This window comes from Sorghum bicolor, chromosome 1 (genome assembly GCF_000003195.3).
Source record: "Sorghum bicolor cultivar BTx623 chromosome 1, Sorghum_bicolor_NCBIv3, whole genome shotgun sequence".
Taxonomy (NCBI): domain Eukaryota; kingdom Viridiplantae; phylum Streptophyta; class Magnoliopsida; order Poales; family Poaceae; genus Sorghum; species Sorghum bicolor.
In genome coordinates this window covers 12,583,402-12,652,858 of record NC_012870.2, presented here as the reverse complement: position 1 = coordinate 12,652,858, position 69,457 = coordinate 12,583,402, and the positions used below count along the sequence as shown (strand labels likewise).

At 43.5% G+C, this 69,457-nt stretch overlaps 8 protein-coding genes and 1 pseudogene across 12 annotated transcripts; 5 read left to right on the top strand and 4 right to left on the bottom strand.

The window, feature by feature from the left end:
- On the top strand, window positions 10,650-14,303 carry LOC8062213. 2 transcript variants are annotated; one of them, XM_021451962.1, is made up of 2 exons: window positions 10,650-11,244; window positions 11,559-12,230. In XM_021451962.1, the coding sequence occupies exons 1-2, from the start codon at window positions 10,755-10,757 to the stop codon at window positions 11,813-11,815; spliced, it is 747 nt and encodes a 248-aa protein (XP_021307637.1). In that variant the 5' UTR covers window positions 10,650-10,754; the 3' UTR covers window positions 11,816-12,230. The 2 variants fall into 2 exon arrangements, with proteins under 2 accessions (XP_021307637.1, XP_002466758.2); XM_002466713.2 differs by lacking the exon at window positions 11,559-12,230 and adding an exon at window positions 13,656-14,303 and having other exon boundaries at window positions 10,697-11,244.
- LOC8062212 lies at window positions 17,284-18,585 on the bottom strand. The gene has a single exon (XM_002464130.2). It carries the CDS (start codon window positions 18,155-18,157, stop codon window positions 17,660-17,662), a length of 498 nt encoding a protein of 165 aa, XP_002464175.1. The 5' UTR covers window positions 18,158-18,585; the 3' UTR covers window positions 17,284-17,659.
- Window positions 20,077-25,287, bottom strand: LOC8062211 (ornithine aminotransferase, mitochondrial). Its single transcript, XM_002464129.2, has 10 exons — window positions 24,791-25,287; window positions 23,856-23,964; window positions 23,438-23,668; window positions 22,788-22,947; window positions 22,649-22,704; window positions 21,450-21,602; window positions 21,222-21,319; window positions 20,952-21,032; window positions 20,620-20,853; window positions 20,077-20,509 (listed from the first exon to the last, which is right to left on the bottom strand). Exons 1-10 carry the CDS (start codon window positions 24,931-24,933, stop codon window positions 20,365-20,367), a joined length of 1,410 nt encoding a protein of 469 aa, XP_002464174.1. The 5' UTR covers window positions 24,934-25,287; the 3' UTR covers window positions 20,077-20,364.
- On the bottom strand, window positions 27,753-28,558 carry LOC8062210 (probable glutathione S-transferase parA). The gene is made up of 2 exons (XM_002464128.1): window positions 28,208-28,558; window positions 27,753-28,109 (listed from the first exon to the last, which is right to left on the bottom strand). Exons 1-2 carry the CDS (start codon window positions 28,556-28,558, stop codon window positions 27,753-27,755), a joined length of 708 nt encoding a protein of 235 aa, XP_002464173.1.
- Window positions 42,880-44,476, top strand: LOC8057243 (annotated as a pseudogene).
- Window positions 47,318-51,548, top strand: LOC8057242 (expansin-B12). Of its 2 annotated transcripts, none has more exons than XM_002466711.2 (6): window positions 47,318-47,725; window positions 47,808-47,872; window positions 50,005-50,174; window positions 50,295-50,407; window positions 50,492-50,715; window positions 50,850-51,548. In XM_002466711.2, the coding sequence occupies exons 3-6, from the start codon at window positions 50,018-50,020 to the stop codon at window positions 51,274-51,276; spliced, it is 921 nt and encodes a 306-aa protein (XP_002466756.1). In that variant the 5' UTR covers window positions 47,318-47,725; window positions 47,808-47,872; window positions 50,005-50,017; the 3' UTR covers window positions 51,277-51,548. The 2 variants fall into 2 exon arrangements, with proteins under 2 accessions (XP_002466756.1, XP_021310169.1); XM_021454494.1 differs by having other exon boundaries at window positions 47,318-47,730; window positions 50,850-51,502.
- LOC8057241 (expansin-B15) lies at window positions 53,179-56,916 on the top strand. Of its 2 annotated transcripts, XM_021454485.1 has the most exons (6): window positions 53,179-53,490; window positions 53,726-53,826; window positions 55,497-55,666; window positions 55,797-55,909; window positions 55,997-56,190; window positions 56,314-56,916. In XM_021454485.1, the coding sequence occupies exons 2-6, from the start codon at window positions 53,756-53,758 to the stop codon at window positions 56,741-56,743; spliced, it is 978 nt and encodes a 325-aa protein (XP_021310160.1). In that variant the 5' UTR covers window positions 53,179-53,490; window positions 53,726-53,755; the 3' UTR covers window positions 56,744-56,916. The 2 variants fall into 2 exon arrangements, with proteins under 2 accessions (XP_021310160.1, XP_002466755.2); XM_002466710.2 differs by lacking the exon at window positions 53,179-53,490 and having other exon boundaries at window positions 53,560-53,826.
- LOC8062209 (pyruvate dehydrogenase E1 component subunit beta-4, chloroplastic) lies at window positions 57,229-60,522 on the top strand. Its single transcript, XM_002466709.2, has 4 exons — window positions 57,229-57,519; window positions 57,615-57,685; window positions 57,803-57,849; window positions 59,271-60,522. Exons 1-4 carry the CDS (start codon window positions 57,447-57,449, stop codon window positions 60,241-60,243), a joined length of 1,164 nt encoding a protein of 387 aa, XP_002466754.1. The 5' UTR covers window positions 57,229-57,446; the 3' UTR covers window positions 60,244-60,522.
- LOC8057240 (translation initiation factor eIF-2B subunit delta) lies at window positions 60,747-66,231 on the bottom strand. 2 transcript variants are annotated; one of them, XM_021445787.1, is made up of 7 exons: window positions 65,747-66,231; window positions 64,436-64,573; window positions 63,876-64,225; window positions 62,143-62,887; window positions 61,965-62,058; window positions 61,831-61,885; window positions 60,747-61,141 (listed from the first exon to the last, which is right to left on the bottom strand). In XM_021445787.1, the coding sequence occupies exons 1-7, from the start codon at window positions 66,129-66,131 to the stop codon at window positions 61,079-61,081; spliced, it is 1,830 nt and encodes a 609-aa protein (XP_021301462.1). In that variant the 5' UTR covers window positions 66,132-66,231; the 3' UTR covers window positions 60,747-61,078. The 2 variants fall into 2 exon arrangements, with proteins under 2 accessions (XP_021301462.1, XP_002464171.1); XM_002464126.2 differs by having other exon boundaries at window positions 64,436-64,576; window positions 65,747-66,230.

The window sequence follows — 69,457 nt, the reverse complement described above, 5'->3', positions numbered from 1 at the left end:
TTCTAAAATAATTAAGCTTTCAAAGTTTTTGCGTAAAGAAAGATACTACTCCTAAACAAGGTACTGTAGTTTCTGTTTGGTACTGTACGCAAACACAGGCGCAATATTCAAGATCTGGATGATTCAAGCTCAACAGCTTTTTTTTTTCCCCCATGCATGAGCATGGACACAAAAAGGCTGCGTCGTTCATCATTAGCTGGAGTGGCAGCTGAACTAGCTCGCCATGAGTGGCTAACCCCGAGGATGTTATCATCATGGCCTTTACAGAGCAATGGATTGTGATGTTACAATAGTCTTATTTACCACGGTCACAAAGTGCTACTGTACGTGTATGTGTTTGGTTGTTTGGCTTCATCTAGCCTAGGTAGCAAAATAAGCTTGGTCAGTTCAAGCTAGCATAGTGCAATGCGAGGGGCATGTGTGTTTAGTTTATCTGCACTATCTATGCCTGTATTGTATACATCATATTGGGTTGGCTATGAATAGTTTTTTATAGTTACATTAGTTTTTATACTCATTACCTTATCTCCCACCTCTCATGGGCAGTCCATGTTGACATTTCATTGAACATAGAAGTATACAACGCTCGCCAACTACCACCGCATCGCCGCCCTTCCCTCTTCTCCCATTCCGGTTCCTCGACTACCTTGTAGCTAGGCCTTGGCGTCCGCATCTAAACGGGCCGTTCGGGGTGGCTCGAGGTAGTTCTTAGCGCTAGAGCTCAACGGTGAGGTAGTCCTAGAGTTGCAGCAGTAACCACACGTACTCCTCCAGCGGTGTGGAGCACATCGGCGGCCAACATAAGTCTAGTGGCTCGAGCATGTGATCAAGGCAGCAATGTGCGGTCGAGGTCGACGAAAGGGAGGCTGATGTTAAGTCAACGAGGAAATTATCCCCGTGGCACAAGGAGACCGACATTGATGAGGGTCATGTTGTTGCTTGCTTGGATAGGTGAACGGGTGCGCTACCTAGGCTGGGACACAGAGATAGGGATGAGTCGGTCGTGCGTGGTAGAGGAGCACCAGAAGGTTAGCTGAATACAAACATGTGGGCCATTGTCACCTATACAATCCTGGCTCCATGAAAATGCATCCCTCGAGCCATATGAGCAGTAGTAGTAGTCCTCACCTAGGCATACATGCACCCTAAATCCCTAAACCCTAAAACCCTAAGACCCCAATTCCAACCATACATGCACCCACATATTGCAAACTCTGACACCCACAAAGATAATGATACTCTTCTTATATTTGCTCTAGCTCTGCCACTACCTCGAGCAATGCATGACCCTCTTCTTGGATTGCGTAAGTCTAGCTTTGGAGCTAGTCAGCCATTCAAACAGCCGGAACTTACATTATCTAAGCCTAGATAAGGTGTAAGCTACCCTACCAATCACTCCTGATGCCTCAAACAACCGTGTCAAACAAAACTCGTGAATTAATGAGCCTTCCTACGTAATCGTTGACTCATCAATGTCATCAGAACTCACAGCACAACCTCACATGGAGCTCTCCAGATTTTACACTCCTCCCTCTTGTTCCCAAATAAATTAATTTCTAATAAAGTTGTAACTTTTTTTGAATTTAACCGAATTTACATAAAAATAGTGGTGTTTATTTTTTATAGTGTGTTTATTTGATGTCTTAATATTGGTGCTTTTTACTATAATAAATTGACAAAAAAATTAAACAATATCAGATGACATCACTAAAAAATTGTTTTATTGAGGGACAAATGTGCACGTGCTCTCCAATGGTAGGAAAATAATAATCATCAAACACTAATATCCGAATAAAATAACTCAAAACTCAGGGGTTAAACTTGATTTATGACCCGCATAAATTATTCCTATGATGGCTTAAGTATCTCCGTGAATTGATTTATATAATAACGTTACTAAAAATTGCCTGCATTATACTGCGGGAGATTTACTTATATGGCCCTAAAAAATATCTCTTCCTTGTATGATCTTTTTTTTTTGAACTTTCTTCTATGGCCCTCAAACGAACTTTCATTCCTTCTATGACGTTCCGTCCGTTTTTAGCACTTAACGATGTTAAGTGGAGGATAAAAAGACCATAATGCCCCTGGCATAAAAAAATTCACAAATTTTGGTTTGTTTCTTGTATATTTTGAGTAATAATAAACAAATAAATTGACAATTTAGACATTATAACAATACATATTTGGATCACAATAAATATTTGGACAACATCACAGTACAATAGTATGTGCTCAAAAATTTCATTTATACAAGAAATAAACTAAACTTTGTGAAAAAAAATTTCATGCCAGGGGTATTATGGTCTTTTTATTCTCCACTTAACACTATTAAGTACTGAAAACTGACAGAAGACTATAGAAGTAATAAAAATTCGTTTGAGGATCATAGAAGAAAGTTCAAAAAAAAAAGAAACCATAAAAAAAAAGACAGTTTTTTAGATAAATCTCTCGCTGCTGCACTACCGGTCGGTCTGGTTGGCTCGTGCCGTGACGCGGGTGACAAATGAAAGTGAAAGTAACGTAACTTTTGATGGATTGCGATTTACGAGTGAATTCACTTAAACTTCGGTTGTACTTTTTCAGAAAAAAAACATTATTTTTCCTCACAATAAATCAATATCAGTATCAACTAAATTTTAACACAGCTAAATTTGATTGAATGGAGGACTTACCGTTACTAGAATCGAACCTTAGCTTCAAGGGCCAACCTTGAACTTCGCATACTCACTACATCCCAAAATAACTATCGTTCTTGATTCTCAAGAAATAACTTTGACTAAATATATATTAAAAAGTATTAATACTTATAATATATAATTAGTATCATAGGAAAGATCTTTGAATCTAATTTTTTTAATAAATTTATTTGGATATATAAATATGGTATATATTTTATATAAATCAGTCAAATTTGTGACACGAAAACCAAAATAATAATTATTTTGGGACAGAGGGAGTAGTAAAAGAACAGTAAAACCATTTGAACAAATGGCATATGTGTTAGGAAAAAGTCCGCACTATCTCTCTTAACTTTTTGCAAAAGTCTAATTTTTCTCCCTATACTCTAAAACCGGGTAAATCACCTTCGTGAACTTTTAAAACCGTTTATTTTACCTCCTTGACCCGTTATAATCGGTTTTTAAATACGGTTTTGTCTTTTTTATTTTTATTTTTATTTATTTTGACTGAATTTTTTAAAAATCATAATAAAACATAAAAAATATTAAATAGAAAATCTAATTTTGTTGGACTCCAAGTAGATCTACACAGTGAACATACATGGTATGTTTTAGTACAAATTATTAAAATCTATAACTAAGTTATGCATAATCCAATAAGTATAAAATTTTTACTACACTTTAAGCATACAATAATTAGCCCACCATAATATTTTCATCACAATTGGACCAAAGAAACTGCAGCTTGAATTAATTATAGAAAATCATAAATCTAAAGCTACAATAAATAATTTGTACTAAAGTATACCATATTATATATTCATTGCACAAATCTACTTATGTGGAGCCTAAAAAATTATATTTTTATTTTACATTTTTTCTATAATTTATTATGATTTTTTAAAGTTTTAGCCAAAATACATAGAAAAGAAAAGGACAAAACTGACTTTGAAAACCGCTTATAACCAATCGTGGAGGTAAAATGAACGATGTTTAGAGAGGTGGTTTACCTGATTTTAAAATTCAGAGTGAAAAAACATATTTTCGCAGAAGTTAAAGGAGGTAATGTGTTTTTCCCCCTAGATGTTACTAAAATCGTTGTGCTCCCTGTTTTCAGTCTTGATGGGCCCATGTCCTAGGCGGCTTAGGCCCGAGGGCCCAATGCAACAACAACAGGAGTGAACGTAGTGGCAGGCTTCCCGTGGTGCACGGCGTAGGTGGACCCATGCGCGCAGGGCCGGTCCTGATCTTTCATGGCCTATATATGGCAGCAAAAGAGTTGAGGCCCTATGGTACAAGTTTTTTTTTTTGGTCATACATATTTGGAAGAAGTCCACTTCAGGTCCCTCAACTTTTGCAAAAGTCTGTTTTTCATCCCTGAACTTCAAAACCGGATAAAATACATCCCTCAATTTTTGAAACCATGCATATTATGTCCCTGACATGGTTATGAGCGGTTTTGAAGGCAGTTTTGTCTTTTTCATTTTTATTTATTCTGGCTAAATATTTGTAAAATTATAGTAAATCACATAAAATTCATAAAATAGTAATTCTAACTTTGTTGAACTTCAGATAAGTAGATCTACATAGTGAACATATAATATAGTATGCTTTAGTACAAATTTTTTATTGTAGCTTTAGATCTGTGTTTTTCTATAATTAATTAGAATAATGCATAGCTATAGTTTGTATGGTGCAATTGTGGTGAATTTTTTATGTTAGACTAATTATTATATATTTAAACTATGGTAAAAATTTCATACTCATTAGATCATGTATAACTTAGTTATAGATTTATTATAATTTAACAAGCATAAACCTAAATAAATCTATAACTAACTAATACGTGATTCAATGAGTATAAAATTTTTACTATAACTCAAACATAGAATAATTAGCTCACCATATAAATTTCATCACGATTAGACCATAGAAAATGTAGCTATAATTAATCTAATTAATTAGAGAAAAACATAGATCTAAAGATACATCAAAAAAATTTGTACTAGAACATACTATATTATATATTCAATGTGTAGATCTACTGATCTAAAGTCCAACAAAAATTGAGTTTTCTATTTTATGATTTTTATGTGATTTACTGTGATTTTTCAAAAAATTCAGCCAAAATAAATAAAAAGAAAAAGGTAAAACCGCTTTCAAAACCAGGTCAAGGATGTAATGTGCATGGTTTTAAAAGTTGAGGGATGTATTTTGTCCGGTTTTAGAGTTCAGGGATGAAAATTAGACTTTCGCGAAAGTTGAGGGACCTAAAGTAGACTTTTTCCTAAATATTTTTGACAGAAACGATTCAGGAAAAATATTGGACAATGTTTGCTTTCGATGTAACACTGAAGTCCTTTTATAGATTTATATATAATTTGTTTTATTCCAAAGGCGACCTACACTTTAAACATACAATAATTTGAACGAGTTAATTTCAATAACAACCCGTTCTCCTTGCAGGAGTGCAGGACTTTATTTATGAAAGAAGCTCAACTGGTTTCCTAAGGGTCAGGCACTGTCTCTCCGATATCTTTGATCAATGGATACAAAATCTGTAACTAAGTTTTTTAAGCTTAACTTTTTTGTTTCTTTTTTTTTCTTGAATCCTCTCTAACGCTTTGTAAATATTTCACTTGTTTAAATTCAACAAAACTCCTGCAATTCTTCAAAAAAAGTTGGCTAATAAACTAATATTCATAGCTCTTACATCCATAAAACCACCGAGTCTGTTCGCTGTTTAAAAAATCATAGCTGGAAGTATCGTTTATTGATTTATTATGAGAGAAAAAACACTGCTAGCTGACACAAAAAATACGACTTATAAAACAAGCAAATTGAGCCGAAGTAACTGGTGATTATGTGATACTTCTAGCATCTTTTGATGCCTTGTTTAGATGCATCTAAAAACTCAAAACTTTACAAAATTTCTCATCACATCGAATCTTACGGTACTTGTATGAAACATTAAATATAGATAAAAAAGATAATTAATTGCACAGTTTACTTGTAAATCACGATACAAATCTTTTAAGCCTAGTTACTTTATAATTGGACAATGTTTGTCAAATAAAAACAAAAGTGCTACAGTGTCAAAATCCAAAAAGTTTTTGGATCGTACATCCCATTTGATCATGTGATAGAATCTGGAAGATGCAAAAGCCGCTGCCGGCTGCCCTGCTCCACTTGTTCGCTCCCCTTCGGTTTTCCATCCTGAGAAAAATTCGACCTGGACTCAATCCATATGCAGTATCTACAAGATTTAGAGAACGGACACTGCCTCGGACTACGAGTCGCAGTAATTGGTAATCGATTCGGACCCCGACGGGAGCCCTATCTTTATACCGCGCGCGACCTTAATCAAGCAAGAGCATAGGAGTATCGATCAGGGTTGAGGACGTACGAGAAGGAGAAGAGCTAGACAATGCAAGGAAGAAGCGTCTGCTCACGGAAGGGGCCAGAAAATAGAGGGATGGAGCGGCAGATGGACTTGGCGCGCCTTCTCCCTGACGACGTGTCCGCGGACATCCTCCGCGGCCGCCTGCCGCCTCGAAGTCTCGCCGTTTGCCGCCGCGTCTGCACTAGTTGGCGCGCGCTCATCGACGACTGCGGCATCCTGCGCGCGGATCTCCTCCCGCAGTCGCTGGCTGGCCTCATTATAAGCTACAACGAGCTAAACTTCGCGGAGCTCTTCGCCCGCCCTTCCGTCGACTCGGGCGACTACGGCATGCCTTCCGGTGTCGTCCAGGACCACTGCAACGGCCTCCTCCTGCTAGACGGCTGGGTGCACAATCCAGCCACCAGTCGCTATGCCATGTTGCCCGAACGCCGGCCGGCTCCACGCCATGATCAGTATGCCACCGAATATGAGTACCTAGTGTTTGATCCTACTATTTCATCGCACTTCTTCGAGGTGCTCTTGATCCCCAGGACCGTATTTAGTCCCGGAGCTACCTGCTTGTTGCCTTCAGAATGGCCACCGTCACCGTGGATCCTCAGTTTCTTCTCGTCCACGACGGGGGTATGGGAGGAGAAGTCGTTTATTCGACAAGGTGAGGATGCAGGAACAGTCGCTGACATGCAACTGGATCGACGATTAGTTGAAGTGGACGGAGGAAGGAAAGCTGAATACTGGCGTGGCGCACTCTACGTTCACTGTGAACCTGACTTCATCATGAGGTATGATGTGTATGTGCTGCCTTATTTGCTTTCACTTGTCCAGCGCTAAAATATGTGCAGCTAGCACTGACCAATATAATGCAATTAAACCCTTTTCGTTCTTACGTATTAATTTCTTCAATCACTTTGCAGGATATCCTTGTCAAATAGCTCGTACCGAGTAATAAAAAACCCAAGCGGTTTCCAAGATGGAAAGTTTGTTCTGGGGAGGTCGAAGAAGGGGATTTACTATGCATTACTTGATGCTAAGTACCGCCTGCGCGTCTGGATCCTTCACGAATCGAGTGATGATCAGGTTGACTGGATATTGAGACACGACAGTGGTCGGGGGCTTGCGTTTCCTCCATATCTAAGCTGTGATAGTGGACCCTGGATCTTATCATATACGAACTCTGACGATGAGAGCGAAGGTGACGATGAGAGCGAAGACGAAGAAGAAGCCCAAGTGGAAGAAGAATACGAATGGAACTCTGATGATGATAGTGTTATTCTACCCACTGATGATAGAGTTGTTGAAGAGTGCCACACAGCTCGCTCGTGAATTTCATATCGTTGCATTTCATCCTTACAAAGAGATTGTCTTCTTCAAAAGATTATCATCAAGAGTATTGGCGTATCATTTGAATAGCTCTAAACTCGAAGACTTGGGCAAATTGTTGCCGTTAGATAATTTTGATCCTTCAGTGTATATGAGAAGCTGTTTTCCGTACACGCCTTGCCGGATGGATGGGTTGCCAAAACAATTCGAGCAAACCTAAGAATAGCATGTCTCGGATTGAGGTTATTAGTTTGTGAACAAATTCCATAGTTTCTCAAGTGTAAATAAAGGCTTTGTTTCTATTGTATGAGAAACAGAAATTCTTGTTTTTTGGGTCCTTCTTTGGAATATTTTCACAAATATGCCCCTATAGATATGCTTTCAAAACCTATACCCTCTGCTCGGCACTGTTATAATTGGCCCTGAGGTCACACGTCTTGGTGCCAGCCCGATTAGTGCCAAGGTCCTTGCATGACATCGGCATCGACGTAGACATAGCGTTGACGTGGCAGAGACCTCGACGTCATTACCATTGATGCCAAGATCATTGGCACCAAGCTTGGCGCCAAGATCCTGTTTTAAACCAGCATCCACTCTTCCTGCCCGAGTCTTTTTCCTTTTCTTCCTCCTCATTCTCGGGTTTTTTCTCTCCCCACTTCGCCCTACCTCACGAATAGTCATATTGGACCGTGGAAACTTAGATTTGATCCGTAGATCTTCGAGTCGAGAGCAAGGTATCCTCTCACCCCCCCCCCCCTTGTTTTTTTCGCATCGATTTGGTATATATTAGTCGTATCTTTGAACATAACAATCATTGTTACTTAGGGTTTCATGCACTGATATATGTATGTATTATACAAACCATAGGATGCCAAGACATGGAAAAGCTAGCAAATGAAGTTATGCGTTCATTGTTGTGCATCAAATGGGAACCCTAGGTTTAGGGTTTAATGTTATTTGCTTTTTGATTCTTAGAACGAAATTGGTTCAATTGTAGTTATGGTCGAATGACCGGAAATGCTTTCGACACAAAGCCTCTCGCTAGCGGTGTTCTAGTACCCATGTGCTTTTGTGGTAATTCTTGTAAGGTAGACATTTTTGAAGAAGAAGAAACCTATAGGCAGAGGTATTAGATGTGTTCTAACTTTGCATGGGAGCCTACATAGCGTCAGCGCCGCAATGGATGGATTGTGAGAAATTGATATAGTGTTTTAATTATTTTGTGTCATATGAAGTCGTGCATGACTTATTTGTTTTGGAACAATTACCTTTGTTGCAGACCCCTCCACCGCTCTATGATTTATTTGCTATGAAGCTCCTCAGTTACTGTTTCATCAAGCCACTTGTGGACAACATAATTATTCACATGGCTTGAACTTTCATGAGTGATATGATCTACCCCATTTATGGTTTTGTTATCATTGATCGCAAGCTCGCTTGCTTTTTTACTGATGCCTTGTCCATCGGCGCCAAGAAGCTCTCTACTCGTGCTTCACCGCTCGATGGATCCATCACATCCAAGCATTTGCATTGCTCTTCACACTTCTAACCCAACCCTTTATAGCCAATCCATGCCTCTTGATCTTCTCCAAGTAGATATTTTACACCATGTCATGTCTCATATGCAACATGAGCTCCTTCAACCTTCACTAGTTGAGAACTAGCATCATACACAAGCCACTTCTCCACCGTGGCTATATGTTTTGCTCACACTAGTATACGACTAAGTACATGTTCATCTCTCATGAAACCATTAGGAAGTACTCGAACGATCAAAGCTAAAATTGCATTCTTTTTCTTGTCTAGATTCAAAGCTAGAATCATATTCTTTTTGGGATGAAGGGAGTAGAAATTTGTTGACCATCCAATTACTATGGTGTCAAAAGAGAGAATTTTTTAAATTGAATTTGTAAAAACATCATACATGCGTTGTGCATTGACATACACAAAAAAGAAATCATTGCATCAGCTACAAATGACACTTAAAAGATATTGTAGAAAAGTTTGCATATAAAGATCGAATTGGAGATTATTGGTAAGTAATGCTAGAATGATGACCGTTTTATGTAAAAGATACTTCCTTAATTCAAAATGATCTGAACATGCAAGAGCTTTATTAAAAAAAATCTTACTCTCTAAATCATTATTTGAAGAGTCATTTGCATAAATGTTGTTTTTGGCAGTTTTTTTAATATTTTGTGTGCACTTTAGAGCGAGAAATCCGGACTAGAAGATGACTACATCTAGATAATCATTCAAAGAAGTTGAAAAGTATTTTTTTCTATCAAAATATGTATTCCTAACAATTAGGAAGAATATAGAGAGAGAGTATCAACGTGTACTTTTAGCTAGCTACTGGTAAATAGAAATCCCTTTGCTGAAAAATGATGTACCATTTTAGTGAAAATGGCCGAGAAAGTGAAGAAATAAGACCACGTGAAAAAGGGAAACCTAAAATAAAATATGCATATGAAGAAAGCCATGAAGAGATAGTAAAGATATATCTTGTACAACTAAAAAGAACAAAACATGGATATTTTTTGGTGCAATATTTGTTTTTGGGTCATCTCTCGATGAAACTTGCGATTCCGTACTCGTGCCTTGCTCTGTACACTGCCGATGGGACCTGCAATCAGGTCTTGTTTAGTTGAGGAGGTGAAAAGTTTTTTTGGGTACTTTCGTTTTTATTTGATAATTATTATATAAATTGGACTAACTAGACTTAAAAGATTCTGTCTCGCAAATTACAAGTAAACGTGTAATTACTTATTTTTTATTTATATTTAATATTTCATACATATGCCGTAAAATTCGTTGTGACGAAAAATCTTTAAAAACTCTTTAGATTTCGAAGCGAATTAAACATGGCCTCACTAGCAAGGAAACTCAATCACCGGCGAAGAAAATCCAATCACCTGCAATCACTCGCAAGGAAACCCAATCAGTGGCGGTCCCGGTCGTACGCCGCCGTCCGCTGCGGCGCGCCTCCGCCGTCCTGCCGCGGCCTCAACACCGGGGCGGCGGCGGCTGCGCCCAGCGGCGCGGGACGTGCCTGTACCAGGTGGCCTACGGCCTACGGGGACGGGTCCGTCACTGCGGGGGACTTGGCCACGGAGATGATGTGGTTCGTGCGGACACATATGTGATCGAGGAGCCCATATATAATATGCAGAGAAAACAAATCCAACACCGGACGTGCTGCCCGCCCGCCCGCCCGCCAGCTCCTTACACGGTCGCTACACCCAAACCACCACGACCGCACGACACCTGAACCACCCGGCCGGACGCGTGACGGACTTTTTGGCCGCCCCTATTGCCAATTTTTGCCATGGACCCGACGCACAACACACAGGATGATGATATCATCATATTCTACATGGAGATGGAGCGCACGCCCACCCACGCCACGCCACGCCACGCTTCCTCTCCGAGTCAACGTGACGGACCAGCTGCACCATCCCAATTCGCAAACACACACACGGAGCCCGGAGGCTATAACTAACGCACTCATGGTCTGGTCCGGGGCCAAACGGAGAGATAGACAGAAGGAGCGAGAGCGCGCCACGGCAAAGAAGATGCTGCCGAGGAGGGCGAGAGACCCCGCCGCCGGCGTCTTGACGATCCTTCCTGCCATCCTGCTCCTGGCAGTGGCGGCGGCGATGGCCATGGCGGCGGCGGAGGAAGCGTTGCCGATGCCGATGGAGGTCTACTTCACGCCCGCGGAGCTGGCGCGCATTGCGGGGTACGGCGAGGAGCCGGTGTCGTCGGTGTCCGTGTCCGGGCAGCTCACCTGCGAGCTCTGCCTCCGCCCCGGCTCCCAACTCCTCGCCTTGGACATGCCAGGTACTCCCAAGTTCCTTGCTCTATTCCTCTTAGCTGCTGCTGCTTGTTCATTCCACGTCGTAGTACACGTAACCACCTGATGAATTGGAAAATTGCAATTAATAACACACAAATAATTGGCGCCCAGTTCAGTTTGGCATTGAAATTAAAACCACCACCGCTTCCGGGCGATATAATCCTGGCTGGCTGATGAAGAAGGAGAGCTGTCTTCTTCTTCGTTGACGGCGGGGCCGGCCGCCGATCACTGTCCCGTCCCATATATAACTGTATATAAACAAATATATGATCCCTGTGCGATCGTCTACTCGTCTCAGCAACGCGTGCCTGCCAAACAAAACCGCCCTTGATCGATCGGACCATTCGGAGACGACGACGACCGAGCAGGCGGGCGGCTGGTCCTTTTCGCGGTGGCTCTGGTTGTTGGCCGGTTACCGGTGGCCCGGTGGGCATATGCCAGAACGGAAAGCCAGGAAGCAAAGCAAGGTCGTCGTCGTCGTCTCTCCAGCGGATCGACGACGATCTTGTACACGACGACCTTGCTTGTCCTCTTCGTCGAGCAGGGCCGTATTAGTCGTCGAGCACGACGTACACGTACAGTACTTATTGGCGGGCTTGTGTTGTGGTTGGTCACGTGCCTCACGCAGCTGGGACGGCGTCGCCAAAGCAACGGCTTCACGAGGCGTACCGCGGCCGCTCCGCTACCGCTTGAAAAGGTCGTTAGCGACCGGCCAGCGTTTGGTGCAGGGTCGGCCGGCTGGTATATATTGCCGAGGCTTCGGCTGCAGCGGCTTTTGTGTACACCACGTACAGGCCGATGGAATTCAACGAGGCAACGGAAATGTACTGTGCTGTGCATTCGTATGGTGATGATCCATTTATTGCTCTTGCTGGCTTCGTTAGTACAGCCGTGCAGGAACAAAATTTTATATGTACTACTGTGGTTGTTAATCTCCTGTGGTTAGAAAAAAAAGAAAACTTTCGATGCTGCCGATGTTGCCGAGACAACAGATAAGAGCATTTCTTTTTAACCCACCTGTTCTGTACTTAGCCAACGAAAGTTTGAGGTTTTTTGGTGCTAATAAAATAATGGAGCCGAAGCTGATCCAAGTGGGGTTGGGAGAGAACTCGGGCAGCTACGACTTTACAAGGCTTGGAAATAATATAAGCGTCGCCACTAGACAAATTTGTAGCCGTGGAATCTAATAAGTATAATTTAAAATAGAGGTAGTACAAACGAAGATTTCTTTTTCTTTTTGAATAGTTCCACACGAGAAACCTCATTCCTATTATGATATAACGGAAATATAGAATTCACCATTACAGATTTAGACAGACCACAGAAGAAAACCGCCGACCATTGAAACTGCCAGAAGGGCCTAAGAGCATCAGTTTCGTAGAAAGTTTAGATGCCATACCTGAGCACCATCATACCCGAGAAGTTTAAACAGACTAAAAGTTTATCACAAAAGCCAGGCAGACAGAGCACAACGCTGCTTAGTTGAGGCATACTTGTTTAGGTACATGCATGCCTGTCCCATATCAGCAGTGAAAAGGAATTAGGTAAGCCTTGCAGATTAGTTGCAACAATACATCCTTGCTATTCAATGTTATCCGAGAGTTCATTCATTCATTCTTGCATGTGTCGTAGTCTCATAGTCGACACGGTTAGCTCGCCTAATTCTCCTGTTCTTTGTCTACTCAAGCATAGCCACTAGTACCATACTGTCTGTGGGCCAAATGGCCTCATCCTTTGTGCGTGGCACCAGCCACCATTCAGAGATCAGACAGTGACTCCACGGAAAGCGAGCTATCTAACGCATCTAGCTAGCCAGTAGCCACTACTGTCTGAATCCGATTTGATGCGTACGATGGCAGTGTTATTGGTTTTGGTCGAGACGCACACATCTCCCTCTCCTCGGTGCTATCGCCACGGACTGAAAGTGATCCTTTTAGAATCTGCTTTAGATCGAGATGTTCATTCAGAAACGAAAACAAAAAAGCACTGGAGAGCTGCTCATTTCCCATTTTCCTCCGATGGAGAATTGCTCGCCTGTTACATCTCTGAACTGGTGCGCTTCGAATGGACTCCAATTCATAGCCGCCGCCTTCGTTTTCCGTCCGCGTCAACGGCCGTACCGTAATTATATCAGCGCCGTATGTTTTTCTTGCTAGTGGTTTGGCATCTTGCAGGAATTGGTGTTCCACTTCTCCAGATTTTGTATTCATTCATTGGTAAAATCAAAGTTTAGACAAATTGCAGCGATGTTTAGAGACTATTTTCAAAGTTGCCAAAAAAATCCAATTAACACATTTACTTTCAAAAATCCAATTAGCACATCGGCACCACTTGTTCTTCATTTTTCCATTGGGTGATGATGACTGATGAGTTGTGTTTTTTTTTTTCTGATCAGGTGCTAAGGTAGCAGTAACCTGCAAAAGTGATCGGACTCCCAGCAACCAATTGGATAGCTTCGCATTTGCTACGACGGATGAGTATGGCAACTTCACCATCGATCTCCCTCCCCAGCTCCACGCCACGCCAGACCTGGAGAAGGCCTGCACCGTCAAGGTGCTCCAGCTCCCGGCAGACTCCTGCCGGCTCCGCCACCGCACCGGCGACACCTATGGCCTCAGGCTGTCATCTGTAGAAGACGGCGTCCGAGCCTACACTGCTGGGGTGATACGGCTTCAAGACAGCGATACGCCGTCCGATCATTGTGTGGGTGTGGAGCACATGTCTGAGAGAAGATGAACAGTTGATCGAAACCGAAGCCATAGGATACGGAAGGTGCATGGTATATATGCCAAACGAAGAGTTCACGTTTGTATGGATTTTTGAAGGGAAGGTTAAACACGAAGATACATGACATGTTGACTGGGCCTCTGGTATAGCAGGAATCAAGCATGTAAAAAAAATGTAGGCCAATATTTGTATAGTTCTTACTTTAGTAACGATAAATGTGCATGAATCAGACAAGAGTTCTTATCATCTTGTGTATGTAGAAAAGTCACTACTTGACGGAGATGTACATTTTATAAGATCAGGCCTAATTCTATCATCACATAGCTTAAGTAAAAGGCCTGCAGTCAGTGAAAAATTCACAGAGATTCAGGCCTTGTTTACTTCCCCAAATATTTGCAAAATGTTTCAAATTCTCCGTCATATCAAATCTTACGGCACATGCATAAAACATTAAATATAGGTAAAAAAGATAACTAATTACACAGTTTATATGTAATTTGCGAGACGAATCTTTTAAGCCTAGTTAGCCTATGATTGAACAATATTTATCAAATACAAACGAAAGTGTTATTGTTCATATTTTGCAAATTTTTTTGCAAGTAAATAAGAAGCTTGTCCGATGCAAATGATGGCCTGACGCAGTCTCACTAGCAGCATATCCTACTCCCCACGGGGCCTCTAAAAATAACATTTCTAGGGGCGTCTAGACTTTTTATGCGTTTTAGAAATGGAGGTATTTCATGAGGCGACCCAAAATTCTACCGTCTCATTTCTAGAGGTGGTCGACAATTTAGCCCACCTCTAGAAACTGATGCAACATATCCCCAACTCAAGTCGGATAAAGACAAATTTTGTAATAAAGTTATAGTACTCCAAGATATTTGTAATTTTTATTTCAAATCATTTAAGGACCAAAAGTTTTGTTAAATTTTTTTCATAATTTAACTTCTTTTTTATTTGAAATTATGTAGTACCCTGGAATTTTGTTTTAAGTTTTTTATATTTTGTTTTTTTTTAAAAAAAATTAAATTATCTTGGAAGGAGAAACAACAAGGCAGACCAAACAGCCGCCTTTAACGATAAATGTGCATGAATCAGACAAGATACTCTAAAAATATTTTTTTAGTAGTGCGTCTGTCACCGGCCGGGAACATCCTAAATTTATTTGTACGGACGTTCATCCATTCCAGATGTAGCGAATGATCCGATAGTTAAAGCAACCTCACCGTCCACCTTCCTCCTCCACTTCATTTTTCCTTTGTTCCTTACGTCATCATGTAAAAAACAAAATATTTCTTTCAAATTACTATAATTTATAAACGGTGTGTCTATTTTTAATTCCATCTGCACCGGTGTGTTCAACATGACAAGACGAACAAGACTAGATCCTAATTCCATATATTTCGAAGATTTTTATTTTTAGTAGCAATTTATGTATATTAACTTATAACATGTAATTATGCTCTTAACTTATTCTGCTAAGTTATGTTGCTAACCTATTCTGCTAAGCTGTACTGTGTAACTTATGTTTGTGTAGAATTACTTTTATAAAAGCACAACTTTCTATATACACTAATATATTATTTCGGTAACTTATGTACATAAGTTGTATTGTGTAACTTATATGTTCTCTCTGTTCTCAATTACTACCTCCATCTACAAAAGAGTGCTAACTAACGTATTATTTTAACTTATTGTACATAGTTATATATCTAACTTGTGTTTCATGTTTGCCATCTTAACTTATTTGATGAACTTACTTCATTTAGTTTCATGTGTTATCACATTATATTAGATAACCATGTTAGTATTTGCTATTAACTAAAGTATTTCTTCTAGTCAACTTTGTTATTTGAATTTATTATTTTACACATTATATATTTTGCATATCTTCCAATCAAAAACACATAGATGCTGAAAATCATAGTTGTATAAGTTATGCAAATCTATTATGTAACTTGTTATATAGCTTCACATTATCTATATGAAAGTTATTGTGTAATATAAGGTGTAAAAGTTATTTTTATTTTACTCTCCCACCCTTTTTAAAATCCGTTTTCTACGTTCCTCAATATTAATTTCTGAAAAAAAAGTTGTTAAAACGTAAAGAGAATACTATTCTCGCAACTGTTTTAATAATATAAATTTTGCACAAAAAGAGAAAAGTAATGTTATATAACTTAGAACTACTAAGTTAATCTTAAAAGTTATGTTGTGTAACTCAGTTTTCTAAGTTATGTGTGTGGTTTTAAAAAAATACAGAAGTGAAACTACCGTCGCCCGTGTGGCTGCATACAAAAACAAAAAAAGCGCACGCAACGTCCGCCCGAAGGAGTCTGGGAGTCGCATGTCTCTAGGTCCGTCTAAAAATAGTATCATGTGGGATTAAGTGTTTTCCTAAAAAGGATAGTTTGATTGGTCGGAGATCGTTCGTTCGATTCATTTCAAATGAACATTCGTGAATTAGTGTGGTCGGGTGAACATGCATGATAGCTTGGTGTTTTATGTATGACAAGGGAGTATAGGTTGGGCTCCAAAGAAATTTTTGATTTCTACAGGGGCTACTTTGATAGTTCATGTATGAAAGAGTCTAAAATAAAGTGTGAGTTGAAATGGCCAACTTGATAGTTTAGGAATGAAGTTGAATCCAAAAGTAAACTTTATGGACTGAAATGGACACTTTCTATTTCAGGGGCGAAACATAGTTGAAGGATGAAAAATGGCTATTCCACACTGCATTAGAAGGCATAATGAAAATGAATGCTTGAAGAAATGTCTAAGAAAATCATATTGACTTACCATAAGGTCTATACAAATTAACTAAACACATTTTTATTTAGCACAGTGGTATTTGGCAATGCATTATGACCCAAAAGAAGCGAAAATAATTAACACATGGATGAAGAAGTGCATTATGACCCAATAGAAGTTAAATGACATGGGGCATATGAAGCACCTTAAATTCAATCAAGTTTTCATTTTGAATGCCCTTGTGCTCATTTTGATACAACCTTTTGAGAGGTACTGATAAGATAGAGTGTGCCTCATAGGTGATATGTTGTGCAGGTGTTTGTGTCTATACATTGTTTCAAGAAAAATGTCTCCAGCCAAAAAACATGCAATTATAGAATAGTGCTAAGTTAAATGGTCTGAAGTTTAGCTAATTCTATATTAAAAAAGTACATTAAAATTATCATACTAAATAAGTATCACAAAATACGTTATAAAATGTATTTTAGAGTGATGCATGTTGGTAATACTTTCTACAAATTTTGTCAAAATAAAAATAAAGATAGTTTGATCAGGCATGAATTGCATATTATCCTTTTAAGACAGAAGTAGTACATTCTACACGAGTACATGCCTTCTTGCACGTGAGAACAATCGGTAGGTACAATCTAATAAGAGTACAAAGAGCAAAAACAAAAAAAAAATCCCTATATTTTCTTCGCGATGTTAATCAGTCATTTTCAATGATCAACGACGTCACGTCTTGTGGACCGTAATAATCTTCCGTTTCACCTGGTGGGATGTAGAACATCTCACCCTTCTCCTTCCCTTTGGCCTCCGCCGTCAATCCATCTGTTTAATCGTATTGTATGTTTCCAGTATTACAAATCTAGCATTCACCTCACCTCTAATCGATCGATGGCGAGTCGGTGACGCGTGTTTCTACGTCCACATGCGAGCGACGCAGCCGGACAGGAAGGCGACGAGCCGGCGCGCCGAGCCAGCAACGAACGCGGCGCACAGGCACGCTGGGTCCCCGGCGTCGTCGCAGCATTCCGGCCACGGCCGCAGGAGGAAGCGGCACCGCCCGCGGTGCAGCAGCCTCCTCCACAGCCTGCTGAGGCACCCGCGGTCCCGCGGCGGGACGACGATCGCCGACTGGAGGTACGCCGACGCGGCGTGCTTCAGCAGCTGGTTGCGGATGTTGATGTTGGACGCGTCGAAGTCGATCGCGGCGAGGCCGGCCACGTCCCCGAAGCTGCCGCCGCCGCCGCAGCTCCCGGGACCGGTCTCGGCGAGCACGTCCCTGAGGCTCGTGTACTCGACGCCGCCGCTGCTCCCGCTGCTGCTCCAGCTCGACGGCCGGGACCGGACGGCGGCGCGCGGCGGCGGCGGCAGAGACGACGGCTCTAGCGGCTGGTGGGTCTCATCGGCGTCCATGGTCCACAATTCAACATTATCTCGCGTGTATTCGCTTTTGTTTAATAGTTGAACAATCAAAGCCTAGGCTTGACGTGGAAAAGGATAAGGATGAAACAGATTGCAGTTCTTTGAATGTGCTTATTTTTTGAAGGTTCTGCCTAAATGTAGGGAGCCTGGTTGACCTTGCGTCGTCCTTCCCCATAGGTGAGGAACAAATGCCACCTGGAAATGGGATGAGTTCTCTGGATTTAGCATTTTCAGAGGTGAATAGATCATCTCATGTACTAAAACATGCTTCCTGGGTATGTTTGAGACAAGGACTGATTGTTAGTCTGGTAAGATATATAAGAAGTATTTTGCAAAAGATTTCATTAATTTTTATGAATATGCAGAAGAGTTGTGACCTTATCCATTAAATAGTATTTTGCACAAGATTCTATTAATTTTTCAAAGTTTGATTATCAATATTTGTAATTTTTTTAATCTGCAAAGTTATTTAGTTTGGGAAAGTGAAAGGTGCATGTAAATTATTTGTCTTCATATCGCAAAAAAAAATGCCTTGAAACAATTTCATAATATCATATTTTTGGATTTTATATTATATATTTTAGCGTTCATATTGGTCAAAGACACATTGGTATCTAAATTAGGTATCCTTTTGGAGGAAGTATCTTTTCAATTACACCACAGACTCAGCAGGCCCTGTTTGGATGTCAACTGATTTTAAAAGTCAAGTAAAGAACCCAGAATGTAGAATCCCATCCAAACTAAATTCTACTAGTGGGATTTTAACGCAGATTTTTAGAATCCCGTAATCCAATGAAACGTGGATAATCAAAATATCTAAGAATTCTTACCCCATCGAAATGGGCCATAAATAACTTGTCTAGATCCATGAGAACATTCATGCCACAAGGTAATGACCACTAGTTGCAATTTCAACACATTGTGGCAACGAGCTAGTTTGTTGTGTTTTTGGTAATGGAACCTGCCTGTTTAAGTTTAAATGTTCAACTTGATGTGTGCGCAATTTTTTTTTGTATTTAAGGACGTTGACAACAATGTGTCCATGGTAACTTTGTCAATCTAGAGATCCATCTATACTTAGAGATACGATGCGTACATTGCCTTCATAGGAGGTACTCCCTCCATACCTGATTTAATAGACGTCCTGGCCAGCATCCGTAATTTTGCAAAGATTGACGTCCGCAGGGCATGGATGCCGTTGTGGACGCGAATGCCCCTGCGTGTGAACGTTCGGCACCATGCAAAAAAAAACCACGCCCAACCAGGAGTCGAACCTGCGACCAATAGCATGGCACCCCAGGAAGCTAACCAATTGAGCTACGGAAACTATCTGCCAAGATCTCACGCGCAAACGTATTTAATAGGGGTAAAGCAGGAAAACTACCCCTAATTAATTACTCCTTGGTTACCACAATCCTGTCCTAAACGTCTATTAAAATGGGTATGGAGGGAGTACTCAATAGGATGTGTACATGTCTTCATAGGATGAATGTGTGTGCATATATGTGAGTGTTTATATATTGTTGTGCTCTGGGGGTAGAAATCGACAACCCTATTATGTGATCCCGCACAGATGAGTGAAGCACTTCATTGGATTTGGATTTCGACTCAACGAAATTATCAATCAGCTAGAGCTTGGCGTCACTTCGGACTTCAAAGATCACTGAGGGTGGCCTCTCTTAGGACTTCAAAGATCATCAGCGAGTGCTTAGCAACTACATGAGATGGGTTATGTGAATTAGTGGGAGTTTGTTAAGCTCTCCAGTATCTTTTACCGAAGGGAATAATTCCAGAGCTAACTCATTTCTGTTCCTGTTTTTTAATGGAATATATGTCATCAGTAGTACCATGACCGAACAATCATACATTCTTCTTTCCTCAGAATGATTATCCATTGTTAAGATTGCACATCTTCTGACCAACTCTCTGTCGGAACTTTCAGATATTACTTAATAAAACATTGCAAAGAAGGGGAACGCGAAATCATATGGCTTGACGGTACATTCACAGTGCAAGGGAATGCTACCCATTTATTTGATATTCATCAAGGTAGCATAGCTCATACCCTTAATATACGATGCAACAAGTCGCATAACACTACAGTGACCTAAGTAGCTAGAATCCCCTGCTCTGTTTATTTCTTTTGGGGCGAGATGGGTACCTACGAAAATGCAGCTATCTCTGTTCGGAGGCTTCACTCATCCGTACAAGTCCCGGCCGCATCTGTCACAGACTGGCTTCTCTGCCTCAGATTCTGGCTTTTTTATCTGCTTCTGCAACTGTGGCAAGTCATGCTCCAGCACGTCACTAAGCGCCTTGGATGCTTCTGCAAGCTCCTCAGGACTGAAAACCATGTACGGAGTATGATTTAGGTATCAGCTGGCGGACCAAACATATCATACTACCATATGAACAAGGGTGTGACCCTAAAGTACTTAGGTAAAGGATCATACCTGATTGAGAGGGGAGGAGCAAGTCGGATTATAGTGTCATGTGTGGGTTTCGCTAAAATGCCTCTCTCCTTCAACTTGATGCAGATGTCATATGCAGAAGCAGGAGATAGCGCGTCATTGTTTAAATCCACTGCGTTCAGCAAACCCCTCCCGCGCACTTCTCTTATGATTTGAGGGAATTTTTGCTGGACCTTCTGTAACTGGTCCCTAAACTCCTGTCCTAACTTTGCAGCCCTGCAGTGGGTCAGAAGAAAATATCACCAAAGTGGATAGATAGTACTCCGTACAAGATAATCTGACAAACTAACGAAGTTTCTTTTAAGGGAATGTACCTTTCAACAAGACCTTCGTCTCTGACCACTTTCAGTGATGCAACTGCCACAGCGCTAGCTAATGGATTCCCACCGAATGTACTATAAGTAGTCAAATATAACACATTCAGGAGCAGTACACATACAGAAATGTTATACAGGAGTAATACAGACTATGTTCCGACAGAAGATAGAACCAAATATTCCTTAGATACAGCAAACACAAGTTTGATATCCTTTAGACATTGAACTAAATTGGTTTGCTAGAAAAGATTAGAGATTTGGTCATACCTTCCATGTTCCCCTGGTCTAATACACAGCATGACATCCTTGTCTGCAAGAACTGCACTGACTGGAACAACTCCAGCACCGAGTGCTTTGCCTAGAATCTGTATAACAAAGACAATTTGAAACCGTAAGTGTAGTTGCATACTCCGGAGCAAAATGGGGAACTGGCCAGCAGATACTTATGTAATGAGTATAGTTAATAAACAAGAGTGTAGCAGAAAAGAAACTTACCACCATGTCAGGCCGTATGTTTTCCCAATCACATGCCAGCATTTTACCAGTTCTAGCTATGCCAGTTTGGATCTCATCAGCAATCATCAAAATGTTATGTTTAGAACACAAGTCTCTGACACCTTTCAAATAGCCATCTGGTGGGATTACTACCTACATGTATAACATGAAGATCAAAATTTAAAATATGAAACTAAAAAAACATTAACCATTAATGATAACCGAAACAAAACACCAAGGAAAAATGCTATAAAATCAAACCAAAACTATATATTTGAAATCAAGTTGTTCCTAGTTTACATTACCACCAGTCCACCATAGCTAGCAAAGTATGACAAAATCATCCAAACCAGATGAACAAAAATACAATAGTTAGTGAAAATACGTTAACCCAAATGGTATGGGACACGTTCCAGGAGGAATGTACAGAAAACTTTATGAGTTTATAGTTATAAAATACATGGATTTATTATCTATGTGTTTGCACTAACACATTACACATCAAATGAATCTTGAGAGTGAAAAAGAGATAAATATATTGAGAGCTAAATCAATAATGTGCACAAGCCTCTGTTGTACCAATGTTAAACAATTCATTTTTACACAGGTGGGAAAAAATATTATCACAAAGAGCTAAGGAACGCTCTATGCCATGGCTGCTGAGAAGCATAGTTACTTTCTCTGTTTCTCAGTCTACAGGAAATATTTGAGCTATACCTTCTGCTCATTCCTTGGTCACATATAGGATCAATGGATATCTAATGCAGGCTTGCAATGCAAGGATTGCTGAGAAGCAGTTTGTTTCTAGGTGTAAAGTAAATATGAGGGCTAATATATGTTCTACTCTTTCCTTGGTTGAGTGTAGGTGTAACAGAATATCTATTGTATTCAAAGCGATAGTACCGCTGTATCTGAGGTAATGAATTTTTTTTGCTTATTCCTGCGTTACCTATAAGTGGATACCTATAAGTGGATATCTAACAGATTAACATAGAATACATTACCAGACCCTACGAATTAGCTTGTATTTCGAGTCAACCGGATGGACTCTTCCTGAAGGTCCTTTGCTGCAGAGCTCTTAGTGGTGAATCTCGGCCTCGGGGGGGGGGGGTAATTGCTAGGAATTGGCTAGTTTCTAACTGTAAATGAAATATGTGCTCAGAACAGTAAATGCCAGATACAGCATGATAAACACATACCCCCGCTTCACCTTGGATAGGTTCAAATAAAAAACCACAAATCCGATCTCCATGCTCTGAAATAAATAGTAATTGTCAACATGCAGAAACACGTAAACTAAAACAACGTATGTTTGGCAATGTTAAACAGATAAATTACCTTCAAAGATTTTCTTTAACCCATCAATATCTCCAAAATCAACTTTAAGATGGCCAGGAACCAAAGGACCAAAACCACGAGTTGCATCGTTGTCACAGCTCATGGAAATGACACCAAGAGTTCGACCATGGAAACACCCACAGCAAGAGACAAGCAAAGCCTGCAAAGCAGCAAACATTTTGGCAAATTAGTGAATTTTCTACTTCTAAAGATCTGAAATTTATGGTCTATCAAGATATGGTGTGCACCAAACTTGCACTAAACAGAGTTAAGAATAAAAAGTGTATGTATCTTTCCAGATTGTTTGCTCATATTAAACTTTCTGAATTTATTTTGATATAATTATATGAGAAGTAAAACTGGGGTTTCATGATATATAAGACAATCAAAAGGAAAAAAGCAGGTACATGATTTGCATCTAAGTATATCTTAGAGCACATCATCCAGAAGTCCACAGGCTATGCAGTAACATGATTTTAAGAATCGAAGGATGCAACCTTGTCATCTAGTAAGAATCTACTCAAAGCTTACAATAGCTTTGTAATCACAAGACAGAACTTCAGGGAAGCACGAGCAAATCCAAGTACGGAAAAGTGCAGACCATTACCAAGACCAGAATTGAACAAACAACCTTTTTTGTCGGGTCATACCTCATTCTTTGGTATCCGTTTCTTCTCATAACCCCATTTCCTAGCCAATTTGATAGCAGTTTCAACTCCTTCAGCTCCAGTATTCATTGGCAACATCATGTCATATCCAAACATGCTTGTCAGATATTCCGCAAAGATTGGGAACTTATCATTGTAGAAAGCTCTAGAACTGAGCGTAAGCCTTTCTGCCTGTTCTATCAAAGCTCTCAGGACTTTTGGATGGCAATGACCCTGCACAGAATAGCAAATATTACACAGTTTGAGTACATAAAAAAGAAGCATGACAAACAATGTAGTATCCCAACTTAACTTTTCTAACTTCTGGTCTGTTTTGACAACAAATAGTTTCCAGACACGATTTACTGTATTTACATAGATGAGGTTTAAACAAATAGTAGCCCCACGGAAAGAACTCTACCTGATTGACTGCGGAATAAGCAGAGAGAAAATCGATGTATTTGTTGCCTTCAGGGTCCACTATGTGTGAACCTTCTCCTTTGGAAAACACCATGGGGATTGGGTGGTAGCTGAAGGCATTGAAATGTTACTAGAAGACTGAGTAACTGCATTGCTGAAATGAAATTCTTGCAGAAGCATTTTAGAAGTTTAGGGCCTCAGTACAACCTTAGTTTTTCAATTTAAAAGAATATTGCCATTTACATTAGTTTTTCAGAGACAAGAACACCCTAATAAATACTGACCAAATAATACATAACCAAGATGACATGTCATTTACATAGGACTACGTTTACTTGCATATTTACCAAGACGATTTGCGTGTAACATCATCACCACAACAGTAGAACAATCATCTGATAGCTTTTGCCATTTCATTAGATTATGTGTCACTAACTTGTGGAACACAACTATCTTCACAATATTAATGCTATGGAACACAACTATCTTCACAATATTAATGCTATCTTCACCAAATAGCATTGAAGCTTAGTCTCCTTTTTATTCGATGTTCTAGTATCAGTTGTGATAATTCTCTGATGTTGGAGGTGTGAGTCTTAAGTACTCGTTTGGTTGTAATGAATTGATTTGTACATCTTCTGGGAGATGTAGATCCGTAGAGGTGGGAGACTTTGTTCCATTTTATCTAAAAAAAAAGAGATACCAAACACAGAGCTAATGTTTCAGCACAAGAGAAAGAAGAAAGAACCCAAGGCAGGACAAGCGCTGAATTCTGTAGCGCTGTGCGATCCGAGCATGATCGCGTCAGGGGCGGAGGCCGGAGCCACAGAGGCGTTTCGGCGAGCAGGCGGCGGGCGCACAGGTAGTAATTAGTAAAGGGAATGGGAGGCGAACAGAGAGAGTTGAGATGAGCTTGGAGATCGAACACGGACGTACTTGTGCGCGCTGCAGTCCCGTTCCATCCGCATGAGCTCCTCCGAGGACAGCGCCGCGGCGCGCCCTGCCGCCGCCGAGCTCGAGCACATCCCGCGCCACCGCGCCAGGGCCGCGGCGCCCCGCCGCGCCAGCGCCGTCGCCATGCCCTGCCGCGCCCGCTTTAGTGCTCAATCAGTGTCTCGGTCGGCCGGTCAGTCCCTCACGCGCGCTCAGACTGTGGTGGGTGGGTGCGGCCGATCCGGCGCCGCTGCAGCCTCCGGGTCCGGGCCGGGACCTAACTAAAAAGGTGCCGCGGTTGCTTGCTTGGACGCGAACGCAGCCGGTGCCGACTGCTTTCGGCGCGGGGCGGCCTCGTGCAGCTGGTGTTGCACGGCAGGGAAGGCGGGCAGGGGGAAGACGCAGTGATCTTATCCGTCCACGTCCGCCAGCTGGGCGCGCCGGCCGGCCGTCAGCCCATCCGCCTGCGCGAGGGAGCAGCGGCAGAGCCGTGCGGGACTCTCCGGCTCGTCGGTGCCCGGCGCGATTGGGATCCTCCGCTTGGCATGACATGGTACATTGCTACGGTACATCGGTACCGTTTACATCTGTACTCCGCCGAAAACCAAAATATTTTTTTAGAAAAGCGGCAAAAAAATTACCGGATTTTTATTAGACAACTAAAAGAAAAAAGAAACAGGATAAAATAATTACAGGAAGCACAGAGTGAAGGGGCCGTCACCACTGCAGCGTCCGCCCCAGAATAACTCTGAACTCCCTAAGGCATTGTTTGATGTTGTCGTATTCACTTCAATCTATGTGTGTTGGTGTGGATTGGAGTGAAATTTAGTTCAAGTTCTACTCCAATCTACCTCAACACATGTGAATTGATGTGAATTCGACAACATCCAAACAAGGCCTAAGGCTGCGTTCCGTTATCCTGGATGAGCCAGAAACTATTTCCGCATATCAATTTAGTGAAGTAAATCCAAATAGAATAATTTCAAGGACTTAATCCACATCAACGAATAAGCCCTAAAAGAAAATGGCAACTCCAGGAAGAAGTCCCTGAAAAAAATATAAATTAAGGAACACGAAAAGAAACAACTCATTTACTTGGCTGTGGCAGATTCGGTGTAAACATCTACACTTGCATTGTATTAGATATCATTGCCAATTGGTATTGTTGTATATCCTCCTTGTATAAAAGAGCAATTTGTTTTGGCTGCAATAATTTGTTTTAAAAAGTCCTTCTATTATGATCCTTCTAATCTAAGTGTCCCACCAAATATAAATCATAACGTATGTCGAACTTTGCTTGGCACTTTCACCGATATTTATGAAGTGACCCCCACCATTCCTATTGTATCAATCACAGAAAGACCTAGCCACTGCTTTAAAATGGACCGTACTTCATTAGCAAAAGTGCAATCTTTGCACAAATGTGTCTGCAATCTTTGCACAAATCTTTGCACAAGCTTGTAGATCGGATCATTGGGTTTAATCTGTTTAATTAAATTGTTAGCGGTAAGGATCTTTCTATGCAGTAAAGTCCAAGTAAAAAAACAGCATTTGGGTTCTGCCTTTGCTTTCTAAGATTGTGTTTGGGACTGCTCCGCTCCATGTTTTTTAGTCAAACGGTTTCAGCTCCACGCACTCAGTTCGATGAAAAAGAGTGGAGTTGTGAGAGCACCTAAAGAGGTACTCCACGAACTCCAGTTTTTCGTGGAGCTGCTCTATGGTGAAGTTTGTGGAGCAGTCCCAAACACCTCCTAAATTGACATGAGCTTCATTTTGCTGAAAGTTCCTTCAAATTGGATATGGTACGCACTCTTGGTTGTGTATTCACCATCCACCATCCATCACCAACGAATACTATCCTCGATACTTTCATTTGGCTGAGTTTGTCCTACCGCCTCCCAAATAATGATGTACTCTCTCGTCTCCTGTGGTGTCTGTAGGGGCGTGATATGAGACATCCAACGACTATTCTTCAAAGCTTTGTATACAGTAATGTTCTTTCTCCTTGATTTCTTGAATAGCATTGGGGCAAGATTTTTTAGAGTTTCCCCCTCAATCGAGGAAGATGTCTAGAATTTAGCAAATGTTCATCCCAAATTGTTCAACACGGTCGAAGAAGCAAACAACTTCATGTCTAGACTATCACAAGGTAAGTCTAGCTTGTTCCATGCCCTTCCTTCGGCTTCACTGGAACCACAACCACCGAAGTCCCAGCACTCTTGCAAAATGTTCAAGATCTCCCTAGCTCGCCTTTTAACTTTGGGGAGACATGTTGTCGGCCAATTGATGATTGAGTGGTCACCATACACTTTATCTAGTGTCTCGCCCCACCACAGAAAAACTCCATCACAAACAATTGATCCTTTTGATTAACTATTTCTACTCCAATAAAACTGACAAATGATAAAAAGCACTGTTTTAACCAATGTCTCCCTCCTTGCTGTTGATAGCAGCCTTCCTTTCCACTTAGGTAAAAACTTAGCCCTTATTTTGTCAATCAGTGATTACATCGATCTCTCCCGGAAAAAAAAAAGAGAAACTATAGGTTATTTTATTTATGCATGATCTCCTCGAAAAATAGAAATTACAACTACAAATGTTTACCAAACCGTATTTTATAGCATCATCAATCTCTCCAGAAAAAAGAAAAAGAAAAACTGCAAATGTTTACCAAACCGTACGTCGCGGAAACAAAATAATTAAGGAACACAGAAATATCTAAAAACACGAGTGCGCACATATATATAAACGACGCGCGTAACAATAGCCAAGCAATGACAAGCTCTGTGACGACGACATGATGCACGGAGAATCATGGATCATGCCTGCGTCAACGTGCGTGTGCACGATGGTGCATCAAATAATAATCGCGCGGCGGGCGCGCGTGCAAACCAAAGCCAGCCTCAGCCAGCAGCTCCCCAGCCGCGTACGTACGTGCCGGCCGGCCGGCCGGCCGCGCGCGCGCCTAGTCGAGGCCGAACGCCTTCCTCATGCCGCACACGAACTGGAACACGTGCTCCGCCTCCGGCAGCGACTCGGCCACGCACACGTTCTCCTTGACGCAGCGGTCCGCCCACGCCGCCAGCGCCGGGCACTCGCCGGCGACGGTGAAGCCGCCGAACCGCTCGTAGGTCAGGAACCACGGCGCGAAGGGCACCAGCGCAACGTCCACGTAGCCCAGCGCGTCCCCGCCGAAGTAGGGCTTCCCGCCCAGCTCGGCCTCCAGCGTCTTCAGCGCCGCCACCGCGTCCTTCTTCGCCTCCTCCACCGCCGCCGCCGCCCCCTTGGGCGCCCGCCACACGCGCATCCCGGCCGCATTCAGCTGCATGCACACGGATCGTATATATTAGAAGCCTAGCTAGCTAGTGATCTCGCGATCGATGATAGATCATCCATCGATGGATGGACGGACGACGAGACCTTGGTGTCGACGTAAGAGGCCCAGAACCGGGCGTGGGCGCGTGCGTAGGGGTCGGCGGGGAGGAGCGGCGGCTTGCCCGCGGCGGAGAAGGCGTCGTCGATGAACTCGAGGATGACGAGGGACTCGCACACGGGCTTGCCGCCGACGATGAGGACGGGGACCTGGCCGTGGACGGGGTTGGAGGACAGCAGCAGCGGGCTCTTGGCCGCCAGGTTCTCGGCCTTCTCCTCGTACGCCACGCCCTTGAGCTTCAGCGCGATGCGGACGCGGTTGCCGAAGGGGCTCACGAAGCAGTTGAGCAGCACCACGCCGCCGCCGCTGCTGGCGCCGTTAGCCTTGTCTCCCTCCATTGCCGCCGCCTCCCTTGGAAGTTTCTAAGAATCTGATCGATCAGATGTGCCGGCCGCGGCCGGTTAACGACACTATATATACTAGCTCGATCGATTGCTGGCTGATGACCGGATCGTCGGAGCTTGCATTGCCGATGCCTTCGTCGATCGACTCCATGCCTATATATATATAGCAGAGGGTGCTCTTTGGACGTGCCGATCGACTGCCGGGGGGTGATGTCATGTTTCTTGGTGGTGTAAAAATCAACAGCATATGCTGATAGGTCATCGACCGCATCAATGATAATGCGGCATCGATCGATGCATGTCGTCGATGATTTCGTTGCTGATAAATTGTCCGTTTCTGCCTCTGAAACCGCCGGTGCTTCGTCGTGTCTGCTGTCTTGCTCTGCTTGCTGGATGCTCGATATGCGCGCATGCATGTCCCTAGCTCGGTACTTGCTTGTTTGCAAGCCGGTAGAAATAAGTCACGCTATGATGCACAGCCTCATGCCATGCGGCTCCCGGGCTCGTCCCAGCAGTGGCGCTGCGACTAAGTTACCCGTCCGTCCATGCATCTTCGTCGTTGTGGACGTACGCCGGATGTTCCGAGGCCACCCGGTGTCATCAGTTTGGTGGAGGTAAATAAAGCACTAAACCTTCATAATATACAATCAAATTAAAACCGGGTGTCAGTTTGGTGGAGGTAAATAAAACACTAAACCTTAACAATATATACAATCAAATTAAAATAGAACACCTGCAAAGCCGGGATAGTCTTGCTATGATGATTCTTGTCAATGTCATATAATATTGTATCGTGTTGTGAATTCCAAGGTTAACTGGATATAGTAATTTGATTACCTCATCGATGAGGTCTCCAGGATATATAAGGAGCAAATACATAGGAGCACTTTTCTAGTATTTCGTTATGTATATTCCGAGTAAAGTAGTGATTGCAAAAAAAATATCCTGAATATTCAGTTAGTACACTGACTTTTGAAGTTTAAACGCTGGGACGGAATTCTTCTTCTCTTGGATAAAAGACTGGGTTTTTTCAGTTTCGGTTGTTGGGAGCATCTGACCAAGTGGACTTTTAAGGTCTATCGACAATCTCACGAATATGGGCCGAATGGCCCAACAGCGGCCAGCCGGGAAGCCTGCTGATGTGAATCGAACCGGATGTAGGAGTACGTGGCTACGAGTTTTATGTCCCAATTTTTTAATACTTTTGTGTTGAAAATAGTAACGAAGACTTTAAGCCTAATATAACTACACATGAGCTACAACAAGGACTTTAAGCTAAAGTTTTAAATAAACATATATTAAAGGCACAAACATGTGCCATAAAAAGTTTGCTTAACATGGTTTGGGTGGTGGTCGATGTTTTTTTTTTTATAAAAAGTTGACTTAACCCCTTTAACTATCTATAGAAACGAACATTTTACTTCTTAAAATTATATAAATAACTCCTTCGGTGGTTTTGAAGGCGGATTTGCTGACATGTCGTATTATGTGGGTGCTGACATGATGGTGAGTCAACAAATGCTAGAAAAAAATTGCATAATCCTTAACATATCAAGGTTGACTACAACCTCTCAACTATAAAATCCTATATTATCACCTCATTCGTTTGACTGATAAGTCATGACAAATAATATTGTTTGCTGCTTTATTATGAGACAAAAACACTGTTGAATGGCTAGTAGATTCGGCTGAACGGCTGACAAAAACATCTAATAGTGTTTAAATGGCTCTTGGATGGGTTTGTAGTGCTGCTTTGACACAACAATGTCACATCATATTGGCCTCAGTGGTCAAGCTTACACTTCCATCTCTCTACTATTTCAAGGCTCTCACCGTTCCATGAGCAGCAAACGATAATCTTCTATCTCCTGCAGTCCTGCTTCACCTCCCGGGACTTCTTGACGTGATTAAGCTCACGCACCTTGTCTGCACCCACGTTATTTGGCCCCTCCCAGATCCTCAGTCCTCTCGTATTCTCCTCCCATGGCTACCTCAAAACAGAGGAAATTCCTGCAGCAGTTGCCTCAATGTCTCCACCTCGATGACTAATTGTTTATCTAAAAATTATAGCTAAAAGTAATATTCGCTGATTTATTATAAGTAATACTAGCTGTGAGACAGGCGAACAGAGTCTAACTTTAAGGCGTACATGTATATATATCAACATGTGTACATGAATAACCATGCATATGTATACTGTATGTGTACATGATATAACTCCGACTATAACAAAGCCTACGCACTCTAGATTTGTATAGACTACACGGTAACTAACTGTCTAAATCCTATAGGTAGGAAGGAAGGCACAGTATAACAGCTAGAACTGATGATCAGACATCAGACTCCTGCCTCCTGCTCGATCTGTAGCCTCATCTGCTTGTTGAACCGCGCAATGAAATCCTCCACCCTCCTGTTGAGCTCCTCGTCGCTCAGTTGCCAGTACTCGCTCTCCTCTGCCACCGACTTGCTCCCATCCGTCGCCGACCGCCGGAGTTTCTCGCCCATGCCGTGTGCCACTATGTCCGGTGGACGAGAATACAGTGCCACTGGCCACTCCTCGTCAGCTGCTTCCTCCTCCTCCTGCACCTCCTGATCAGGGAGGCTCTTGCTTGTCAGAAGCTTCGGCACCACCCATGGTTCTGTCTCTGGCTCTGGCGGCTCAGCCAATGCTCCGCCGGAAGCCGGCGTGGGGCTAGCTATTTCTCCATCTTCTTCTCCGTGGCCTTCCATCACCGCCATCGTCACGGCGGGGTTGTTCTTGTCGGCGGTCGGCTCGATCGTCGCCGGCTCGTGTTGCTCATCTCGCTGCAGGAGTACCGAAACATGCATGTGGTTTGGCTGCAGGTCGGTGCCTACCCTGTTCGCTGCATCTCCTCCAGTTTCAGTTTCAGCTGGGATCAGAAAAGGCGACGCAACAAGGCCCATGGGGTTACTGCCGGTGCCGGCCACCTCTTCTTGGACGCCCCCAACTTTCATAGTCACGACAGCTGGATCGTTAACAGCCGCCACATCGTTACAAGGATCGTCGTCGTTGGAGGAGCCGAAGAAGAGCGCGCCGGCGTCGTCGGCGGTGGCGACGATGGCAGCGATGACGCAGTTGGACATGAGGAACCAGAAGGCGGTGTCCCCTGCCAGCGCGGCCGGCGGTGGCCGCAGCAGCGACAGGTAGAGCAGCGGCAGCGAGGCCACCAGCGCCGAGACGGTGACCCTGGCGATGGCCTGCCGGTGCCGCCGCGGCAGCGTGCGCGTGCCCACCACACCAAACATCGCTAGGACTAGGAAGCTTGTACTGCGCTGCCACGACGAGACGACCAGTGTGACAATGGCCAATTGGCTCGCAATCGAGACCTTTGGTGGTGTTCGGGACTCCTCTGACTCCTGTGGCCGAGTGGCTCGAGAGTGTGCGTCTGGTACTGGTAGCATGTACATGTACCTGTCCTTTTTATAGGGGTTTGGTGGAGTAGGAGTGGCACACTGCTATCTATAGCTGCTATGTGGTGATAGGAGTAGCTAGCTGATGTGATGTGATTTGGTTTTGCTTGAGATGGAAATAGTGGCGTGGTGGCTTTGGCCTTGTTTAGTTCCACCTGAAAAGTCAAAAATTTTCAAGATTTCCTGTTACATCGAATATTTAAACGTATGTAAGAAATATTAAATATAGATGAAAATAAAAATTAATTGCATAGTTTGGTCGAAATTTACGAGACGAATCTTTTTAGCCTAGTTAGTTCATAGTTGGACAATAATTACCCAAAACAAACGAAAGTGCTACATTGTCGCGAAATATTTCGTTGAGGAACTAAACACGGCCTTTGTCGTCGTCGTGTCGTGTCATGGGTTTAATGATGATTGATGACTAATAATAGCACCGGCGCATGTGTGTTGTGCATGGACTCTGGAGAGTGCCAGGGCCCAGGGCCTTGCAGCAGCACTAGTGTTGTGTTTTATGCTGCGGCATAGTATATGCCGGCATGACTGCATGAGATGAGCCAGCCGTGTGCCATGGAGCAGAAGGCAGGGTGGGCGCGCGCGCACGCGACCTGCGGAGGAGGGCACGGGCACCCGCCACCCGACGTCCCGTCCCGACCCACAAGTGTTTAGGTGAACAGGGTAGCGGCGCTCGGCCACCGGCAGCGGCAAGCGACCCACCGTAGTACCGTACCATGCGCATGCGCCGGCGGCGGGGCCTGCCGCAAAATGCTGCTGGATCTAGGTGCAGCCGTATGCTGGTCCGGTGGTCGCCGCGCGTGCCGCGCAAACAGGTGACATGTGCGGCAATCTCAGTCGAACAATGAGCTGCGTCTGCGTCTGCGTTGCGCTTACACTTTCAAACTTGGATTGGATGCAGAGTAATCTCGCGGCTGTGGCCTTGTTTAGGTACGAAAAGATTTTGGATTTCGCTACTGTAACACTTTCGTTTGTTTGTGGTAAATATTGTCCAATTATGGACTAACTATGGTTAAAAGATCCGTCTCGCGATTTACAGTTAAACTGTGCAATTAGTTTTTATTTTCATCTATATATAGTGCTTCATGCATATGTCGAAAGATTCGATGTGATAAGAAATTTTGAAAATTTTTGGGTTTTTTGGGTGAACTAAACAAGGCCTGTGTTTGCTGCAAATCATGTCAGAAGAACATTCGCCAATTTCAATAGCATTTTCGCAATACAGGCAAAACGTCCTATTGTTAACCAATGTAGGCCAAACGCCCAAACTGTACTGCGTGTTATGCTGTACTGCGTGTCAGAAGAACATTCGCCAATTTCAATAGCATTTTCGCAATACAGGCAAAACTGTTGGCACGAGACAAGAACATTTTAGGAGCTCCAAGACAAGAACATTTTAGGAGTACGTACGTAGCTGTTGGTTTAGGAGCTCCAAGACAAGAACATTTTAAGTGTTTGCACGACACATTGAGTCGTTGACTTTGCATGAGCTGGACAGGCTACTCACACTGATTGCGTGCTTGTATTGATTAAGTCCATGATACAGGAAACCTGCTACTCCAAGCCAAACACCTCAGCCCATCTGGCCCTCTGCTGGAATTGAACATTAAAGCCTTGTTCTCAAGAAAAATACCACAGTAGAGGGTGAGATCGAGCTTGACGTCATTCTCACAATTAAAACAGCTGCGAGTAGTCCTTAAAACAGCTCAATCAGAGCCTTCTATGGTGCAATCAATCGGCCACACTGATGGTGCTCAGGTGCACCACTTGGCACGCAGCAGAGAGAAAACATTCTGTGTTGCCCCGTCTGAATCATGCATGCTATGAGGGTGACTGAAATGAAAACACCGGGCTTTACTCTCCAGCGAAGCTCCAGGAAATGATTATGTCAAGATGATTGCTAGACAGCTAAGGGCATGACTAATCAGTCATGTAAATTAGTACTAAATTTTGAAACGGAAGGTAGTTCAGTTGATTAGGCTTTTTACCGTGGAACCTGTATATACAAATAGCTTTATAATGAAAACATATGGCATGATTAATCTAATAATGTTTATTTGGTATCTATGTAACACATATCTTAAGACACATGTTACTATGTTTGCCGTAGTGCTTTATTGTCATCTAAATCACCAAACAACACATGAGCAGGCATGTAATCCTTACAGACGGTTTGCCGGGAGCAACCTCTCTGCTGGGAGCAAGGGAGCTGTGGCGCGCGCGGGTGCCACTGAAGGTTAAGTTCTTCGGGTGGCTGGCTCTGCACAACAGGTTGTGGACTTCGGCGAGGCGTAAACGTCACGGGCTGCAGGACACGGATGACTGCGCCCTCTGTGCGCAGGCGCCGGAATCCCTCGGCCATCTGTTCTTGGGATGCACGCTTGCGAGACAGCTGTGGCATGCGCTGCTCTCGCCGATAGACTTAGGGGCACTGGTTCCTGAACAAGAGGACCTAGCTACTTGGTGGCTGCGCCAGCGAAAGAGGGTGGACAAGGAATCAAGGCCGTCGGCAGACTCGGTCTTCCTGTTAATTGCATGGAACCTTTGGAATCACAAGAATGACCAGGTTTTTGGTCGGCGGGCAGCACCCAATCTGGTCAGTTTGCGCGATGACACCACGCGTGAGGCCGAAGATTGGGCACAGGCGGGATACTCTTCGCTCTTCGAGGTTTCGCAGGCTTGGTCGCGTCTTGTCTTCGTTCTGTAATTAGTTCGCTTGGGTCAAGTAACTAGGTGTCCTAGCCTATTGGCTGCTCGCCAATACCTTCAAACTCTGTAACATGTGGTTACGCTCCTCTTAATGAAATACGGGTTAAACACCCGATCGAGAAAAAAAACAGACGGTTTGCCGCAGTTTTTATTCAGAGGAAAAAAACAAGTGATGTTGACTTTTTTTTTGTGAAAACTAACCTAAAACCCCCCACATTGTTGCATGTTTTGTTAGTATTCCAATTTGATGGAAATACATACATCACACCATAATCATGTGCTCGTGCTTCCATCAATGACCGGAAATATTTGTTAATATGGTGTGTGAAACATCAAACATGGGACGAGGAACAGCTTTGCCTCAGGTCACTGTTAATTGTATCATGGTGGAGACTTTTGTGCGCATCTAAGTTATGATAGCTTCAGATTCATCATCATATTTCTTTGTCCTTTCTTGTGACCTGAAATCATTGAGTCATCCTTCAATGAGGAAGAATAATGAATAGTACAATATGTCCTTAACTTCACAATGATACTCGTCATTAAGCAATAGTCGTCCTTAAGACCATAACTATACCAAACATGAGATGAAACCACAACTTCTTGTCCATTTAAGCCACATGTAATGGCCCATATTCGTGGATTGAGATTGAGCCATGACATAGTTTTCCGAGTAAAGTGCATTTTTCAACCTTCAACTTGTATGAGAGTTCAGTTTTCAACCTTAAACTATGAAATCATTGGGTCATCCTTCAAAGATCAATCAGGAAGAGCAATGAATAGTATATGTCCTTAGCTTCACTGATATATAGTTGATTCATCATTAAACAATAGTCATCCATAACTCTACAAAAGATGAGATGAAAGACAACTTATTGTCCATTTAACCCGACATCTTATACATCCTACTAACTGGAGTAGAGTTTAATTGCTAACTGGACGAATCAAAAAAATTAGAAAACATCAGACTGACGCTGTAGCATAAGCTTAAAAAAAGCATCAGGGCTTAAACGAAAGCAAAACGCTGCGTTAATCCTTCTGCTCTTCTAGAAACAACAGAGAGATGGACGACCACTTGTGCGACAAAGCTAACTCCCACTGTCAGACACTACTATGATTCTTGATAAGCAAGTACTACGTTTTTTTTTCCCTCCTTCACAAAAGGCTGTTTCTGGTCTCAAAGTTGCGATTTGTCCCGTCCTCGTGGATGCTATGCTATCCCTTTCTTGCCTTGCAGTCATCAGGCATGGCGCCGCCGTTTATATCACCGCGTGGACAGTGGACCCCGTTGCCGAAATGGAAATGGGCCAAATGCTTTCTTTAGTTAGCAAAATTTTTTGTTTTTGGCTACTGTAGCATTTCGTTTTTATTTGACAAACATTATCCAATCACGGAGTAACTAGACACAGAAGATTCATCTCACAAATTACAGGTAAACTGTACAGTTAATTTTTATTTTCGTCTATATTTAATGCTCCATGCATATGACCAAAGATTCGATGTAACGAGAAATCTTGAAAATTTTTGCGAGGCCCAAATGGCAATCCACGAACTGGCTCATAGGAGTAGATGCAGGGGGGACGTGGAGACCTAGCGCTGGCGTTTCCGTGAAGCCGGTTTCTTGATGGCTGCCACTCTTGCACCTGGATCTACTTTAGCATGTGTTGGAATGGGAAATATGGGATGGCTACATTGTACATGATTGGTGGCCGCTCATCATTATATGTTCAGGCCTATACCTCCGGCCATACAACGAGTTTTAACTTCAGTTTTATTAAGACACTCACAGTACAGACTCTATCATAGAGTCTAAAGTTATTTATTATCTCGAACAATATAGACTTAGAGTCTAAATAAGACTTAGAGTCTTATTTTTTCTACCTCTTTCTTCAATAAATATATTGTCGCATCAGCAAAATACCATAAATAATATGTAACTAATTGTCTTGGACTCTGTGATAGAGTCTTGCATTGTGAGTGATGTCGAGTATGAAGACGTACCATCTTAATATTTATTCAAAAAATATTCTAATATTTATGGTCCTATATGAACTCCATTAGATTCATTGTTGGACATATTTTTAATGGGCCTATTGGATGTCACATTTTGATATTTTTATGGATGAAAATTTATCAAATAAAAAATGGTTTGATTTAAGTTGAATCTACATCATTTTCAAACTACAAAATGTTATGGCTTTTCTAAATACATAGAATTTGTGACGCACTTAAATATATATTATATCTAGATATATATAGTAAAAAAAATTAAGACATCTTATAATTTGAAATAGAGAGAGTAGCAATGTGGATTAGATCACGTTGACATGTGCGATCTTGGCATTGATTGCTTTACTTTTGTTCCATTGGCATTGATCAGGGCCTTGTTTAGTTTTAACTTTTTTTTTGGCAAAACGAGCACTGTAGTACTTTCATTTGCATTCGACAAAAAATGTCCAATCATAAACTAACTAGGCTTAAAAAATTAGTCTCACAAATTACAGACAAACTATGTAATTAGTTATTGTTTTTATCTATATTTAATGCTTCGTGTATATGCCACAAGATTCAATACGATAGAAAATCTGAAAAATTTTATATATATATTTTTTTGAACTAAACAGGGCCCAGGTTCGTTGGGGAAATTTCGAGATTTGTTGTGAAAACTGAGAGTTGGTGTTGGAGTTAGCTTGGGCGATGCAATTTGGCTTCGCTCGTGATCGTCAAAAACTGAGGCCCAGCCAGGAACACTTGCCCAGGCTGCCAGCTACCGGGGCCAGGCCTATCTATCTAGTCAATACTCAATAACCATTTTTCTGGGCCTAATTACACTCGAACGTTGCTTTGCTTCGATCTCTGACGAAAAAACCCGTAGCGCGGTTAGTGCGACAGCCCGCGAAAACACGCACACTGCTTTCGCCGTCCAACGATCGTGTTCGCGTGTAGCGGCAGTGCAACTGTGCAAGACTGCAAGTGCTACACGCGCCGGGGGGCTCTCCAGACTCCACTGTTCGGGAGTCTCCATACTTCCATAGCCATAGGCCACAGCACACGCAGAGATGGCATCCTGCGCTGCGTTGCGTATGCCGTCTGGCGTACTCCTACTCCTGACCTCGCTCGTCGTCAGACGTGGAGCGGGTCTCTCTTTTGGCCTCTGAGCTGCGGGGGGCGCCGCGGCGTCACACCGGGCGTTTTGCGTCGTCGTCGCGCGCCTTGCCTCCTGCCATCGGAGCCTCGGGAGAGCGGCGAATACTACACACCACCCACCACCAGGCACCAGCTGCGGCGGCCGCCCGGGCAATCGCTAGTAGTGGTAGTGGTAGGCCTTGTTTAGTTCACCTGAAAACCAAAAAATTTTCAAGATTCTCCGTCATATCGAATCTTGTGGCACATGCATCAAACATTAAATATAAACGAAAATAAAAACTAATTACACAGTTTAGCAGTAAATCACGAGACGAATCTTTTTATCTTAGTTAGTCCATGATTAGATAATATTTGTCACAAACAAACGAAAGAGCCACAGTATAAACAAGGCCGTAGGCCTGGCGTGTGGCATGCGCGCGGGCGGGCCTTTCGAAACCCTGGCTGCTGCCTTGCCCTGCCCTGCACTGCACTGTTCGGCCTGCCTGGTGTCTGCCCGTACCAGCATGCATGCGTTGCCGCCCAGGCAGCTCCACTAGCAGCAGCAGTGCAGCACCGCACCACGCTGCAGCGACGGGGACGCGATCGGCCAACCACTGTTCGGCCTGCACCCTGGCTGAACCTGCTGACCCTGTCCTGCGCGGCCTGCTCCCCTCCCCTCGCCCCCCTCCGCTTCCCACGGCTTTTCACGCACACATGTTTGACCAGAAGAGAGGGAACGCACGCAGGCAGTAGCGCGAACAGCGCCCAGCATCCGTCCGTCCGTCCGTCCATGGCTCCCATGCGGTACTGGAGCGCCTGCGGTCGGCTTGGTCGGATCTCTCGTCCGTCTCTCCCACTCCCTGCACGCGACGCGTTGCCAGGGCCCCAGGTTATGCTGCGGCAACAGCCATCTATGCAGCATGCACGGGTCACTGCCTGCATCCGTCAGGACACGACCAGTAGCGCATGTGCGTCGCACGGCTACGACACAGTCTGAAACCAAAGCCAGGCCTGGTGGTCGAGCCCGTATCGCACGGGACAGCATCGTCGGTACCACAGGACGCGATCACACGCCAGTACAGTATACACCACCCATCCGCACGTTTTTGTACGGTGGCAACTACGGCCCTGTTTTACTTCCACCTAAAATCTTTAAACGTATGTATAAAATATTAAATATAAATGAAAATAAAAACGAATTTCATATTTTGATCGAAATTTATAAGACGAATTTTTTGAGTCTAATTAATCTATAGTTAAATAATAATTATCACACAGAAACGAAATTACTAAAGTGCACAAACACCGCCTACATTCGCAACACCCCGTATATGCTGCTCCTTCGTTGTGTAAAAAATGCATTGGCGCCTCTTGATAAACTCCTGATAAGGGCCCCTCTCGGCTTCCCCGGGGAATTTTTTTTTTTTTGTATACGCTCTGGCAAACCATCGTTGTGTAAAAAATGCATTGGCCCCTCTTGATAAACTCCTGATAAGGGCCCCTCTCGGCTTCCCCGGGGATTTTTTTTTTTTATACGCTGTGGCAAACCGACTCAGCGATTCGTGCGCACGCAGCCCGCCAGAGTATGTGTTTAGTGTGCGGAGGAAAAAAATTTCACGATAATGTAGTATTTTCGTTTGTTTGTGGTAATTATTATTTAATTATGGTCTAACTAGACTCAAAAGATTTATCTCGTAAATTTCAACCAAACTGTGTAATTAATTTTTATTTTCGTTTAAATTTAATATTCTATGCATGCGTCTAAAGATTCAATATAAAGATTCAATGTGATAAAGAATCTTGAAAAAATTTGGGATTTTGGATGGAAGTAAACAAGACATCCGTGTGGTAGGGTCAGAGTACACGCATCATGCACACGGGCGGTGTCGCACGTCTGATGCTGTGTGGCGCAAATCCAATTCCACAATCGTTCACCAGTAACGAATCTAGCGAACAATTAGCTACTCCCGCAACTTTTCTTATTTGGAAATGATAATTTCCGCAACTTTCCAGTTTTAGAAGATAACTAAGTTATACATATATGTTATAGAACATAACTTATTTCTATAGATTATACTATCAACTTGGTATACCACTTTGCAAAACTTATCACCATATGACTTATACCATATAACTTACCACTTATGCCAAAACTTTGAAACACAAAAGTTATAAAACATTTTTAAATTTTTTCTTTTATTTTTTTTCTTTTTATTTTTTATATAAGTCTATCAATTTTTTCTTTTTATATATGTTGTCAACTCTTATTTTATTTGGGCGATCGTTTACTTGGATTTGATGTAACAAAGGTTCAAACTACCTTTCCTTCTAGCGTGCTTTCCCATAACTGCTGATGTCATAGAAAAGTAAAACATTTAGGCCTTGTTTAGTTCGTAAAAAATTTTATTTTTGGCTACTGTAGCATTTCGTTTTTATTTGACAAACATTGTCCAATCACGGAGTAACTAGGCTCAAAAGATTCATCTCACAAATTACAGGTAAACTGTACATTTAGTTTTTATTTTCGTCTATATTTAATGCTCCATGTATGCGACCAAAGATTCGACGTGACAAGGAATCTTGAAAATTTTTACGAACTAAATAAGGCCTTATTTTATATTGCTAGATGTAAATTTTTACCATATAATTTGTAATTATTAACTTTCTACACGTAACTTTTATGTTTAACTTTCTACATGTAACTAGCAGATATTAACTTATAATTATTATCTTTTATGTCTAACTTTTTGCACATAAGCTATTTGGTTTATTATATTTTTTGCTTAACTTGTAGTTATTAAGTTATATGTTAAAATTGGTTTAATTAAATTATATGCTTAAGTTTTAACTGTAACTTTTTTGAACGTTCGCTAAATAGTCTCGTCAGAAATTATGTTGATAAACTTGTTCGATAAAATATTATAGATAAAAGTTATGCGTATAACTTTATCATGTAGTAAGATATATGTATAAGTTATGTGTGTAACTTTGTCACAATGAAGGTATATATTAAAGTCATATATATGAGTTATACGTAAAAGTTTTTCCATAAGTTATACGTAAAAGTTGTGAGTACAACTTTTTAAAAAAGAAAAGTAGCGATTTTTTGTCTAAAATAGAAAACTTTCCAAAAATAGAAAATTACAGGATTTATTTTTTGTCAAAAAAGGAAAGTCGTGGGGGTTGTCTCATCGTTCGCTTGAACGTTCGCTATTTAGAATTTTTTTCCATCATCACGGGCCACGCTATGTCTTCGCTTCCCTTATCTCCGATGTAGCCTTCTCCGCGGGCCACCCTATAAAAACGAATTTTCCATAAAAATTTAAAATTCAAATAATTTTCAAAAAGTTAACACTACTGATCATCCTAACATTCAAAACAAATTAACTTTCTGACTCCGTCCCCGATACCTTCTGAACCATCGCCGTCTTGTCCCATCCATGAGCCGCAACACTAAGATCTTGTTTAGTTCATCCAAAAACTAATTTTTTTTTAAATTCCTCCTCACTTGAATCTTGCGTCAAAATAAAAAAAAAAAGAATCTAAGGCCCTGTTTGGTTCCACCAACTAAATTTTAGCTAGCTAAACTTTAGTCACTTTAGTAGCTAAAGTTCCAAACACATTGACTAAAAAGAGCTAAAATAGTTTAGTTTCATTAGTCACCCAAGAGTAACTAAAATAATTTTAGCTAGCTAAAATTTAGTTGGTGAAACCAAACAGGGCCTAAACAAGGCCTAAAGGCACGGCCAACCGGTCTTACGGTGTGCTCTCTGATCTCAAGCAATACAGTACTGTACAACGTAGTACTGTCGTGGGGAACGCAGGAGAGGTGTCCCCTCCCCTGGAATCCTGGAAAAGATCATAAGAGTACAGAGAACAAAATGCATGCCTAAACGAGTCTGAAAGAAAATCAAGCGCCAGTAAGCGTTTCCCCAGCACCCAAGTACGAACAAGACACAGGTGCCACAGTGTGCGCTGGGCTGCTGGGCCGCCAGTGGCCACTGCAGCCCCCACCCCACAGGCCACAGGCTCGTGGCGTTTGCGCCGTGTCCGCTTCTCCGGCGCGTTTAGGCCTTTGCAAAATTTTTAGGTTTTGGCTACTGTAGTACTTTCGTTTTTATTTGACAAACATTATCTAATCATATAGTAACTAGGCTTAAAAAATTCATCTCACAAATTACAGATAAACTGTGCAATTAGTTTTTATTTTCGTTTATATTTAGTGCTTTATGCATGCGACCAAAAATTTGATGTGATAGAAAATCTTGAAAATTTTTCGAACTAAACAAGGCCTTAATCCAACGACTGAACACGACCGTCCGGTCGCCGAGTCCCACCACGAACCTGCGACGCAACGTCACTTTTTTCTGTGGTCTGTGCATCGGCCCTACGATTCGTGGCCTCGTGGGCCCCCCTGGAGCCAGAGGCCTCCAGTGTCCATGCATCGCATCGTGTCCAGCGCTTGTGCATTTGCTGACACGCACGGGCCTTGTTTAGTTCACCCTGAAAATCAAAAGTTTTCAAGATTCTCCGTTATATCGAATCTTGTGGCACATACATTAAACATTAGATATAGATAAAAATAAAAACTAATTACACAGTTTAGCTGTAAATCACGAGACGAATCTTTTAATACTAGTTAGTTTATGATTGGATAATATTTGTCACAAACAAACGAAAGTGCTACAGTATCGAAAAGTTTTCACTTTTCGTAACTAAACAAGGCATCGTGATCGTGTGCCAGTCCCATTGATAGTCCATGGGCCCTCTTCTTGGAGCTCGTATCACCTCATAAAGCTATGCCAGATGACCTACTTTCGCTACCCCACTCCAGAATAGCAAGTACAGCCACGCCCACGCCCACTTCCGCGCACGCACGCGCGCGCCTTCCTCCAATGGCCGCCGCCTCCACTCTCTTCTACTCGCTCTCCCTCCTCCTCTTGCTCCACCTCCACGCCACGCCCGCGGCGGGGTCGGTATCCACCGTGGCAGGGGACGCGCCGGCGCCGCAGCTGCCGCGGGCGGAGCTGGCGGCCATCTTCCGAGTGATGGCGGACCTCCTCGGGGACCCGGCGTGGCCGCGGCTCCACCCGCGGCCCTGCACCGACACGCCGTGGCCGGGCCTGCAGTGCGAGGTGGCGCCCGACGACGCGCGCGTGCTCCGCGCCACGCGCCTCCACTTGGGCCCCGACGTCGCCACCCCGCCCTGCAGGCCCGGGGCCAGGCTCGACGCCGCCTCGCTGCGCGGCCTGCCGCACCTCCGGACGCTCTCCATCTTCGGCTGCTTCGGCGCCGCCGCCGACGACGACGTCGAGCTGCCGCCCGGGCTGTTCGCCGGCGCGGCCTCGTCCTCGCTCGAGCAGATCGTGCTCAAGTCCAACCCGGGCCTCAGGGGCTCCATTCCGGCGACGTTGAGCGGCCTGCGGAGCCTGCGCGTGCTCAGCCTCTCGCAGAACGGCTTCCGTGGCCGGATCCCCAGGGAGCTCGGCGGCCTCGCCGCGCTGCAGCAGCTCGACCTCAGCTACAACAACCTCACCGGCGAGGTACACTACATTATGCCCTATAGCTACGCGCCACGTGGACATGCATTTCATTTTTGCACACATTATTTGCAGATACCCGAGGAGATTGGTGCGATGGCGAGCCTGACCATCCTTGACCTGAGCTGGAACAGCATCGACGGCGGCGTGCCGGCGACGCTGGGGAAGCTGCAGAGGCTGCAGAAGGCGGACCTGAGCTACAACCGCCTCGCCGGCCGCGTGCCGCCGGAGGTGGGGTCGCTGCGGGAGCTGGTGTTCCTGGACCTGAGCCACAACAGCCTCGCGGGCCCGCTGCCGAGCTCGCTGGCCGGCCTGTCCAGGCTACAGTACCTGCTGCTGCAGGACAACCCGCTCGGCACGGCGGTGCCGGCGGTGGTCGGGTCGCTGCGGCGGCTGCAGGTGCTGGGCCTGTCCGGGTGCGACCTGACGGGGCCGATCCCGCGTGGCGCGTTCGCGGCGCTGGCCAGCCTCACGGCGCTGTCGCTGGACCGGAACCGGCTGGACGGGCCGATCCCGGCGAGCCTGGCCGCGCTGCCGCACCTGGGCCAGCTCAACCTCAGCCAGAACCGGCTGGCCGGGGAGATCGCGCTGCCGGGGGACTTCGTGGCGCGGCTCGGCAGGCGGCTCGACGTCCGGGGCAACGACGAGCTGTGCGTCGGCAGGGGCCTGCAGGGGAGCGGCTATCTGGGGGCGCCGCCGTGCGTGGACGGCCACAACGGCGACGGCTCGCCGGAGCGATCCGGTGCTGCGGCGGCGGTTGGCGGTGGGCGACGACGGGGTTACGGTTACGCGGCCGTCGCCATGTTCGACGGGTCGGCGTGTCATCTTTTTGTGTCGTGTCTGGTGCTCGTGTTCCAGTTGTGATGTGATGTGCAACTCTGGGGTCGCTTTCTCTGCGTGATTCTGTGTGCATAACAGATTAACGGCTAACCATCCCACTGGGACGCGTGCCTTTTCCTGGCACGTCGACCGTTTTTCGGCTTCCAGGCACCCATGACCCATGGCCCACGCTGTGTTCGGCTCACTAGGGCCTTGTTTAGGCCTGTTTAGATGCACCTAAAAACTCAAAAGTTTACAATATTCTCTATCATATTGAATCTTACGATACATGCATAGAGCATTAAATATAAATAAAAAAATAATTAATTACATAGTGTACCTGTAAATTACGAAACGAATCTTTTAAGTCTAGTTAGTTCATAATTGGACAATGTTTGTCGAATACAAACGAAAGTGCTTTAGTATCAAAATCCAAAAAGATTTTGCATCTAAACAAGGCCTTAGTAGCAAAAAAATTTGCAAAATATGCAATGTAGCATTTTCGTTTGTATTTGACAAATATTGTCCAATTATAGACTAACTAGGCTTAAAAGATTCATCTCGCAAGTTACAGATAAACTGTATAAATAGTTATTTTTTAGTCTATATTTAATGCTCCATGCATGTGCCGCAAAATTCGATGTGACGGAGAATCTGAAAAATTTTGCAAAGTTTTTTGGGAACTCACCCCAAAATTCAAAAACTTTTCAAGATTCTCCATTAAATCAAATCGTGTGCACATGCATGGAGCCTTAAATATAGACGAAAACAAAAACTAATTGCACGATTTGTCTATAATTTACGAGACAAATCTTTTGAACCTAGTTAGTCTATAATTAGACAATAATTATCAAATACAAACGAAAGTGTTATGGTGTCAAAATCCAATAACCCTAAAGGTGTCCAATGATTCAAACACTACTTCTATCTTGAGAGAGGGGATAGGATTTTTCCTTGTGCTATGTGTGGAATGAGAAGTGAGGGGTATTTATAGTCCTAGTCCTAGGAATAGTAGGGGTGAATCCACCATCATATCAGAGATCAGTGTGCTCCATCCTCCACCCTTAGATCAAAACATCATAGAATGGAGGGTTGAGAGCATTTGAGCATGTGTTCTTTGCATGGAGGCATGCAAATGGCAACAATGAGAGGGGGATTGGTTGACCACCTAGCGGGATTGGTCACCCCCTATGGCATGTGGGGCCACTCTTCTCCTTCTAGAATCGTGGCCCTAGATGGGTTTTGGATGCTTGGAAGATAGTTGTCATGTCGGTTTGTTTTCTTGTGGGTCCATTGGATCCATGTGACTTGATCTTGAGCCATTGAGAGAAAGCACAAAGCTGATCCAAGGGTGGAGATGTACTTGAGAGTACTTCTCTTAGATCATGGCCAGCTCGGGGGCTGGTGGGCCTATGAGGGATCAATCGGCCCCTTATGTGGGTTCTACTAGCTCTATTTGTTCTATTTAGCTTACACCTACATAGAAATACTCCAAGACATGTGGAACTAGTTAATATGCTCATGCAATGCTTATCTTCCTTCTATTTTGAGGCCTTGATGGTGTTTTGGGTATGTGAAATTATGACATTTTCACTGTCAACAACAACATTATGTGTTTCCTGTAGGGCTGATCGTTCAGGAGTGGACCGACATGCTTATGCCAAATGATGATCGGCAGCACCACCGCAAGATAAAGAAGCCTGATTAGGAGAGGGTTATGCCTCTCCCAACTCATCAGCACCACCACAACAAAGATGAGGCCTTATGTCTCTGTTGTGGTCTCCGATGCTATTGAGGACGAGGATAAGGAGACTTTTGAGCTTGATGAGGATGTAGATTTAGCCTTGTGCACAACCCATCAACAGATGCACTCATGTTCGACTCAAAGGGACAAGTTGGAGATCATAGTGGTGATTGTGGTCATCCTAGCCCTTGTACTAGCCCTTGTCTGCTGTCTAGTGTGTGTAGGTCCTAAAAACCATCTGGCAAGGGCTCAGCTGTTGACAGAGATGATGGCTTTGCTCTTGCCACACATCCTAGCTGTTTGGAGGGGAGGACCAGTGTAGGTACAACCCACGACTACTATTGGTGGTGGTGGGTCTTCACCAACGTTCTGTTGGATGCCCTGCACTATGTAGTTGGAGTGATGGTTCACACTTCACACTACTGAGACCCGTAAGATAGCTACAAACAACTGAGGCACTGATGCTATTGGATAGATACTCTCCTCCTCCTCCTCTTGTCTCTCTCTTACTCTCTCGACGCGCTATGCTAGCTATAGGTGGTCGCAACAGCCCGTGTCGTGCTACGACCTCAACACAGCCATGTTGTTCATGCTCTCACGTGCCGACGCCATCGAGAGTGACAACTTCAACTTTCGCTTGCCATCCCTTGAGCAATAATTTCTAGTGTGTACGAGTATGACATAGATAGGAGGAGGTGTGAACTGAGCTGAGCCAAGGACGAAGACAACTATGCGAGTCATCTTCCGAGTTCCCGATACGGTTTATATAATGCTAATGTATATCTGGATACACTAGTTAAATAAACCCAACTAGTTAGTTCTAATGTCCTTTGATCTCTAACTAAGATCCCTTAAAAGTTAATAAAACAAAAAGAAAATCAAAATTTGACACTTAATATTGCCAATAATAACATATCACGAAGGCTCTTATTCTTTCTAATCCCAAATAAGTACATACTTATCTCATATTGCGAGTACTCAACTAATTTTAAGTATGGTATTTATATAAAACAATATCAATATTTATAAGTCTAAATAGATTTTACATGAAAATGTATGACATGGTTAATCAAATGATTTTTTATTTGGTATCATGATTATTAGCACATTTTGATATATATGTATATAGTTAGATTTGGAATTTGTTTTCTCAAAATTTAAAATATATATTTATTTTATGATGGAGGAGTATTTTATTTCGGGAACCAAAGTTTTTTTTTGAGACATGGGTGCCGGTTCTGCCGGAGATGGTGGGCCGGCATCCTCCGGGCTCCCAAGTCATCTTTCCATCTTCTGGGTGCCTGGTCAGTTTTTCTTTTTTCAATCAAAAAAGAAAAAAAAAGTGCATAAACCTCTGCTCCCTCCCTCCTCCGGTCCTCCGACTCCGACCCCTCGGCCCTCGCGCTCGCAAGCTCCACTCTGCCCGTCGCAGCCCCTGTCTGTTTCCTTCCCCTCGCCAGCTCGCCGCCGCCGCCGCATCCACTCCTGCACCGCCGCTGTCCACATTCCTCCGAGCCCACTTTCTCCTCGTAGCCGTCTCCTCTCCAGTATCCACAGCTAGGCCGAAGCCGCAGCCCCCAATGGCGGCCCGCGGCCGCCTCGTCGTTGCGTGCCGCGGCTTTAGCCGCCACATGCCCCACAGCGCGGGTGGGATCCGCCGCCCTCAGATCTGTCTGATGCACGGCTGGTGCGCTTGAAGTTTCGCTGACATTGGGGGTGGTTTCCCGTTTCCTCAGCGCCTGAGGGCCTTGCTCGTTGCTGCGGCGGGGTGGCCAGGTCCGGTGCGATGCGTTCCTCATCTTTCAATTCTAACTTGGTGTATATCACAGGTGTACTGAACTGTATTTTTCGTCTGCAGGGGAGCGTGGGTTCGCATAGCGCGGTGGCGTCCAAATCCGGCCGACAAGTCCGTTAGAACTTAGTGTAAGTCCATATCGGTATCTGTGTGTTCGAAAATTATGCGTCAGGATGCATACAGAACAAACAATTTCATTGGTTCTTGTTTCTGAGTAACCAGCAAATTTACTTCACTTTAGGTTAGGTTTGATTTCGATATCTGGAGCCCCGACTTGATTAGGACTAGTCTCGTTTTGCAACTTTTTGGCATACTGGTATCCGAGATGAGTTGGAACTAGGGAGTGTGAAAGCTGCATTGTTGTGGAGCAGAAAATGGCATTCAACCTATAACAGATGGCCAGATGCTTTGTCCTGTGTTTGGTTGTGTTGAAGTTGAAATGATCTCAGTTAAAGGCTAAGGTCCTTAGCCATTGTTCGCGTCAATCAATTGCTGTCAAAAGTATAAATATATGTAGATAGATGTATTCAAATATTCCTATCATGTGACCTAGAGGTTTCAATGTAAAAGTACAATGAGATAGAAATTCAACCATTCATCTCAATTCTCAAGCCCCCAAACGGTGAGGATTGAAATTTCTGTAGGCTTTGGAGTCTGTTGGCATGATGATATTCCAGAACATTGTGTAGGTACCTAGCCATAGCAAGAACTAGAAACTGGCCTCATTGTGGAGAATCATGGAAGGAGATGAGGCATATATGGGATGTTGTTTCTTTCTAGAGATTAATTTGAGCAAGAATGACATGCTTTTTTTCTTCTATCTATCAAGCATGAAGGGTGGTGTGGTGCTAGTTCTATCTGGGTGGGGTGGGGTGATGGTGGTGGTGGGGTGGATGATGTGCGACGAGAACTTTAAGTGATAGATGCAAAGTGGTGCCCATAAAGAAGGTAGAACAATGAATTTGGCTAGAATGGTTCAATGTACAGTTTGCTTCTTAGCATAAGCCTTAGATTATTGTATAATGAGTAAGTGATAAACTAATAACTTTTTAAGATGAAGTAACTTCAATATGTGAATATTTTGTACGTTCTTCATTTCGCGTTTAACCTTATGATCTGATGAAGCTTATTTTGTTACCTCAATGACTAGATCTATTTTTTCAGAGGTGACAGAAAGTAATATGTCATTTTATCAACATAGTATTTTGACTTCTTTATACCTCATCTAAATCTGAGTACAAGCTAGGGTCATTGGCTCATTGTTATGCTAAATATGTGCATAAATGTTTGAGTTTATAAGATAAAAATTGATTAGGCAAACCTCGTTCTTTTTATAAACCATGGTATGTAACGGTGCTTCACCCTGTGGGATTAAAGAAGAAAATACTGCTTAATTGTCTTTGCTTTTCTCTTTATAATATTTGACATCAGTATAGCTTTTGTGAAAGTTCAGATAAGGGAATAGAATAACACATTAGAATACGTTTTAATTATTTCGGCCATAGTGACTAACTCAAGTTGATGAAAGTGACACTATCAAAATCTGAGGACATGCGGAATAGAATAGCCCATTAGAACAAAGAGGGGACTAACATTAGTTCATGAAACTTCATCTGAATCCGATTAAGGCTGTGGAGGTCATGTGGATATTCTTGTGAAGGTAGAAGTGATTGTTCATAGAGTAAAAACTAGAAATTAATGATCTCACAGAGGTTTGCTGTATTAATTCATAATCCTGTCATATTATCTTGGATGCTGTTAGGTATCTTTCAATACGATCCTTTGCAGACTGTATTCATAGTTCCATCATAATGAAATATCATAACATAGGATTTGTCTTGGTGCATTGACTTCTACTCAAGATCTAAATAACAATTTTGTGTTATATCATCATCTTTGTTTGAATGTGCATATATATCATTAGTTATTAGTTACTTCATACCTGTTTGGCTGTCCCAAATCTTCTCCCAATTAGCCTTTGATTTTTGGTTTATTATTTTGATAATGATGAATCATGAATTTCTTGTTATAATGGAAAACAGAAAACTGCACTGTGAAGTACAGCAGGTCGATGTCCCCAAAGAGCAACCCTGTTCTTTTGTCCTTGACCATCTGGCTTATTACATCAACTGTCCCCTGAATATACATCACATAGCGAACACCACTCTACTTGTCCTTGTCCCCTCTCTCTCTCCCCCCCCCCCCCCCCTCGCAAATTCACAGTATTTTGGGCCTCATCAGCTGTAGTTTGATGTCACAGTGCAGATTTCAGTATGGCTTCCAAGATCCAGCTCTTGTCCTCCATCGCCATTTTAGCTTTTGCCTCACACCTTCACCCTTGTGTGTCCATTGAGTTTCGCCATGAGCTCTCCAGCTGGACCACTGGCATAGCTACGTGGTATGGTGATGCTAATGGCGCTGGAAGTGAAGGTAATAGTTACATAATATCCATTGTCTCAACAGTCACCATATAATAGCTCATGTCAAACTGGTGTATGCCTTGAATAGTTAATTTTCAACGCATGCATGTCTCAGTTACACCTTTTGTAGGTGGTGCATGTGGGTACCAATATGCTGTTGACCAACCACCATTCTCATCCTTGATTGCTGCCGGCAGCCCTTTCATCTATGACTCTGGCAACGGATGTGGCTCTTGCTATCAGGTGCGTGTACCTCTTTGTGATTGAGGCTCTTGCATGTATGCATGCATGGCTGCTATTTGACATTTAGAAATGCTGATTGATCAGGTGGTATGTTCTAGCAATCAAGCTTGCTCTGGTTACCCGGTGACTGTTGTCATCACCGACCAGGGCCCTGGTGGTGGTCCATGCCTGAGCCAAGCAAGTGATGGCATGTGCCTAAATGAGGGAGCCCACTTTGACATGAGTGGGACTGCATTTGGTGCCATGGCAAAGCCTGGAATGGCCGATCAACTCCGTGCTGCTGGCCTGCTGCAAATCCAATACACTCGGTATGTACACTCTTTCTTCATGGACTTAGCTTAGCTGCACCAAAAACGGCTGCTTGCAACGAACTATCCCATGTTTTTTAACTCATTTATTTATGCTGACCTTTGTCATGATGCATGCATATATGGATATACAGTGTGCAGTGCGAATGGCCTGGAGTTGATGTAACTTTCTCTGTTGACTCTGGCTCGAACCCGAACTATCTGGCTGTGCTGATCGAGTACGAGGACAGTGAAAGCGATCTTTCGGCCGTCGACATCATGCAGAACTCGGCAGGACAATGGGTGCCTATGCAGCATTCATGGGGTGCGATTTGGAGGCTCGACTCGGGCTCTGCCCTTCACGGCCCGTTCCACCTCCGCCTGACATTCAGCTCAGGCAGGGTACTCATAGCCAGCAATGCCATACCTGCAGGGTGGACTCCGGGTGTGGCGTACCGGGCAGGTGGAGTGGCGGTGACTAGGGCCAGGCCCAGGAGTGGTGGCGGCCGGATCCATGAGGCTGCTGGAACATTTAGCAGTTTGGTGTATCACCTTCTGATGTTTGTGGTATTGGTGTTGTGAATTCTGATGCAAATACAGCTTTGGTAGTTTTGAGAAGCAAATTTAACCATTTAGGACTATCCAGGGATTTAGATGTGCATTTTGATGTTTTCTTGTAGGCCTGAGAGAGTTGAGTGTTGTGATTGTGAACGTTTTTGTTGTGATCGAGTTACCAGCATGATCAGTTGGACGAGAAGTCCTTGTAAATACGCGTTTGGTGAAACTGATTGGGTTGGTTAAGCGCCAAGCGGCACACTCAATTCCTTTTTTATTTGATTTCCATGCATTTTTTATGGATCGAATGTCACTAGTCATTGAACTAGTGAACAATTTATTTTTCTGACAGTATCGAATTGAAATTTGGTGTTTTCAAGTTAAAAGGTTTGAGTTTGTATATTGGAGAGGCGAGTCTTTAAACATATGCTTTGAATTACAAATTGACAATCCCACTTTTCATGTGGAGAGACGTGTGTTTGGAAGAATCTAGATTCTCTCTCTTAAAAAAAATCAGATGATGATTTGGAATCACTTGAAAAGCCGTTTTGCAAATGTAATTTTCTTACTGTACAGTGCATTGCAGTGAGAAGCATAACTTACACAACTGAAAATAGTCGTGATCTCTATAGTCTAATTCCTAATTCAGGATCAACGAGTTTGGCTAAACTTTCAGCGTTGGGCAACTCCAGTGCCAGACGGCAGCATGCACAAAGCACTGCTGAATTTCACACCACAATTTTCTTTGGCTCCTATAGGTGGCAGAATACTTTTAAGACCATATAAGATGCTTGATTTCCTCTAGCAATGATTTTATTTATTTGAAGTTTAATCTGAGTTGCTAGATTTTGTAACATTCAGGGAAGCTCACTAGAAAATCTTGTTCTCGAGTCTTGAATCTACTATGGCGTATCCAACCTGCTAAGTACTACCGGTGCTCAAGCAAGCAACGAGAGGAAAAGCCATGATCACACTATAACCTTGACTTTTGTACTTAACTCAGCAAGATCTCTATTCTACTTCCATATGTTGCTAATTTTCTTCCGGATATTATTGGAAAATTTGTGGACGTGGCACTGAAGTGAGCGCTTGGTTTGAAAATTTGAAATTCTTGCCCTACGTGAAGCGGAAGGAACTAACCAGATAAAGTGAATCATGATGATTGGGTTTGCATCGCTTGCCAAAGAATTAGAACAAGGATGATGTTACCGACAAGCTGTCTTTTTAATTCATCTCTTAGCTGACGTGTAAGCTTACAGACAGCGTAAGAGCTATGTGTATGCAGTATGCTATGCTTCTCTTGAATTCTCTCCCTCAATTTTGAATTCAGGTGGTGACGTGTTCGCCTCGTGAAGATGACTGATATTGACCGACCATGATGGCATCATCATGGACCATTTGAGGTAAATATGACTATGTGAGTCGAGGAAGCATAACCTTAGCTAGTAGGAGTTTCAGTCAGTAACTCGGTATCTCAACAGTCCCCGATTTGAAACGGAAGGAACTATAAACATGCATTGGGTTTGCTTGCTAAGGTAGAACAAGAATAATGTTGCCGACTTGCTGTCCATTCCTCTGAGCTTAGCTGCCGTGTGAACAATCGATGCCATTTGTTCTTCCACATTAGTCTCTCTTAAGCTATGCTATTCTTCGTTTCTTCGCTCCAATTCTCCGTCTGCATTCGGGTGGTGACGTGGCTGCCACGTAGGGATGGTTGATAAGGCCAGTCTCAATGGGATTTCATTAGAGTTTCATGCACATTAAATATGCTGATGTGGCGCTATATTAATGAAGAGAGAGATGATAAGAGTTTCATGGGAGTAGAGAGAGTTTCATCCCCATGAAACTCTTATGCACTGTTTCTAAAATATTGATGTGTTGGAAACTGTGTCATGAAACTCACATTGAGCATGGCCTAATTGACTGACAGTGATGGCATCGTCATCTACCAAACGAGGTAAATGTGAGTCGCTTTCCACGCCATCTCTGAAATTTTCCAACAACAGCAAGCATAAACCCCGGCGCTTCCTTCTCTCCAATCTCCGGTGCCCGCTCCGCGCCTCCACGCGCCGCGGCAGGGACCACCGCCTGTATTCCACGGCGCTAGCAGCTAGCTTCCCGACTCCCAGTGCTTAACCCCAGCCCCAACGTCGACGGCCGGCCGGCCGCCTCGTCGCTGCAAGCACCGCGTCCCCGGGCGGCTGGAGGCTGGAGCCCGCAGGCTCCCAGGGCCCGCCGCAGGTGCGTTTAGTGCCGCTCGAGGCTCGCCGTTTTGCTGGATTCGTGCTGCGCTTTGCCGGCATTGTGCCCTCCGTGGCGTAGAGGGGCGTGCGCGTTGCTGCGGTGGGGGAAGGGGACGGCCATCGGCTAGGTTGGCCACGGCCCGCGGCCCGGGCTGGCGGCGTGCGGGCATTGCGGTTGCGTGCTGGAGGCTGCTCTTGACCGTTGCTTGCTAATCTATCTACAGCCTGTACAGGACTACTGAATTCCACTCTTCTGCCGTTGTATGCTTTGTTGTGCTGTTGGTGAGCAGAGAAAGACGGATTCACAGAGCACGGTGGTCTCCAAGTCTGGCAGGTAAGAAACCCTCAGCTGTCGCCTTATTGGTAGCTTTGTTCAGAGTGGTATCGAAAATTGACACTTCAGGTTCCACTAACTAATATACTTAGTACAAATGGTCCAGCTGGTTCTTGTTTTCAGAGGAACAATAGTTCACTTAACATAGCTACTACTACTACTAGTATACAAGCCTGACCATTATTGGGACAATTTATCTGATATAAAAGATGCTTGTAGGTGGCAGTTACAGATCCAAAGCTACGCATAGTTGGCTCTCTAATGCCTATGCCTCTAGTCTTTGTGGAAGTATGGTTAAAGAAGGTTTGGATTGGTTTGAGTTTAGGGTGAGGGGGGTGAATCCGTGAATGGCAAGTTCTTATGTCAGCTGGTTTGTGACCCAAATGTGCTCAAGGTCGCCAAGCCAAATTTTGCTTCTACTAGATTATGTGTTGACCCATTTGCACATAATTTCATAATTTGCAACCTGGACTCATTGTGAAGTGAGCGTGCAGATTGGATGTTATGGTGGTTGTGTGAGCATGCAAATTGGACGTTCTATTTCCTTTTCCGTTATGACCTGTTTAAGTTAATTCAACTAGATCTAAAGTTGTAAAGTGATCAAAAGTACTAATGTCATCTTATTGGCATAGTACTTTGACTTCTTATGTGAATCTTGTAATCATGCCTATTTATCAGAGACTTGTGACCAAATCTATGCAGAGGCTATCATGAATCATGATACCAAATCTATGCAGAGGTTCAAATTGTTAAGAAATCAGTTGATCATGAGTAGCTAATCTTTGATAAACCGCAGCCTAGATGTAGCATTTCATTGTGTGAGAACAAAGATGAAAATATTCTCAGATTTGTGTTTTTTTATTGACTTTTGATTGCTACCATATCAGAATACTTTTTATGATAATTCAGGTAATGGTAAAATCCATTAGAGTTGATACCATATCAGTATCTTTTTTAATGAAAATTCAGGTAAAGATAAAATCAATTGGAGTTAATATATGCTTGCCCCTAGAGACTCCCACTAAGTAGGGAATTGAAACTAATGGCCTAAAAAAGGGTTGCATTCATAATCAGGATTTATCAGATCGCTTATGTTTACCATATTCTATATTCACCACTCTGTAGGAGTTCGACTTGGTAACTTTGACCTTGAATTACGCCTACCAACTCTAACTTGTGTCTGCAACCACCTAGATTTATTCAGTGTCATCGTAGATCTTTTGATGAAATAGGTCATAAATCCACCATATCATCTTTGAGAGTGTTAGATTTAATAAAAATTAATTCCATTATAATTGGATTACATATTTTAAGGTCTTCCTTGGGTTAAAAAAGGTACATAAGAGTAAGGTCTAAGTAACAATTCATTTGCCTTCTCATAATAACTTTGTTGAACATACTTCATTAGGAGGCAACTCAGAACTCTTCCAAATTTACTCCCAGTTGCCAATTGCCTACTGAATCTGTTTGGTAGTGTGTGTCTAATGCCTTCTACATTAGAGAAACTGCAGTACTAAATCATGTAACTATAACTCTTGCTCCCCAGATGGCCAAAGAGAGCCCCTGCCTGTTCTTATTCTGTCCTACACTACAGTCTTTATGCAAACTTTCCATCACAACAGTGAAACGCTACTCTCTCTCTCACACCTGCTCTGTGCTACTTGTCACAGGGTGTGTTGTTGTATGGCTTCCACGCTCCAGCTGTTGTTTTCCATTGCCATCACAGCTTTGGCCTTTTTCCTCCACCCATGTGCATCCACTGAGTTCCGCCGTGAGCTCTATGGTTGGTCCAATGGCATTGCTACATGGTATGGAGCAGCTGATGGTGCCGGAACTGATGGTAAGACATTACGTAAAATTAAAGTCGATGTGTCATAGTCACCACTTAATAATTACCATGTATTAGCTCCACCAAACTGGTGCGCCTTGTAAAGTAATTCACATGAAACTTTCAACGAAATATGTTGTAGGTGGTGCTTGTGGATACCAGAATGCTGTGGACCAGCCACCCTTCTCATCCATGATTGCCGCTGGCTGCTCTTCCATCTACGACTCTGGCAAGGGCTGTGGCTCTTGCTATCAGGTGTGTATACCTCAGAGATTCAGACACCATGCTCGTTCAGTCATTCCCGCCTGCCTTTTGACATCTGCAAGATTAATTATTCATCAGGTTGTATGCACCGGCAATGAGGCTTGCTCTGGTAACCCGGTGACTGTCGTCATCACCGACGAGTGCCCTGATTGCCCGTGTCCAGATGACCAGGTCCACTTGGACATGAGCGGGACAGCGTTTGGCGCCTTGGCCAAGCCCGGGCAGGAGAGCCAGCTGCGTGGCGCTGGTGCCATCCAAATCCAGTATACCCGGTATGTCAAAAGAGAATTTTTCTACCAATGCTCTGTAATTTCCATGTGCTTTTCAGTTGTATATACAGTAAAAAAACAAACGCCATATACAATGTGCTAACAATCTACCCTTGTATTGTGCAGGGTGCAGTGCGAGTGGCCTGGCGTGGACGTGACCTTCTCGGTGGAGTCCGGCTCCAACCCGAACTACCTGGCCGTGCTGATCGAGTACGAGGACAGCGACAGCGACCTCTACTCCGTGGACATCATGCAGCAGGGTCAGGGCGGCACGACGGGGCAGTGGGTGCCGATGCAGCAGTCGTGGGGCGCCGTGTGGAAGATCAACTCCGGCGCCGTCCTCCAGGGCCCCTTCAACATCCGCCTCACCTTCAGCTCTGGCAGGGTGCTCGTCGCCGGCAACGCCATACCTGCGGGGTGGAACGCCGGCGTCGCGTACCGGTCAGGCGGCGTGGCTGTGGCGAGGGCCAGGCCCCGGAGCGGTGTCTGCCGGCGCTACGAGGCTGCCGGAGCACTGCACCTTTTCGTGTTGTCAGTGGTATTGTTGATGCTGTGAGCCTGTGAGCGGAGATGCGATGTAATTTTGGTGGTGGTGTGAGCGTGCAAATTAGGACTACCTGGATTGAGTAGTTTTCTTGATGCTGTGGTCAATTCTGCTGGTCAGCAAATCTCCGTCCATACAATACTCCGTCTCAAAATAGAATCAATTTCTAAGTCACAAAAAAAAAATCAATTTCTAGAATCAATGTAGTCTTAAATTTTTAGTTAATTTATTTATAAAAAAAGGATAACAATATCTGACACGAATAAGTATATTACGAAAATATATTTTATAAAATACTAAGTATTTTTGTGTCATGAATATTGATGTTTTTTCTATAAATAAAGTTAAATAGTTTGATCACTGTTTATGCTACTACCTGATTCCGACCATTTTGAATTTCAAACCTCAAAGTCCAAAGTTCGAAACCTATGGACCGGGTTGGCCCACCGAATCAATCCTTCTATCTCCCTATAGTCTATAGACCGGGTCCACAGCCCATCTCTGCCCGCCTCTTCCCTCCTCTCCTCTTCCTCTCCCGGTCCGCCCCTCCCGCCTCGTTCTCTCCGCCGCCGCCGCTGCCGCCTCCATTCCTCCACCAGTCCACCATCGCCAGCTACGCCCAACCAAACCAAACTCCACCTCTACCTATAAACGCAACCCGCCACCGCTGTCGCGGCCTCTGCGCTCCGAAGATCCCAAACCCCCGATCCTCCCAATGGCAACCGCATTCTCGCTGCGCGCTGCGGCCCCGGCCACCGCCCCCTGCGCCGGCCTCCGATCCACCTCCGGTACGTCTCTCTCTATCCGCGTACTATGTCTGCTCGGATTTCCTAGCTCCCTGCAAGTTTGTGTTTACCTGCTTCATGTGCTCCGTCTGCTGCAGCGGTGAGGGTCGTGTCCGTGGCGGCGGCGCCGGCGGGACGTGGAAGGCTGGTGGCGCGTGCAGCGGTTGCAGTTGCGTGACACTGCTCTTCTGGATTTGTTAGCTGTTTTGCTTTGGTTGCAGCACGCGTTGCCATTTGCTGCTTGTGTGCTGAATTGTTTTCTCCTTGTGTGTGTTCTCTTGCGCAGGCAAAGGCGGATGCGCCATCGAGCGCCGTGGCCGGCAAGTCCGACGGGTAAGAACGTTTTACTCCTTTTCTATGGCTCTATGGTGTCCATATGTTTCTACTACTCGACTCGATGGTGCTTCAGGATCCACGCAAAACCAATTATTCTGTTTACGTTGGCGTGGTATGTCTTGTCAATGGGCTATGTTCGATTTGAACTTGATTCTGTTGACTTGTTTCTTAGGTGTGGTTACCATGACATAATTTTCTTAGACTTCGAACATCTCAAGGGCAGGGTTACAGCATGTAATACTTGTAGGTCAAGTAGAATTTTATTGCACTTGTTCTTATCTTAGGTCACCTGGGACAATTATTTAAATTGATATAGTGTAGATAGGCACGTTGATCGGCTCACCAGGACAACCAGTGGGGTATTTTAGTTGCCGTACTTTAGGTTGGTGCAATATCATCGTTATAACCATTGCCAATGCTACCAGTACAAGACCCTTGCAAGTTGCAATAGTTAGATCGGATCATACAAAAAAATGATGCAATACTTCCCTGGATTTCAACAGGATCAATCCATTTATGTGGCAGCTAACTGTTTTCATTTGGTGTTCTATGCGATGCGGTGCATGTTGAAACCTGGAAGTAATCGTACTTTGTCGTTACATCACCTCCATGTGACATGGCTACTGATTTGTACAGAGACTGTTTGAGTGACATAAGGCAGGGACATACGCTTGAGAAGTCGATGTGATCAACTTTTTATGTCTGACGTTCTCATATGTTTGATGATTTTTTATAAAAGAAAAATGAGCAGCGGTAATCTGCCTGTTCTCTCTTCAGTCACTAGCACACCCACATTTCCCACCCAAGTCGACTAATCAGCAAAGTGTGATTTTGTTTTCATCATTTACTATCCAAAAAGTAAATTCATTGATAAAAAGAACAGATCTTAAGAGATTTATGTTATCACATTGGAGCAAAGTAGGCTCACATCACTGCCTCCCATTTAGAAAGATTATTGGGATTTGGGTGTTAACTCAATGTAACTGTATTTTGCTCATAGCATGAAACTTATTAACCTGTTCTCAGATATATGGAAGTACAGATTGCAAGCCATGACAGCTTGCACGGTTAGCAATATGTTAGAAACCATAATAGTCTTTGACTAACCATTCCTATGTTCCCTCAAAATGGAGCTTCTCTCTTTTAATGTGTCTATTCCTTGTATGGGAAATATGTAAGGATAAGGATGGGGACTGTGCTCCAAACGGGTACCCACGGTTCTTCTCTAGTGTAATTAAATGAAAAAATGAGGGAAAAATTGTATATTTAGTTCATTAAATTACACTAAGAAGAACCGCGGGTATCCATTTGGAGGGCCATCCCCTTCCTTATGTAAGGACTGGCGATTTGATTAATAATTGCCTAGATTTCTTTTGTGCCTGTCTGCAAACTCCTAACTTTACTTAATTTCCTTTCAGTCATGAGCTCTTGCTATTTGAAGCTCTTCGTGAGGCCTTGATAGAAGAGATGAAATTAGATCCCACAGTGTGTGTATTTGGTGAAGATGTTGGTCATTACGGTGGTTCTTACAAGGTGACAAAAGGCTTGGCTGATATGTTTGGAGACCTTCGAGTTCTCGACACCCCTATTGCTGAGAACTCATTTACTGGCATGGGAGTTGGCGCGGGAATGAAAGGGCTGAGGCCTGTTGTTGAAGGCATGAACATGGGATTCCTACTCCTTGCTTACAACCAGATCTCAAACAACTGTGGCATGCTTCATTACACTTCTGGTGGCCAGTTTAAAATCCCACTTGTGATCCGTGGCCCTGGTGGTGTCGGTCGTCAACTGGGAGCAGAGCACTCACAACGCCTGGAGTCATATTTTCAGTCGATCCCAGGCCTGCAGATGGTTGCGTGCTCAACTCCTTACAACGCTAAAGGTCTAATGAAAGCTGCCATCAGGAGTGAGAACCCTGTGGTGCTATTTGAGCACGTCCTTCTGTACAACTTGAAGGAGAAAATTCCGGACGAGGAATATGTGCTCTGCTTGGAGGAGGCCGAGATGGTGCGGCCTGGGGAACATGTGACTATACTCACATACTCGCGTATGAGGTACCACGTGATGCAGGCAGCAAAGACTCTAGTGAACAAAGGGTATGATCCTGAGGTCATTGACATCAGGTCGTTGAAGCCGTTTGATCTCCACACTATTGGCAACTCCATCAAGAAGACCCACCGTGTGCTGATCGTGGAGGAGTGCATGCGCACGGGTGGGATTGGCGCCAGCCTGAGGTCGGCCATCATCGACAATTTCTGGGACTACCTTGACGCCCCCATCATGTGCTTGTCATCTCAGGATGTGCCGACGCCGTATGCTGCGACTTTGGAGGATGCAACCGTTGTTCAGCCTGCTCAGATCGTGGCCGCAGTCGAGCAAATATGCCAATAGATTGTGTCCTGGTACGTTTGAGAGATCGTTGTTGCCATGAAAAAGCTTTTCGTTTGTTAGTTTTTCGCTGTAACTAGCATTCGTTGGGGACTTGAGGTGTAGGCTTATAGTCGTTCTGTTGTTTTAAGATGTATAATTCAGCTATGTGGCTGCACGGAGTTGATCTTGCTCCATTATCTGCGCTATACAATGCCAATTTGATGGTTTGAACATTTTCATTGTTGACAGAAAGAATCATTGTACTAACAGGGCTGGAGTTATATGGTTATTGCTGTTTTATACTTGTCCCAGAACAAACATTGTATCGAGAAATTGACCACAGCTGGTCATGGCAAGATCAGTGTGAATCCCTGTAGGGTCCGATGCTATGAACCAGTTAGTCACATACTGCACAGTTAAGGGCGCACAGCAAATTCTTCGAATGACACAGCCCACTTATCAGAACGTTGATCGGTAAATAAACTGCCAAACAAAGGCACTACAGTACAAAGTAGCGTTCAACATTGAGTATCTAAGACCATATTATATCAAAATGTTCACAATACAACCTTCTCGTGGTTGGAGGTGGCATTCCATTGAAATAAGTAGAACCCATGGATGTTTTTAAAAAAAGAAACAGTACTCAGTGATCCATCGACTCAACAACGTCCGAGGGCACATGAGTGCAAGAGTGAGCTCTTCATAGAGTTACAAGTTATACAGGTGATCGCAAAACAGGACGAAAAAAGGCGACAAGGGCAGACAAAAAAAAAACTCAGGCCAACAGTGCAATCATTATCATGTTGCACTCAGGCAAGTCACCAAAATTGCTACCATACGACAGTAGGGCAGCGAGTCATATCCACAGTTGCTCCTTGCGGTACTCTCTCACAATGACCGGTACACTAGTGGGTGGAAGCTGCAACAGGAAACAACACAATCAATATTGACCAAACGGCCCACATCTTATCTATAAATCCTAAACAAGTATAAATAGATTGCAAAGTCAAATTAATGTAATGACAAATATCAGATTTTTAAAGAATCCGAACATTTTACAAAAACTCAAAGTATAGAGGCAAAGAAATACAGAACGGTGCATCCCTGTGTGTGAGGCAAAAGATTCCCAAACAGCAAGATGTACAAATGTACAGGGGACATATGTGTGTAAATGCTTGGAGTTTAGAGTGGCATGGCCTACACACAGCAGATTAGTTTGGTGCAAAACACCAGTTCACCTAGTTCAAAGGTCAAGCACTAGTTGGTTCATACGTACATAAGTTTCCAGCTGCTTCTACAGAAACTGAACAAGTGTCATGGGTAAAATATTTTCGGAGAGAAAACACTATCTTGAAGATATTGGATACATAGTTTATTATGGTTAATCTGAATGCAGCCTATGCATACAGAACAAAAAGCCTAATAAAACCAGTCCAAGCAGATTAAACTATTTACATGGTTGAATAGATTCACTAATAAAAAGGACACATGTTCTGTTGTTAACAACTAGACTGCAGTAACTAGATGCATTATGTTAAAAAGATAACATTTGCACAGATATTCAAAAAATAACCTAGAAGATTGATTATAGTGAGAGGGATATCTTACCATTCCATAGTCTGTTATGATCATCGACACATAATCAGGCGGGGTGGCATCATACCTATTAGATGTGCAACATTATTTACACTGAGGGGAATAGTATCAGAAAGAATTTCTGTGTATAGAATTCAGAAACATACGTTAAATTTAGCAATTGGAGATTTGCATTGTCTGCCCAGTTCTTAAGATGGTCCTCTGCCCTCCCAGGAATTTTCAAAATGACATCAGGATCGCCTGAGTAAGAAAACTCACGTCAAGTAGTTCTCATGCATGAGGCAAACATATATTTGCAATGCAAAAACGACAAAATGCCCATACCAAGCTCATTAGCACATATAGAATCAAGTTGCACTCTCTCATGAAACTTGTATGCCTCACAACAGACCAGAACTGGAACTCCAAATGCATGTGCAACCATAGCCACCGATGCTGTCCCAACTCGAGAATAAACTGTCCCATTTGATAATATTGATGAGGCACCCAACAAGACTCGAGTTACTTCATGCATGATGTATGAGATGGCATTTATGTGTGTATATGTGCAGTTGATGCCCTTTGCCACTAATCTCCGCAGCAATCCCTGTCCCTCAAGCTTTGGGCGAGAATCTACCACTACAACTCGAAAGTTCCTCCCAAGTTCATGAGCATACTCCAAAATCATTTCAACAACTGATGATGATCCATATGTCAGTAAGACATCATTGTCTCTGACCTTTGTGATGGCATGGCTGACAATAGCTTTGTCAGCAAGGACTATCTTCTCATTTATAAAACGATCAATATCAGACTGAAGACGAGTTTTGGCCTCAGACTCTGACAGTGCATGTGGTAGCTTTGCAATCCTGCTTTTCAGAAACCTAATAGCATTACCCATGCTGATTGAAAGAGGCCTACACTCGATAAGAAATGACACATAACTGCTGATTTTTGCAGTAAGATCTCTGCTGAGTGTTTTATTTGGAGGTGTAGTGTAATCTTTTATTGCCTCTTTGAATGCAAGAAGCATTGCTATGCAACGACCATTACCACCAGATACTTCACTAGATAAATATTGGAGCCCAACCTGAAATATAGCAAAAGTCCAGATGAGTCAATCAGATTTTACCAAAATGGACAGTAATCAGTTTATCTAATTTTTATTAGCTATTTTCTTTACTACTCAGAAGTCTGAACCACCAAACATCTAAGCAATACAACAGTAATAACAACATAAATCCGGCTTGCAACTAGTTTTGCCTGGGCCTAAATGGTATTTTTTTGACCAACATACAACTCAATAGTATGACCATACACCATTAAACATTTGCAACACAATATATAGCTTAGATTAAAATTCAGATGGTGACGTGCTGAAGTGATCTCAAGGAACCGATTTTCTAGAATTCAACAATGTGCATAAGACAAACAGGGCTACTCATCTGGGAAATGCAATTCTACTATGTATGTACACCAAAGTTACATTCATGGAACTCTGCTTTCCTAAGAGTTTCCAACAAAATTCATAATGAATCAAAATTAAAACATAAGCCTTAGTGGCTTAGCTTTTGTGCAAAGAAAGTTTATCTTTAATATTCTTCTTGCACATAGAGCTAGAGCGCATATGAAAGTATTATGCGAAGTCTTTGGCAGGTGTACATATTTAACATTATCTACATTTATGGATATTGGAAAGAGAGAAAAAAGGCTGAATTGTATAGAAAAAACAACTTAGGTGCAGATACATGACACATTTCAAGGCCAAAACAAGTTGAGGGTGTCTTGAGTTTCAGCCCAGGTCAAAATTCTTATGACCAGGAGAGCAAGGTAATCCAACATCCGGTGATTAGTAAGGCAGCAATGATTGTTTCATCTATGATCAACTATCCTCATATCTATAGAAATAACCCAACAGTTGCATGTTACATAGCTTCCTACACCTTAGTCCTACTCCAAACAAATGAAGATTTTACGTGGGTGAATAATAGATTAATAGATCATTGACTAATCCTACTTGAGATCTAGTATAATAGGAGTACATAAATATCTGGGTAGGTTTAAAACACAACAGTTACCTTGTATACAGAAGGATGCATTGGTTCTAGTTGAAAGAATTTTGCCTCCAGGTCAGGAAGCTGAGTGCCATGCACGTACTGAGGAAGATGCCTGAACAATTCAACTCTGTTTCGAGCTTCTGATTGGTTGACTACTGCACGTTTTTTTGCTTTCTCCACCTTATGCACATCATCAAACTGCATGCGGGGATGAGGAGCATCTAACTTTCTTTCTCTTTCTGGAGGACGTTCAGTAGCCTTCTTCTCAGAAGCAACTGTACTTGCAGCTTGGGGCACATCTTTTTTCTGAGCAGTTTTTGCTGACTTTGCTTGCTTGGACATCGCAGCACCAGCAGATTTTCCTGATTTATCTGTAAATGCAAAGTAATGTGAAAATCGTAACTGGGAGCTATGCTTGCATTACACACGTGCAAGATCATCATAACAAAGTTGAACATGTTCATAGGCACATTTTCAACCACCAACCCTAGGCCAACATCAAAAAATAAACAGTCAGAAATGCTGACACACTTTGTGTGATTCAAGCAGCACTCCACAAAACCCTATGCCATGATAATTACCTGCCTCCTTCGCTGCAGCTTTAGCAGCACGTTGAGCCTCCTGAATTGCACGTCTCTCTGCCTTCGAGGTTTTCTGCTTTTGTGGAATGGAGGCTGGAGCACCCTTGTTCTGTATTTCAGCCAAACCACGCTTGTTTTCTTCTGAAACAAACTTATGTGCACGTATATAAATAAAATTGTCAAATAATTTTCTCAACAAATTTAATAAATATTAACCACTAAGCCATAATTAGCAAACAAAAAACCAGCAAAACTACAACTTTCTGGTTTTCATTCAGACATCCCCAAATAACCTTTACGCTAAAAACAACAAATTTTCAGTTAGGTAGGATCCTATTAGGTATCCAAGTCAGCTGAAACGTTGAGTAGGCAAATTTATTAAAAAAACATTTTTCTTCACTTGCTCCCTCCTCACCACACTTGAGGCACAACCAACAGCAAGTTGCTGCTTCCCACAATCCCTAGAACCTGGCAATAGGAAGATCCATGGAAAAAGCGGTAGAGAATACAGGAGAAGCAGCTGCCCCTCATTGTGTCATCATGAAGGTTTCTTTTCGTTTGGCTGAATATGTCATGTACCCAAAAACTTAAATACTTTTGACCTTTTATCTTAAAGAAGTTAGAAGACCACTCATGACCAATCATAGGTAACAACCTTAATTTACACGCGCTTGTAGCCTGCCATTCTAATTTCTAACACCACTTGTGACCAATTCATCAACACAAATCTACAAAGAAGCAACACATTTCTGGGCCTCCACACTCACTGACCTTATAGTAATATATCAAGCAAAGGAGGGTTTTCAAAGTCTAACATCCTTTAAGGTAACAGTGGACGTGGTCTAATATACACTCTCCATGCACAACCAGCTCCAGGTAAACAAAACAAATGGTTATATTTGAGTTTGGCAGCCACACTGTGAGACTGTATGGACCTATTTATAAAACAGTCCGCCCTCACCATGGGCTGTCCCTCAGCACGTCTGTTGTAGAAATGTGTGAATTTGTAATTCCTATAAGTTTAATTGTACAAAAACATTTCAGGAATAAGATTAAATCTCTGTCACAGATTATTTTTGTGCACATTAACGTCAAGAGTCCATGCGAGTTTCAGAGAGAAGCAAGATCACTTTGCTTAGCTAAACTTTCCAGTATTGATTGCATGGCCACGAGCCTTCCTATTTTGAAGGTAAAAATTGAGAAGATCCTCTGGTTCGTTACCATGACAACATAAACTGGTCTCGTTAACCAAGCTATGTGCAATGGCCATGTCATCATTTGAATATTTAATAGAGCGAGGCACAGAATTACCTAGCTCCACAGCAGAAGGCGCGCGTGACCAGGAGTCGTCGTCGCCGATCTCCGACGCGACGTCGAGGCGCGGGGACGAACGCACGGGCGCGGAAGTAGCGAGGACGACGTCGGCCGCAGCGGGGGAGGGTGGGCCCGGGGCGAGGTGGTCGGCGTGGCGCGGGGGCGGGATCATGACGGGGGAGAGGCGGCCCGTGGAGAGGTCGTCGGACGCCGGCGGCGACCCCGCGGCCGGCCTCTGCTGCGCCGACGGCGCCGGGGCCGCCGCGGCGGCGGGGGGCAGGGGCTCCGACGGCGCGGAGGCGTCCGGGGTGAAGAAGCCGACCTGGCGGATCTTCGGCTCCACGCCGCCCGACGAGGAGCGCGGCGGCCGGCGGAGATCCATGATGGCCTGGCCGGCGCCGAGGGTTTGGTTGGGGGTTTGGGGGCGGCGCTCGACTCCAGACGAGGAGTGTGTGAGGCGAGCGAGCGAGCGAGCGAGAGGGTGGGGGATCCTCGCGGTTGCGGCTGCGGCTGAGCACGCGCGATGGTGGTGGACCGGGTGCAGGCGGGGCGATGGGCTCTGACGGGCGCGACGAGAGCCTGGGTCATGGGCGTTGGTGGGCGTGGTCTGCGGAGGTCTATTCATTTTTGGGTTTTTTCCCAACACGAGAAGAGGACGGAGGTGTTCGGGCGGGCCTGAAAGGCTGGTGGAGTAATTGGGCCGAGCAGAGCTTTGCATCGCGTCGGGCCGCTTTTTTGTGGATCAAAAGCCCATGGCACTTGAACAATCTGACGGCTCTTGTGCTTGTGCATTCTATCCACGATATTGTTCCAAGACTCGAAATAAATAAAAGGTACTTATGTGCTATATATATAGTATCCCCTAAATAAAAAAACTTATGTACTATAGTATAGTCCATATACACTGGCATGCAGCTTGTTTTCAATGTCGTCAATGCAAATCGTTGAAACCTTAAACAACGGTTATGGGCACTGGACATGGATGCATGAGTGTTTGGAGTAAATGTAGTGGCAGTTGATGGGCACATCATATCCGTCCGTCTCCATCGGTCGGTCCCCAACAATGTCGTCCAAGCAACGAGCTAGGGCCGGGCGGCCGGCCTGCATCCATAAAGAGGGACCAGACAATACCAAGCCACAACAAATACTTTGAATGTTCATGCACGCATTATATATCCGAGAGACCCAGAGGCCAGAGGCATCGTTCATACTTCACTGTCGTACGCATCATCCTGATCCACGTACATGTACATGCATGGCGTCGTAATATGCATACACACTAGCTAGCTAGCCAGCTTCGTTCCATGCATCGGCCGCGTCCCATGCATCCATGTGTACATGTTCGTGGACCATCTGCACCATGCTGCTACATGCTTGCAGCGGCGCTATATATTAGGTACTACCCTAGCTTCTGTCTGACCGATCGACTTCTGTCCACCAACCACTTGATGCGCATGTGAAAGTTTTGTTCACACTTCAGCCTGTTCAGTCCTACAGTATAGCCTTGTTTACGTGCAAAATATTTTGCAATGTGAATAGTATCAATTTCGTTTGTATTTGACAAATATTGTCCAATCATGGACTAACTAGGCTCAAAAATTCGTCTCGTCAATTCCAACCAAACCGTGTAATTAGTTTTTATTTTCGTCTATATTTAATACTTTATGCATACGTGTAAAGATTTGATGTGACGGGGAATCTGAAAAATTTTGCAAAATTTTTTGGGAACTAAACAAAGCATATATATATATATATATATATATATATATATATATATATATATGTTGGTCCTCACACTATCGCGCACCGACCAGCTCATGCATGCATGCAGGCGCAACGGACAGGGCGATCGCGACTTCCGCGAGGCCCCTTCAAATTATTTGAGAAACAAACTACTCAAATAAATCCTGAACATATTATTATATATATAATGCAAGAGTATTGAAGCACCCTTGCGTTATGTATATAATATGTTTAGGATTTATTCAATTTTTCTATCAGAACGTGTGGAGTTTTCAACTTCTTTGCTCTTCGATCACCAAAACTTTGATTATAATGATTATAATTATTCGCATCCATGGGCGGTACTGCGGTGGGTCTGTTGTCCATGTCTAGGACCCTTGCATGCATCGCCTTTTCTAGTCTGCCCTCGCGTGCATCGGTGCATGCATGACATATAGAGGGTCTCCTTTGGCAGAGCTCACAGTATTAGCTAGCTTTCAGAATAAATCTAAAGGGAAAGTCTATTTGTCAGAGTTTTTTGAAAAATTTAGACTTTTAGAGGCTGAATCCAACATAAATTTTGCTAAAGAGTTTTTTCAATTGAGAAATGATTATGTGAGATGGTTCTCTAAAATAAACTAAGTAGCGGGGACAAAAAAAATATGTAGCTTCTCCTAATTCACTCCATGCATGCTTGGAATCACTTTATGCATAGGGTATTGATGTATTGTAGAGAATCACTGTCAATCACAATATCACTTATCTCAACAAATAATTTCCTGCAGAGAATTAGAAATAAGTAGAACTCTACCAAACATGCCTTAGGAGAAGTTCTGCCAAAGCTCAGCTGGTTAGATTTTTTGTGGTGGAATTTGTCTAGCTAAGTTCAAATACTTGGCTTGATGGCATGCATGTGCTCACATTTTTCTTGATTTATTTCGGCTTTTAATGGCAATTCTTTCGCTGATAGGCAACATGTCTGTTGATAGCATGTAGTCTTTTAGAGATGTTCATAGAGATAGGACGCCTTTGCGCCTGTTCATAGGGGTAAGTGTGTATATATATATTAGAGCATCTACGTCTATAATGGATTTGCAATAGAAAAAACAGGTATACACTATAATTCACTAAAAATGCGGAAAAGTGAATTCTGTAAAATGTAAAGAGTACATACTTCTATGTATTTAAAATAGACTATGAAGTTGGAAGCTTACTAATTTTATTTCTCCCACATAATCACTTTATGCATAGAGTTTATTATGTTAATATATCGATCCTAAGCTAGCTAAAGAAAAATCACTCATCTGAAAGAATCAATCAAACCAACCGAAAGAGTTTTACCAAACAGCCCAAAGTGTTTGGCCTTTGTACTCCCCTGTCTAGGCATAGTATCCCCTTCTTGGTGGAGAGCCACGACAGAATATGCCTGCTGAAGTAGTGAAGTTGGTACAAATTAAAGGCCGGCCGCGGCTGTTGCATGCATGCTAGCCATCACCACTTGCTGCTGGTCGGTTTGTTGCATTCGTTTTCTTGGGTCCAAACTACTACTAGTACTGGCAAGGCCACCATTATATTGGCCATTGCACACAAGAGACAAGGCACAGGTACTGCGAAAGAAAATGATGGCCTTAAAAGGAATCGCCGTGTCGGTTGATTGTACACGCAGATATGAGTACCGAGAGCACGCAGGCAACCCCTGTGAAACGACGTACGTTGATCGACGAATAATCATGGCATGCATGTATAGACGAACTCATCAGAGGGTCCGTAAACTTTGTCCCCTAGCTAGCTGTTGCACATATATGTTATGTATAGTGTAGTGGTACATGAATCACAGCGGTGTGTACTACGTACGACCTCTTGCTTGTGCATGATGCAATGCAACAGCCTTTTTTTTTTTGACAAGAACTGGAGAGACCGAGCGGTCTCTATAGGAATTTATTAGAAAAAACAACGCAGAACACCAAGTCCGAAGAAAACAAGCAA

Bases quoted from the DNA above. Each gene is read 5' to 3' on its own strand.
- LOC8062212 (XM_002464130.2), bottom strand. From the start codon at position 18,157: ATGGACGCCGATGAGACCCACCAGCCGCTAGAGCCGTCGTCTCTGCCG.
- LOC8062210 (XM_002464128.1), bottom strand. From the start codon at position 28,558: ATGGAGGGAGACAAGGCTAACGGCGCCAGCAGCGGCGGCGGCGTGGTG. The intron at 28,110-28,207 runs GTCTCGTCGTCC...GTGTGCATGCAG, and splicing joins CCTCTTACGTCGACACCAAG to CTGAATGCGGCCGGGATGCG.
- LOC8057242 (XM_002466711.2), top strand. From the start codon at position 50,018: ATGGCTTCCAAGATCCAGCTCTTGTCCTCCATCGCCATTTTAGCTTTT. The intron at 50,175-50,294 runs GTAATAGTTACA...CACCTTTTGTAG, and splicing joins TAATGGCGCTGGAAGTGAAG to GTGGTGCATGTGGGTACCAA. The intron at 50,716-50,849 runs GTATGTACACTC...ATGGATATACAG, and splicing joins CTGCAAATCCAATACACTCG to TGTGCAGTGCGAATGGCCTG.
- LOC8062211 (XM_002464129.2), bottom strand. From the start codon at position 24,933: ATGGCGACGGCGCTGGCGCGGCGGGGCGCCGCGGCCCTGGCGCGGTGG. The intron at 23,669-23,855 runs GTAGAGTTCTTT...TATTCTGTGCAG, and splicing joins CTTATTCCGCAGTCAATCAG to GGTCATTGCCATCCAAAAGT. The intron at 21,033-21,221 runs GTATGACCAAAT...GACTACTTATAG, and splicing joins AGACCAGGGGAACATGGAAG to TACATTCGGTGGGAATCCAT.
- LOC8057241 (XM_021454485.1), top strand. From the start codon at position 53,756: ATGCTTTGTTGTGCTGTTGGTGAGCAGAGAAAGACGGATTCACAGAGC. The intron at 53,827-55,496 runs GTAAGAAACCCT...TACTTGTCACAG, and splicing joins GTGGTCTCCAAGTCTGGCAG to GGTGTGTTGTTGTATGGCTT. The intron at 55,910-55,996 runs GTGTGTATACCT...ATTATTCATCAG, and splicing joins GCTGTGGCTCTTGCTATCAG to GTTGTATGCACCGGCAATGA.
- LOC8062213 (XM_002466713.2), top strand. From the start codon at position 10,755: ATGATGATATCATCATATTCTACATGGAGATGGAGCGCACGCCCACCC. The intron at 11,245-13,655 runs GTACTCCCAAGT...TTTTCTGATCAG, and splicing joins CCTCGCCTTGGACATGCCAG to GTGCTAAGGTAGCAGTAACC.
- LOC8062209 (XM_002466709.2), top strand. From the start codon at position 57,447: ATGGCAACCGCATTCTCGCTGCGCGCTGCGGCCCCGGCCACCGCCCCC. The intron at 57,520-57,614 runs GTACGTCTCTCT...CGTCTGCTGCAG, and splicing joins CGGCCTCCGATCCACCTCCG to CGGTGAGGGTCGTGTCCGTG. The intron at 57,850-59,270 runs GTAAGAACGTTT...ATTTCCTTTCAG, and splicing joins GTGGCCGGCAAGTCCGACGG to TCATGAGCTCTTGCTATTTG.
- LOC8057240 (XM_002464126.2), bottom strand. From the start codon at position 66,131: ATGGATCTCCGCCGGCCGCCGCGCTCCTCGTCGGGCGGCGTGGAGCCG. The intron at 64,577-65,746 runs GTAATTCTGTGC...AGTTTGTTTCAG, and splicing joins GCCTTCTGCTGTGGAGCTAG to AAGAAAACAAGCGTGGTTTG. The intron at 62,059-62,142 runs GTATGGGCATTT...TTTCTTACTCAG, and splicing joins TATATGTGCTAATGAGCTTG to GCGATCCTGATGTCATTTTG.